General features: G+C 39.1%; 1 protein-coding gene and 1 long non-coding RNA gene across 5 annotated transcripts; one reads left to right on the forward strand and one right to left on the reverse strand.

Moving 5' to 3' along the window:
- Window positions 1-14,109: 14,109 nt before the first annotated feature.
- LOC116783633 lies at window positions 14,110-18,315 on the forward strand. Of its 2 annotated transcripts, none has more exons than XR_004355770.1 (3): window positions 14,110-14,185; window positions 16,322-16,419; window positions 18,217-18,315. It is a non-coding gene; the product is annotated as an uncharacterized LOC116783633 (long non-coding RNA). The 2 variants fall into 2 exon arrangements; XR_004355771.1 differs by having other exon boundaries at window positions 14,122-14,185; window positions 16,262-16,419.
- Window positions 18,316-21,254: 2,939 nt separating this feature from the next.
- TTK (TTK protein kinase) lies at window positions 21,255-51,494 on the reverse strand. 3 transcript variants are annotated; one of them, XM_032684265.1, is made up of 23 exons: window positions 51,402-51,494; window positions 48,524-48,694; window positions 46,768-46,912; window positions 46,302-46,527; window positions 42,009-42,115; window positions 38,244-38,387; window positions 36,714-36,822; window positions 36,517-36,592; window positions 36,335-36,435; window positions 35,699-35,798; window positions 34,853-34,949; window positions 32,013-32,194; window positions 31,778-31,914; window positions 30,155-30,281; window positions 28,940-29,032; window positions 27,017-27,174; window positions 26,775-26,926; window positions 25,445-25,569; window positions 25,047-25,127; window positions 22,951-23,127; window positions 22,299-22,389; window positions 21,986-22,083; window positions 21,255-21,508 (listed from the first exon to the last, which is right to left on the reverse strand). In XM_032684265.1, exons 3-23 carry the CDS (start codon window positions 46,910-46,912, stop codon window positions 21,419-21,421), a joined length of 2,616 nt encoding a protein of 871 aa, XP_032540156.1. In that variant the 5' UTR covers window positions 48,524-48,694; window positions 51,402-51,494; the 3' UTR covers window positions 21,255-21,418. The 3 variants fall into 3 exon arrangements, with proteins under 3 accessions (XP_032540156.1, XP_032540154.1, XP_032540155.1); XM_032684263.1 differs by having other exon boundaries at window positions 34,853-34,976; XM_032684264.1 differs by lacking the exon at window positions 51,402-51,494 and adding an exon at window positions 49,048-49,066 and having other exon boundaries at window positions 34,853-34,976.
- Window positions 51,495-72,089: the final 20,595 nt, after the last annotated feature.

The following is a 72,089-nucleotide window of genomic DNA, read 5'->3' on the forward strand; positions in this document are numbered from 1 at the left end:
AAGAGTTTGCCAACCTTCAGGCAACTATTTCCTTAAGAGTAGGTTGTTCTGACTAAAGTGGGGAAGAAGAAAAGATGTTGAGTTATACATACATATTGTCAATTGTAAACTAAATTCTTCTATCTCTGAGGCTCTGTTGTCAAGACACTTTGGGGAAAGAGCTAGCTTTCTGATAACCTGCAGAAGTGAAGAAGGAAGACTGAAAACCTTGCCAAAGAGCAGTATGGTTTTGAACAAACAGGCTTGGGAAATTAAGGCTAAGGAAATGAATTTCAAGTGCTCAACCCCTAAGTAAAGTAGTCACAGTGTGTCTGTGTAGAAAGAGTTAGGATGCTGAGAGGGTAGAAGATCCTGAAAGTTTTAAGTAGTACAGGTTAAAAACTGAAGAGAGAGAAAGAAGGAAAAGGTACACCTAAGCATATTTAATAAGTGCAGATTATGACAGGATAAACGCTATTTGCAAATATTCCTATGAAAATGTGCATTCCCCGTGGAATCAAAGGTGGCCACAAGACAGAAGCACTTCCTTGCTGTTCACGGGTAGTTTGAAAGACATTCAGACCTTCTGGACCTGCTTCTGTATGCAGTAAATGAATGCTTTGCTCATTTAGTGTTGAAACTTCAGCGTTGTGAGATCAACTGTTGCTTACTCTGGCATTTATCTTATTTCTGTCACTCTGAAAAACAGCTCTGAGATTTTTAGAACCAAGCACATTTGCAAAAATCACATTTTTGAAAGAGAAGTCTGTCTCTGTTTGTCTCATAAAAGTCTGCACTTAACCACTTTTTAAAAAAATATTAAGGTCATTGGAAACTCCATTAAAGTGTTTCGGTAAATCATCAGCTCATTAGAGCAATGGAAATTAAAATGTGTCCAATGTACTGATTTCAAACACATTATAAAACTGGGCAAGAAGTCAAGTGTGTTCTCTAGTCTCAGTGTAATGTTCTCTGTCGGGACTCACAGTTCAAGTGATTTTATCATGCCATATGCCAGTGACTGCTCCTAGCTTGCAGAGACTACTGGGAGGTATTTTTCCTTCAGAGATGCATCCATTGTCACTTCTCAAACCAGCCTTTGAAATTAAGCAGAGACATACCCTTTTCTCCCTTAGCTACCCCGGTAAACGTGTGTATGAGGAGCATTGACCTCAAGAGTGTGTCTGATACCTGAAATTCCCAGCTTGAAGGGAACAGACACCTTAGAGTCCAGCCATGTACTTGAAATTGTGTTCATAAAGACAAGATTTGAAAACCAGAAATTCAGATCATTTTAACTGTGAGGCTTGTGTGAAAATGTAAAAAGAAACAAAAGACCAAGCGAACATGTGTGTGCAGTGTTCAGGTTAGTACTCAAGAGTCCTTTCACCCTCCCCAGATGTAATTGCAAACTCCAAGGACAGAGAATTATATGCAGGTTGACTTCACAGGAAGAAAACAACTGATAAGAGACCAACATGACAGCTCACTTTAGTTAACCTTTAATGGGGATCCAGCAGCAGCATGTACTTGCTAAATATGTTGTTTCAAAAGCAAAAAATACACATAATCTCATCTTGTTTCTGCAACAAGTTAAATTAATGGAAAATGTTAATCTCTGGTCTAATATGACCATGTCTATGCTATAAAGCCATAGTGCAGAGAGTACCATTTGACAGCAGGTTCCAAGTAGGAGTGCTTTGGTCTTGCCTTTACTTTACACTGTGAAACCAGTGTTCTGTAACAAATGTGGATAGAACCTTCCCAAATCTTCATTCGCGAAGCCCAGCCATGATGATAGAAACCAGTGCTTTAAAGTCAATTTTGCAAAGGGTTTTTTAAATAATCATTTACACACATGTATTTAAACACAAGCAGGCCTCTTTAATCAGGTTTTTTCATATGCTTTTTTGTGTTTTAGAGTCAATCAGGAGAAAGCCCAGAGGAAGCTTTTCCCAGCTAACATCACCCATGACTGATCTCTTCTTGCTGTACTTCTCTCCAGTGGTATATAATCCTAATGCTAATTTCCCAGTTTATATTCAGAGGAGAAACAGGACAGGGAAAAAAAAAAAAAGCAAGCTCTGTAAATCCATTTAAATTTATTGACAAAGTTCTTCACACCTTCAGACCTATGTTCTACTGCTTGTAAATATTTCAGTCAGTTTGAATCAACGGGATTTTCATGTGAAACAAAAACAGGGGGTGTAAAGCTTATTTTGGGAAGTGATGCAGTTCAAGACAGACCTAGAAATACAAAATAGGTTTGTGATAATCACTCTGTGGAGTCTTAGGTGGAATCTGTATCTCACTGCACCAGAGCCAGTGGCCAGGAAGAGCACCTGCGATAAAGTAAGAACTTGTAAGAAACACATGCACTGGAGAAGATGTGATATTGTGCTGGTTTTGGCTGGGGTTAATTTTTTCCACAGTGGCAGGTATGGGGGTATGTTTTGGATTTGTGCTGAATACAATAATATAGAGATGTTTTTGGTATTGCTGAGCAGGGCTTACATAGTGCCAAGGCCTTTTCTGTTCTTCATACTTCCATGCTGGCAAGGGGGTTGGGGGTGTTTGGGAGGTTGGGAGGATCTGGAAAAGGTGGCCCCAACTGACCAAAGGGATATTGCAGACCATATGACATCATGCTCAGTACCTAAAGTAGAGGGGAGAAGGAAGAAAGGGGGGGACATTTAGAGTGATGGCATTTGTCTTCCCAAGTCACCACTATGTGTGATGGGGCCCTTGAGGATGGCAGAACACCTGCCTAATCATGGGAAGCAGCAAATTAATTCCTTGTTTTGTTTTGCTTGTGTGCACAGCTTTTGTTTTTCCTATTAAACTGTCTTTATCTCAACCCATGAGTTTTCTGGCTTTTACCCTTCTAATTCTCTCCCCAATCCCACTGGTGGGAGAGTGAGCGATGGGGCTTGGCTACTAGCTGGGGTGAAACCATAGCAGGTGTAAAAGGTACTAAAAGCCACCAAGCTAATGGATTTATATGAAAGAAAACAAGGAGCAAGAGGGATTGGCATGCAGCCACTCCTCACAGCATGGATAGATCAGTTGGGCAGGAAGGAAAAGAAACTGAAGACTGAGAAGCAGAGCTGAACTCAGTGCCTCAAAGGGAGAGTACAGAGTTCACAGCCAACCAGAGGAAGAGCCCACAAGCCTCCAAAGGTGATGGAAACACCCCACAAAAGCATACAGTCCAGCCTAATTCTCAGTGCTCTTTTGAACTATACAGGTGCCTATTAAATAGTCATCTCTTAGGAACCATTCTCTTCTGACACCTACACCAAGCTGCTTAAAAAGGATGACAAGAACATTGTTGGAATCAACATTCACAGAACATAATTCTGACTTCTTTACAGAATATTGGTTGGTTAGCTGGTCTGACAGAGGAAGGAGACACAGCAACTTGTGGCTTTCAGACCCCACTTTCAAAAGCGTGAGAAGCAAGAGACAGACCCAGCACCATTAACTGACTAGGACAGTGGGATGGCATCAAGCAGCTCACTCAGTGCAACAACTCTGTGACAGGGAGACTTCTGGCTTCCTACCGTGGAAAGCCAGGGATTTATTTCTATCAATGTTTCTTCTCCAAACAGTTCGTAAAAATCAGGTGGCGTCTGATTTTCAGCCTCTGTGGGGAGTGCAGGCTGCACCTCACCCCTGGCTGGCATAAGATCACTAGAATGACTGGCGGTCCCAAATCTCACAACCTGATCACCAGTCTCATTCAGCAAAGCTAAGAGAGATAATAGTTGGCAAGGAAGCAGCTCACCCAGTGACAGGAGGCATTCATCTTTCCCACCCTTTAGACCAACACGAGCCTGCCTAAAGCCTTTTATCGAGTGAAATTTCATCTGTTGTAGAGCAGCTCTGGAAGAGATGAGTCACTGAGAAAGATAAGGTTCTCAATGAGGCCATAAATAACAAAAGCCAATCTAGACAACCATGTTACCCTTACATTTTAGGCCACTGAATGTGAGCATAATGAAGTGCAGTGTGCAGCTAGTGAAGCTGAGGCTCAGAGAGGTCATGCAGTTTTTCACACAACCTGGTGTTAGATTTGAGACTCAAAACCATTTTTCCTGTTTCTTTGCCTGGTGCCCTGCCAGCCAGAGCCCTTTGGAGTCCTGGGCTGAGCCCCAAATTAAATCTATTCACACTCTTTCTCACTCTGTAGGACAGATCTATCCTACTGAAGCTTTATGCATTTGGGAGCCTATTCTTGTGCTGACAAGCCTGAAGTGGCCCAGCCTCTGAAAAACAGAAACACTTTTGGGGCACAACTCCAGGGCCTGCAGCACTTGCCAGAGCAGCACACACCTCCTCCTTTTTATTTCTCTGAGGTAATAAGCTTGAATTCAAAGTACCCCTTGGGAGGTTCCCCCAGGCACCTCTCTGCAGTGGTTTGAAGGACTCCTGACCAGTTAGCAATTGGCCCCAAGAGGAGCAGACCATCCATTTGTTCTTTCTGGTTCAGTCCAACCTTCAGTCAAGCCTCTCTGCCAAAGGGGCTCTACAGGCTGGATCAATGGGCCAAGGCCAACTGTATGAGGTTCAACAAAGCCAAGTACACCTTGGGTCACAACAACCCCATGCAGTGCTGCAGGTCAGGGGAAGTGACTGGGAAGATGCCCAGCAGAAAAGGGCCTGGGAGTGCTGGTCAACAGCAGCTGAATATGAGCCAGCAGTGTGCCTAGGTGGCCAAGAAGGCCAATGGCATCCTGGTCTGTGTCAGCAATAGTGTGGCCAGCAGGACCAGGGTCCTGATCGCCCCCCTGTACTCAGCACTGGTGAGGTCACACCTCGAGTGCAGTGTCCAGTTCTGGGGCCCTCATCACAAGAAAGACATTGAGGTGCTGGAATGTGTTCAGAAAAGGGCAAGAGAGGTGAAGAAGGGTCTGGAACACAAGTTTTATAATGAGCAGCTGAGAGAGGTGGGGTTGTTTAGCCTGGAGAAAAGGAGGGTTGGGAGAGACCTTATCACTCTCTACAGTTACCTGAAAGGAGGTTGTAGCCAGGTAGGGATTGGTCTCTTCTCCCAGGTAACAAGTGACAGGATGAGAGGAAATGGCTTTAAGTTGTGCTGGGGATAGGGAGTTAGATTAGATATTAGGAAAAAGTGCTTCACTGAAAGGGTGGGCAGGCATTGGAATAGGCTGCCCAGGGAAGTGGTAGAATCATTATCCCTAGAAGCGTTCAACAGACCTGCGGATGTGGCACTCAGGGACATGGTTTAGTGGCAGACTTTGCAGGGCTGGGTTAGCAGTTGGACTCAATGATCTTAGAGGTCTTTATCAACTTTAATGATTCTATGATTCTATGAAAATTCAGAAACCCCCCTAAAACCAGCAAGTAACCATCCATCAGCCACTGCCAGCACTGCACTCCTTCAAGCAACCGAGCCTACATACCATACCTCTGAGGGGATGCAGGGTGACCCAAGGCTGCTTTTATCCTGGAGCTTGTTCAGCCTCTGCTTCTCTCAGGAGCTGTGCAATATGGGGGGACCTGCTCAGTCACATGCAAGTGACCTTATTGTTTAAAGCAACTCACTTTGCTGAGGGAATGCAGCTGCACTCAAACCTGGACTTTTCCTGTGCCTGCAGGGAATGGTGCAGAGGGTAATAACAAATATGAGTGGATTAGGCTGGTTGTGGATGGAAATGTCAGAGGCTAGGATTAAAGCCGTGCTTGAAGGGAAAGAAAGGATGGGAAGCAGACATGGGATGTAAAAAGGAAGGGAGAAGAGGTTCATCATCTCAGTGACAGAACCTTTGCCTGCTGGAGTAATGGTGCAGGGGGGGCTGCATGCCCAGCCCACTTCTAATGCTTCTCACAGTGTTTGCCTTTGGCTCACAGGTCCTTCTCAACTAAATGATTTGTCACTGCCCTGGCTCTCCCAGAAAAAACGGTATCTCACAAGAGCTAAGAACTAAATTATTCCATGTTTTTTCTCCATTTCAGTCTGTTCACCCACAAAGCACGTCTCGCTCTTTGCAGCTAGTGAAAGGTCTCAGCATAATATGTATACCAAAACAGAGAGTCTTGTGTGCTAGGGCAAGATGCCCATAATCTGGTGGAAGATAGAGCAGAAATACACATTCTTAAAGGGTGCTGGTGGTTTTAAATAAATTTTGCAGTTGCTTTTTTCCCCCCTAAAAGATTCTTTTAAAGTGCAGGGTACATTCCCCCATGCAGTTAACAAAAACTCTGCTACCAGCAATACTGTGGTGCCCTCAAGTGGATGCAAAACACTCAGAAATGTGCTACATTGCATCCTTCTGAGTGTGGTCCCTGCTCCCTGGTTTGCTACCCCAGGATACAAACACAGCACCTGCCCATCCCAAGAGCCCTTTGCAATGCCAGAGGAATAAATGCACTTTGACATTAAGATTGCCAGACCAAAAGTATCTCATTTAAGAGAAATTTATTTTTTAAGAAATTGATTTGGGGGGGGGAGAGATGCAGCTTGGATGCAGCACTACTTTCCTGATATTTCCAAGGGGTAAGCAGAAAATAAAAATAGTTTGGGGTCGAACCACAGACCAAATGCCAGATGCAGTATTGTTGGCCTTCCTCTGAAAATTGGCAGCTGATGCTGAATTGCCTGACACCAGCCCTTACTGATGCCATCCAGTCACCAGTGCCAGCAGATGTGAAATACCCCATTTTGCCACCTGATGCTTCACTGGTGGCAAACTACCCCCCTGAAGTTTTGCTGGAGCCAACTGCTTCCTTCCCAGAAGAGTCAAGGGACAGGCACAAGCTCAGGAGAGGCATTTTGGGTGAGAAGACCATACTCTGGGACAGAAGGGAGTTTAGGTGTATGGATGTGAGCCACACGACTGGAACAGGGAGGAGGCCCTTGTGTATCTACCAGAGCAGACACAACCACTGATGCAGAGGGAAGGATGCTCCTCTGGGAGGTCTGTGTCACATGAGGGTGAAGGTGCAGTCTGGGCACTGCCCAAAGCAAATCTGTGAAACCATCATGAGTCCCGAGCCAAGCGTGCTGCTAGTCATCAAGAGACACGGCAACATCTAACTGGAAACAGATGCCAATTACTACTCTTCACAGTAATGTCATTGTCACAGCAAAAGATGAACAGAAAGCAGCAACACAGATATTACCACAGTCAGCAGTGAACTGGACATATAGATTAACAGCATACTCGAAAAAACACAGGTCCCATATATGGCTTCCTCCTCCCCATGTTTCCATGTACTGTGCTTTTTGTCATATCAGAAAGATGTAGGGGCATGACAGGCTCCAGCAGACACCCTGAAAGAAGACAGGGAAGATTTTGAGAGGCTGGAGGGGAAGTAAAAACATCTTGACACCCAGCTCACATAATTTAAAAAAAATACCTAATTTTTGAGACTACACAACAAGCCTGGTTGAGCTTACCTCTCATAGGTCACAGGGCATGTCATGCTACTGCTAAAGAGAACTTGAATCGCGGTTGGTGACACAAAACTTAACAGCTGTGCTTAGGTAATTTACCTCAGCTAAATGCACCATGGGTAGAGGTTTGCTCAGAAGGGCAATGCAGGTGCTGATCCACAGTCACGCACACGCTCAGCTCACTGCCTGTCATCGCCCTTTCCGCAGAGCTACTCCCCAGCAGTCTCAGCCTGTCCTGGTGCCCAGGGCTCTTCCTTCCCAGGACAAGGCTTGGCATTTGTCCTTGTCGAATTTATGGGGTTCTTGTTGATCCACTCCTCCAGCCTGCCCAGGAAAAACAGCTTTGATCTCAATTGTTAATCACCTGCAAATTTGATGAGGATGCATTGCATTGCCTCCTGCAGGCCATTGATGATGCTCAATAGGACACACCCCAGCAACAAGTAGAGAACTGCAGGGCTCTATAAAGTACAGCTGCCCTCTAACCAATCATCCAACCAGTGTTTCAGCCCTCTTCTAGCTGTCCATTCACCCATCCACCCAGTCCCTAATATCCTGTCTTGGATACAAGAGTCTTACGGGAGGCAGTGTTGGAAGCCTTGCTAAAGTCAAGGGAAACATCATCCCTTGCTCACCCCTCATCCCCAGATCCAGTCATTTCATCACAGAAGGCAATCAGATTAGGTAAGCATGACTTAATCTTCTGAGCAACTGTGGAAAGAAGTGGCAATACAAAACTGAAGCTACAGCAACTATATTGATTAGAAAGAGCATTCCTAGGTGTATAGAGAAATCATGATCAACCAGAGTCAAACAGAAACAGCTGTCCAGCAGAGCAGGAAGGAATACAAACCTCCTTAAAACAGCAAACCAATGTTTACCTCATTTAGAAACGGGTATCTAATTTAGCTTTCTGAATCAGCTGCTGTAGAGTATTCCCATGCACAAGTATCCAACACATTGATACAAAACCTAGTAAAGATTTAACTCTCAAAAGAGTTAAGTAAAGTATCCCATAAAAGTAACTGTGAGGCATTGAAGGAGTGCATGGGCAGTGTACTCTTGAAACACCAGTAGGACATGGCTCAGCCCAAGGGGCTGGTAATATGTGGACCAGGCACCACCAGGGGCACAGTAAGCAGTGTGTTTGAGCAGGAACAGCAGGTTTACTGAAAGTCTATAGTCACAGCAAATTTTAGACCCACTACTGACAGACCAGTGCTGTCTGACTCTGGACAAAAAGCATTTGCCATTAACAGCCTCAAGAAACACACCTTTCAGACATCGCCAAAAAGCTCTGTGCGCTTGAAGTCAACACAGATAATCTACAAACCAAATGCCAACCTGGGAGAGAGTTGGTGAATCCAGAAATTTTTCCCAGCGGATCCACCAGAACTGAGCTAAAATATAGTCCAGAGCCAGTGGTGTGTCAGTATTGTACAACTCAGACAACAATTACAAGACCTGTAAATCAAAGCCGTACCAAAAAAAGTAGAGCTATGAATACAAAAGATTGTTCATAATCTCTTACTGACATATGAGGAAATTCTCAGTACAGGTAGAAACCTGCTTAAAGGCATCTAGACTCTGACTAATATTTTTTTTTTTTAGAGAGAGAGATCCAAGAAGGTTAAAAAACATTTCATATTAGCTTGAAATTAATAGGTGGACTGAGGACACTCAACACCTACCAGTTCTACGCCAAAAATACAGGCCCGCACAGAGAACAGAAGGGACTGCTGACGTTACCATACCCACTCTTATGCCAAAGGCAGTATCAGTTTGACATTGACTGGACAGTGACATATTGCTCTGAAACATCATCACTGATAACATCTCAGGACAGCACCGACAACAACATGAAAAGAAACCCACCCCACACATCAGCACTGTTCTGATCATGACGCTGCAAAGAAAGCTGAAGAAAGCAAAGCTGCACTCTGGCTGCCTCTGGTACAGATCTGATTTAAATACAGTCACAATTCACATTAAAAGCTGGCTGTCACTAATACAAGGGCAACCGGAAGCAGCAGTTACAGCAGAAATGCAATATTAAGCAATTAAAGGCAATGTTATGATCAGGGCAAGTAGTTGAGCTTGGAGTGTAGAAGATGCAGCAGAACATCCTTCTGCTGAGTAAGTATCTTCTAGTCCTTAGTGCTCAACAAGCACCAGTCCTGGCCTGACTCGAAATGAACTTCCCAGGGCAGATCTGTGGCTGCACCATACCAGCAGCATGAGGATGGCACTGGTTTATGGTCTTGCCTCAGACCAAGCTCCTCAGGTTTGTGATTCCTTTCTGACCATTTTGATCAGCAGGTGACATCCACCTCTGCCACCCTGGGCAGCAGCACTGCCTACAGGGAAGGGCTGCTGTTCAGAGACACAGGGGCTAAACCAGAGACTACATATTGCCATCCTTTGGGATGCTGGCAGGTTCAAAAAAAAGAGACAAGCGTTCAAGACACAACCTAGGGAGGGACATTTCTCTTTACCAAGTAGCTTCTAAATCTTTAAGACCAAAAGCCAGTTGGTTTCATTTTGTTAAGCAAAGAGGATCTAAGGATTGCAAGAGTCTCTTTTAGAAATAATAAGTGATCACAGAGTCAAATAAAGTGGCAGGACAAACAAACAAATGCAGATCTAGAAATACAGCTTTTGATTTTTAAAAACTGAAAAAGCATAAATTTCAGTCATAAAATTCGACAACTTTATTTAAAAAAAAAGGGTAAAAACTTTTCAAAAAATTTTTTTAATCCAAAAGGTAAGGCAAGATTACAGACTCACAGAACATGCAGAGTTGAAAATGACCCACAAGGATTACCAAGTCCAACTCCTAGCCCTGCACAGGACTATCCCCAAGAGTCACACCATGTGCCTGAGTGTATCATCCAAACACTTCTTGAACTCTGTCAGACTTGGTGCTGTGACTACTTTCCTGGGGAGCCTGTTCCCGTACCCAATCACCTTCTGGGTGAAGAACCTTTTTCTAATATCCAATCTAAACCTCCCCTGATACAACTTCAGGCCATTTCCTCGGGTCCTCTCACTGCTCACCACAGAGAAGAGATCAGTACCTGCCCCTTCTCTTTCCCTCACAAGGAAGTTGTAATTGCAATGAGGTCTCCCCTCAGTTTCCTCTTCTCCAGGTCGAACAGACCAAGTGACCTCAGCCACTCCTCATACAACTTCCCCTTCACGCCCTTCACCATCTTCGTTGCCCTCCTTTGGATGCTCTCCCAGAGCTTAATATCTTTCTTATATTGTAGTGCCCAAAACTGCACACAATATTCAAGCTGAGGCCGCACAAGTGCAGAGCAGAGCAGGACAATCCCCTCCCTCGCTCAGCTGGCGATGCTTTGCCTGATGTCCCCCAGGACACGGTTGGCCCTCCTGGCTGCCGGGCACTGCTGACTCATATTCAACTTGCCATAGACCAAGACCCACAAGTCCGTTTCCATGACAGTGCTTTCCACCATCTTGTTTTGATAACCTTTGCAAGGTCAAACAGGATATTCTCATACCTAAATGGCAACAAGGAAAAATGAGGCAATATACAGATAACTAAATTTGCAATTAACCCCAAAACCAGCCAATTCTCTGCATCAGTTTCCAGTGAGAACCATCAAGTCTTCATAGAGCAAAGACAGAATGGCCACTGAAACAAAGCATGGTGTTGCACAACTCCATTTTGTAACTGGAAGGGTAACTGTGTTTGCACCCAAGGGAAGTTGCTGATCACCAGCTCGGAAGTATCACTGCACAACTGCCCCAGGCCTCTCTTTCCTTAGCATCCAGTATTGGCCAGAGACAAGGTATCAGGCAATAGGGACCTTAATTCTGGCCCCAATAAGCTGCTGTTCAGTAACTTTGAATGGATTGGCATATAAAATTGCAGGTGGACTCATTTTACACTGCATGTAACATCTTTGAAGATCACCAAGACTAATAAAAACGATTTATGCAAGACTAACTAGCCTGATCTCAAATGTATGTCGAAATTTAAAAGCACATAATGGTAATAATGTAGAAAGTGACCCAAAATACAGCTTGGGTTTATTAAATGATAAATCAGACCCTACTAGAAAGAGTCTTTCCTCATGACAGTCAGCAGATCAGGAGGCATTGCATATCTCTTCACATGCATCTTCTGGCAAAACAACTTCTTACTGGTTACAATGGGGAAAAAAGTGAACCATTAAGACAGACAACAATATACAGTACTAACGTTCTTGCTAGTCATGTGAATTTGGATGTTATCATGCTGGTCAGAAAGAAATCAGAAGCCTGAGGAGCTCAGTGCAAAGCAAAACCAGATCCAGTAGGCTGAAAGAGGCTCATGGGGCTCCTTCAAGCTTAAGGATCACAGACAATATTTTCATTAATGACAAAACCAATATTCTAAATAAATTTATCATTCCCTCTACCTTTATCATCCTCAATTCAGGATCAGTAATTCAGGTCTAAGTGGTGATCTTCATGGGCAGAGGTAAAAATAGGTTGCAGTAAACTCAATCACACAAAGATCAGGTCAAGCATCTAGAAACAAAAGCAAAGCATTTCACCTGTGTGCTGTGAGCTTGGAAGGGAAAAAGCAGTTGGAAGCGAAAAAGGGAGGGTGGAAGAGGAGTTCTTCATTAGTAATTTTTTTTTATTAGTTATGAATCATAACTAATGAGACAACAATTATGCTTGAGACAATAAAAGAGTACAAACCCTAGGGATTGTACTCAGATAAGTATTTCCTAAAAAGATAAAGTAGTGTTAATATTTCCCTCTAAAAAGGTACCTAGTGAGACTTCTGAAATAATTCAATTTCCAATTCATCTTCTTTGAATGGGGTCAATCAGGATGTGCAAAAGGGCAAAGACAGGTTAGTAGCTGGGTCAGAAAAACGCTCTACAGAAAAGCCTGACTCACTTAGCCAAGAAGGAAGGCTGGGGAAAAGCTGGAGAACGGACAGGCACCCTCTCAGAGGCTCATAACAGCTCAGCAGACAGACAAGTGGGGATGCAGCACCTCCCTGTTTCTGGTTAGGCTTTTTTGCTTTGTTCTGTGCTCAGGTTTTTTGGGGGGTTTTTTGATTGGATCCATTCATACCAGGAACTAGAACATAGTTTTGCTTTAGAAGGAAGTGGATGCTTCATCTAGTCCTGCATTCATTACCGTCATCTTTCTTTTATGCTTGGCCTGTCTTAGGAAAATTCTTCATTATTAGGCTGTGATGTTCTAAGAGATGCTTAGGATGAAAATCAGTGAACCTCTGTGATACCTTATCTCAATATAAACTTCAAGTTATTATAATAACAAAATTAAGAGAGGTATATTTCAGTAAATAAAATAAGCAAGCCTGCACTTGTAGTGACTCCTGTTTACTGTAAGGAGGTAAGATGAATAAGCTTTTATGGAAAATGTGCTTGGACGCACCAACTTTGGATGCACAACTCATGCATCAGTAATGTTTATGGACTGACTCATTACAAGCCAGTCTTTATGCACATCCCTTCTGGGAACATACAGGTTTGCAAACAACCAAAACCAGGATGTCCGATATACAGGAAAGTTTACTTTTTCACTAGTATTCCATGAACTAGAACCTCTCTAAATTCAAACACATCCTTGACCAGTGTTTGAAGGGACAAGATTTAACGCTCCAATATAATGACAGGCCACAAAGTGAACAGCAAATGCTCTGGGCTCTTTATTTTTCAGCAGGCTTACTCCAGATCCTGAAAGGACCTAAACTCCAGGACATAGAGGCCTTATGTTTGGAATTATGGCAAGAGTCTACCCAAATGACACCAGGCACCACTCTAAAGTGAAACCCAGAAGAATTTGGAAGAAACACCGTGAACTCCTTGAATTGGCATTTCCCCATGAAACCATCACTGGAAAGCATCCAGCTATTGCCCTGAAACAGGGTGTAAGGACATGCATATAGCAAAGTGTGAGGCAAGGTGGTGTGGGAAGACTGAGCACACAGGGAACTGTACAAAGGAAGGGCTAGTTAAACAAGTTTTGCAGGACTGGTTGTAGACCCACCCATATACCAAAAAACCCACCAGAGTGCCAAAGTGGCTATTGAAACATCACGACCTGCATCGACCTAAGCTGCCGGCAGGAATTGCTGCCAGCATTATCAGCAGGCAGCGTGTGAAGTGTGACTTAGTGCCAACTAGGTCAGTACGGGCTACAAGACGAGTAGAGAAAGCCATAGGGTGTACACAGAACCTATAAGTGCATCTGCAGGACAAAACCTGAAGACAAAACCTCTGACAAGCAGACCTGAGCCCTGTTCCTACTACAGAGTACTGTAGTTGACCATCCTGCTACTTGCTTTCCTGTAGCTTTGCTCCCAGCTGACATCCAGGCAAAAGCCTTCGCCATGATCCTAGCTTCCAGGTGCCCGTCTGAGGTATGGCATGCAATCTCAGCAAGGAAGTTCCAGCAAAGTTAGAAAACCTGCATGACTACTTGAGGCAGTGGCTCAGGAAGAAGGGGAGTGGGAAGCAAGATAATGCTGTACAGATATGGCCGTTGCCAGTGCACAAGATGCCTGCTAAAACATGACTGCTTTTCAGTTGACACTGATGTATCTATTCAAATACATCTGAATGCTGCTTGCGAAAATTGTCATGTTGACAGGCACGGAGATTGAAATCAAGTATCTGGTATCCAAAGAAACCCAACCAAAGGGCTCCAATTAAGGAATCTGTTGTCACAGTGGGTCAGAGCACAGGGCAGTGTGGTCTGAAATCCTTTTCCAACATGAATCCTTTCAGGAAGGTAAGCAATTCCATTTCTGGCAAAACATCCCAGGTGCTTGAGATCAGAGGTTTAGAAGGAATTCCCAAGCCAGAGATTACATCTCACCACTTGCATCCAGTGCCAAGGATCATCCTAACCTCCCTGAATGTATCCAATCTCTTTTTGAACAGGCTGATACTTTTGGCTTCCTCAATATCCCCCACTAGTCTAATTCCAGATGCACTTACATTTTGCATACTGAACTCTGGTATCTTCCTTTCATCCATTTCTAAAAGTCTGACTGATCATTTCATCAGGTCCTATCCCTACGCAATGCTGATTCCTCCTATCCTATCCTATCCTATACCACCTCAGCCAGAGTAATAGTTTCCTAAGGAAGTCATACAGCCTTTAGTCTTGTATGGAAGTAATTTCCATCTCTTTGGACCCTTTCACTGTTTCTCTCTATATTCTCTAGCTTTACTAGATCCTTTTCAGGGACTGCAGACAGCATTCAAACCAAATGCATTTATGTAGCAGTACACCAATAATTTGTTGTGTTCTCTTCCTCTCCCATTAATTAACAGCCTAATTAGGTCCTTCAGTACAAGGGTTTGGCAGACATTTTCAGGGAACTATGCATAATGCAGAAGACTCTTCCCCAAATACCACTCCAAAGCCCCTTGTGTTAGATGTATATTAAGATACATTCCTCCCATGTGAATTTCTTCATGTTCTGGCAACACAGGTTTTACTTATTATGGAAGGCATATTTAGTAGTCTAATTTACAAGCTCCAACATGCTTGAAGACCAGTATCACATTTACTGCCTTCCATTTCTGGGTTCCTAAGGCTAATTTAAAAATCCCACAGGACCTCTAGAACATCTATTGGAAAGTCCTTTAGACTTCTGCAGTCAATACCACCTGGGCCCAGAGAGCTTTATCAACTGTCCTAAAGAGCTGCACACCAATTTCAAATTGTTCCTTGGACTTACCTCTAACAGAGCATGGCTCTTACACAAAAATTTCTGAGTTCCTCAGCTCTGAACACTGATGCAGGTGACTTGGTTTTTCTGTCAATCTTCTCTTCCCAGAGAAGAAGCTAGAGCAGCAACAGAAGCATCCTCTAACTCCAGGCAAAATACATGCCAAAAGCCAGGATTTCTTTGGATATTCATCTGCTCTCCCTAAAACCAATTCTTTGTTCACATTTGCATTGCCCAGCACACACCAGTTAGGAAATGTCTTAGCAGAGGTCCAGCACTGCAAATGTGAAGTCCCAAGATTAGACTAAAAGATTCAGGCAACCACTCACCTTTGAGTCAGGTACCCAAGTCCTACTAAAGAGATAAGACTCCTGCTTGTCTCATTACTGAGGTCCCTTCCCAAAATTTTGGTCAGTGCTTCCTAGTGGATGGCTCAGGATTCCCTCCATCACACAGCAGCTGCTGCAGTGCCCAGCGTTCCTCAGCCACCATGGAGGAGACTTCACTGCCTTCTGCTGCACAGAACTGTGTGTCTGCATATCATGCCCATTGCATGAACATCCAAACCACAAATCCAAAAATTTGTGGATGACAAATTTTATGCCTCTTAAGAGTATTTTAAAGTACGATGCCTCTCTGCAATAGCAGCATCAAGAGCTTTATCCCCCGCCAAGTCACTGAACACAAGCAGCACTGTACGGGTTCACGGCACTGAACAGCTTTCTGCCAAACTCTAAACAGATGAGACAAGAAATGTAAAGAGATAAGACTCGCAGAAATATTTTAGCCATGATTTGGCAGAGCTAGGTTCAGTTAGACTTGATCTTAAAGGTCCTAAATGATTCTATCCAAGATTAAACAGGAAGCAAGAATCAACCTAATTCCTTAAATATAGTTACTTCATTGTATTTTTAATTGGTTTTCAACAGCTATATAAGACAGAGAAAAAACCTGAGACATAGACAGAGCATGTAACAATCAGCTATTCAAAGCTTACCTGCACTTATAACATAATTTGCATATGAAGTGGGTATAGAGACAAGGCAGAGATCCTTACAATACTGTAAGAGTTAAGACTAATGGACTGAGACTGTTTAATAACTGACCTATTCCTTGTGTTTATTCAGGGTTCAGAATAGTAGTACCACTATTCCACATTAAATTAGTCATATCTTTCATTGCAAAAGCTGCCTGGATTTTAGCAACTCATCTGATTAGAGCCAGCATGTTGGAATTGCATCACGTTTAGCTGTGGATATTCTACTTGCCAAGTGGAGGAATTGAGGTGAGAAGTCAGATTTTTATCTCAGGTTTCATTTCAGCAACTCCCATGAAAGTGTATGGGTAGGCTGTACAAAGACTCTTTCTGTGCCCATACAGGTGTACACCTCTATCTCCTATGAGTAAATCACACTGTATTGCCTGCTCCATTCTTTATGGACTTTATCTTGCAAGATTTCTCTCTTAATTACTTTATGAGAAGCAGCAAGCAAACAAGGGCACACTATACCAGCTCCCTGACAAAGCTTCACGTTCTTGGCAGGTGGGCACAGATAACCAAACTGGGAGGAGATACACGCATCCAGCAGGAAGAGAATACTTCTCTATTAGCTGAAACAGGATGTGTCTTAGCCATAAGAGTGTCAAAGAGAGAAATATGATAAAGTAGTATTTGTTTTATCCTTGCTGCTCAGAACTCATACAAAATTGAGGGACCAGCAAGGCAATAAGAGCATAGACAACCAGAAGGGAGAAGCAAGCAGTTTTTAGTACTTAGTTGCCATAACTGGCATCTGCCAGGATTAGCCAGTGACCCTTGCTGAGGAGCTCAGGAGTAAGTTAGACTTCTAGGGGTGTACTAGAACTCAAGTTTACTTCAACTTTATTTTTTAATTTGATACTTATCACCATTCCCAGAATCAGCTGTTTAGCATGAAACCAATATCAAGGGCTTAAAGAAAGAAAGAACAGAAACACACAGGAGTGACCAAAACAGAGCAACAATTTGACCACTTTCCTTCAGACTAACTCATACACTGCTCTGCACTTGTGACTGTTTGGGATTTAACCATTTCCTTCCTGCCTAGCCACATGTTCAGCAGTAGGACCTTAGAGTTCTTTCCACAAGGCTAGATAAGCAGGAGTCTGACTCCTCCAGCACCATGAGGATAGATTTGTGCATGGATTTGTCTTGCTCCTTGGTCAAGTGTCCTGGGAGAGGCAGCAAGCAAGCAGTCTCCTTTTCTTATATTTGTCAAGGACTCAATTCTGGGTGTTGTCACACCAAGACAGACTACAAGAGCAGAGCCTGCAAAACTTGAACTCCATTTAGTGTTTGAATTCCAACTAATCATGCAGCTGGTCAGGCTGAATCATAGAATCATGGAATCATAAAATGTCCTGTGTTGGAAGGGACCAACAAGAATCAAAATCCAACTCCTGGTCCTGCACAGACCACTCCAAGAACCACCATGTGCCTGAGAACTTTGCCCAAATGCAACCTGAACTCAGGCGTGGTGCCATGACCGCTTCCCTGGGGAGCCTGTTCCAGCGCTCAACCACCCTCTGGATGAAGAACCTTATCCTAATATCCAACCTAAACCTCCCCTGACCCAGCTTGGGGCTATCCTCAGGTCCTGTCACTGGTCACGAGTGAGAAGGGATCAGTGCCTGCCCCTCCTCTTCCCTTCATGAGGAAGCTGGAGACTGAGTTATGCTATACCCATCCATCAATAAAAAAGCAAGTCACCCTTCTGCAGTTAGGTTTTTTTAGTGTCAGCTGAATTTACTTTTCTACTCTTCATGTAGCTGTGGTAACTCAATATTAGCTGATACAGTATTATATATAGAGAGATATATACTCTGGTTTAGTCAGCCATCTTCCCTCCCATTTTATACACACAAAATGTCCTGAAACATGGCCTTGAGGGGGACAGTAATGCACAATGGGCATTTTGCAACCTTGAGAAAGTTTCAGATAGCTACCTATTACTTGACATTTAAGATGGTAGTTCTGGTATTTTCTGTTCTTTAAAGCTAATAATCACACATAGCTATTCTGTACTTCCCTTACGCTTTTCAGATCCAGCAGAATCTGAGAAGGGAGATGGATGTTTGTAAAGCAGAAAAAAAACCCCTGAAATAGATTGAAGACTGGTAAGTAGCAGCTGCCAAGGTAGACAGACATCTTGTAGCATATCACTGATGTGGGGAAGAAGTATAAATCAATTACTCATTTGCAATGGAAGAAACTTATTTAAAAGGGATGACTGATAACAACCCACTGCCTCTCATCAGCCCGAGGCCTCTTTCCATAAGCTCCCTCTCACACCAGTTATATTTCCTGTGGGTTCTTTAGCAGTCATGCAATGAAAGAAAGGTTTGATAAACCATACAGTACAAGAGAAAAATAAGGCATGAAGTACTGCTTCTCAGTATTCAACACAAACTAGAGAAGCAAAACTGCCAAAAGATAACAATTACAACATTAGAATAATTATGCAGAAATTTTTCAAGATCTGTAATCTAGACAAGTAGTTGGGAAACATGTCAATAACAACTCCCTGAAAAGATGTTTCTGTAAAGATTTTCTTCACAAGGTTTTCCCTGAAGAGACTGATACTCTCCCCCCTCTACTGAGAATGCCAGAAATAGTGTTTCAGTTTCCACACCGTAAGTAGTCTCCCAAACAGTTTAGAATATGAAATGTGTAGAACAATAACATTTTTCCTCATTAGCTGCAAGCTTGAGAACTTATATAAATACTAAACAGACAACTGGAGTACCACTAGCATTTGTATTCATTATGCATTAAAGTCTGGGATTTAAAAAAAAAAATTCAGAAAGAACAAGACCATTAAAGGGAAAAATTCTTTTTCCTTAGAAATATGGGATAATTATCTTCTACCCCAACAGATGACTAATTGAGATTCCACACTCTGTTTCATATAATGACAATGAGATCAACAACAAAGTTAAGTTTATCATTCCAAGTTTGCCCTTACAAGGGAGATGTGCTGTTCCTGCCTGTGCTCCAACACTGGGGTGAGCACACATTCTCTGCATCCCCTGCTTCAGCTCTCCTCCCAGACCAGCCTGCTACCAGGAATAATTCCTACCCCTTATCATATTCCCTGCGTAAAGCGGAAAATCACTGCTAACCTGAAACAAGGGAGGGCAGGTGCTGAACAGACACAGGAACACTACACCCCAGAATAAAGCTCTTTTACAAGCATTTGCTCCATCATAGGAGGATAGGCCTAACTGGCCTATAAAGGTGGTGAGGGCATAGAGTTTTGAAACACAGACGTTAAGCTGAGGTCTGATAAAATTACAGATATACAATTCTTCATTAAAGACTTTTTTAAAAGCTACTTCTTCAAATAGTTGTGCTGTTTTCAAAATGAAATAACTAAGAACAAACTTTCCCTTCTATCAAGCAGTGCTTTTATTATATTAGCAAGCTCTGAAAACCTCATTTGAAAAGCAAAGCTACTAAAGTTTGGGGGAAAAAATACAATTCTTATGAGTTTCATGTTGTGCTCTCTCTCATGTTCTTCTCTCTCATTCTTCAGTTCTTACAGGGTCATAAAATCATCCAACAGTGTTAAATCAGTGGCAGGAAAGATAGCAAGAACACACTGAAATAAAGTCTTTCCTCCATGTATAGTGTCCAAGTAGTGAATTGTAAATATCTCTTTTCTTTGCTATTAACTCCAGATCTAGAGATTGTGATAGGGCTCTGAGTGATACTAATAAACTATTATTGCTCAGTATGCAAGCATGGAAAATGGTTATGCTGTGAGCTGAAGAATCATGCAAAGCACAGCTGCCATTCTGTATCTGGACTACCGCAGGAAGAGCTGCATTCCAGTATAAAAAGTAACACATTTCATTTAACAGATGTTGACAACAGTGATTCCCCATAAACACCAATGGCAAGCAGAAGAGAGCATGCAGCAAAATATGCCTATTCCTATAAGATAATCTTACCTAGACAAAGAGAACAAAGTTCTCAGCCCTGCTAATACACATGGCAATGGCTGCAGCAGTTCCCCTTTTATAGGGTCAAACCAAAAGTCCTCAAGAACAATATCCATATCCTTAGAATATCAAACTACCACTCAGTATTTTGCAATGCTCAAAGTAGATTATTAGAATTCTCTGAACTCCAGCCATATCTTCCCAAGGGAGTAAGATGTGTTGGTTAAAGTAAAATTCTGGCAGCAAGAATGACGATTGTCTCCCAGCCCCAGACAACTGACCTGCCAGGCAGCCTATGGATGGTGGAACTGCTATGAACATCCACCTCCACCACAGAGGCAGAAAGAATCTCCAGGCACTTGACTTGCACTCCAGTGCTTGGGACAACATGGCAATTGTCATGAAACTGAAGTTATTGTTCCAATTTAAAATTACTGGTCATTATTTTAACATCTTTCATACATTTTCATCAGCTGTAAATGAGTTAAAACAAACCTCAAAGAATCCAATAAGAATCAGAGTAAAAAACAGTTCTGCTACATTCAGTGCAATTTAGAGTGTGGTTAGTATTAAAGCTTTTAAAAATCCAAATTAGTGATTTCTGACCATCATGGATCTTAAAGGGTTTTCTACTATTTTGGAATTGGAAAAGCCTAGTAGATTTATAGTAGCATTTTTAATAGAACAAAAGCCATTTTATTCATATAAATTCATAACAGCACTGATGCTTCCATCATACCACTTAACCACAGGAACAGCTCAAAAACTGGGTAACATTTACATCTATCATTAACACCTCTCTCAGTATTATAACTGATGGCTTATACAGAGTGCTTATTTCCTTAGTTACAGTCAAAACTGGACACGAGGTATTTCTTGGCAAAGGACAGAAAAGCCTAACACTCTGTTCATGCCACAGGAGATCTCAAGAGATATTTACAAGTTTTTTGTGTACATCAATTGGCATTTTTGGAATTTTTTAAATTTTAGCTTCAGAGGGATAAGAGAACTCAGATTCTCATACAAGTTTTTGTACTCCAGACACTGTAGTGCTTTGTAAGTAACAGACTATAATCACCAAGTAGCCATTGTCTTTGTTCAACCCAAGTAGTATGCAAGGAGTGAAAGAGTCCATGGTGAAAATCATTCAATTAAATTCTTTTTAATGACCTGCAAGCATTATCAAAAGAACACAAGGAACATATAAAAATGCAAACTTCATGCTGAGTGTCCTTTAAAAGCTAGCAGCACAAAATACTTATCAAACAAACCAAACGTGTTGCATCCTGAACTGTAGTACATCATTTTGTTGTCCGTGTTTTTTGACTGCCAAGTTCCGCAAATGCTGATACATCAAGACTTTTACCACTGTTGCACTGTTCATATAAAGTCTGAAAGTCAACAAACACACAAATTATTCAGGTGAACGCAGTTGTATTGCACATGGATTTAAACCACATAACAAACATTACCACTTGATATAAATCACATACTATGGTATTCCACACCAGAATTTCTCCAGAAAATAAAAATACAGTTTTAAGACAGCCCAGTTGCACCAGTTGTAATGCAACATAGTGCCTAAAAGAAGATAGATGAGCTGAATTAGCAGTGTGAGCAAACTTATAGAGCTTCACAAGTCAGTAGAGAACCAACCAGTTGCAGAGATTTAAAATCAAGTTTACTCCATTACTTGTCTCTGATATGGAAACACCAGCATGGAAGGAGAGAGATATTTGTCTACTCAGGGTGGGCAAGCTTTATACGATATGAAAATCAGTGGACACAAACATCATGATATTGTTAAAAGGATAATTATTTGTTCAGCCTCATATAAAAAAAAAAAAAACAAACCAAAATTTACTTACCCTTGCAGCTCTAGAAATAGAGTTGGGAGAATTCAAGCCAACAAGCTGGCCAAGGATGCGTTTCATTTCCTCTGTTGTTCCTTTTGCACTTGGGACATCTGCAGTTAATTTATAATTATGTTGAAGTTGTATACATTACCAGCGCAGTTTTTAAGAGGTTTAAGAACTAATACACTGAAATCTTTTCTGAAGCAGACATAGGCACCACATAAAATTGAGTTATGACAACAAGTGTAAAGTACATATACAAGTAAAGCCTTTTTTAAGCAGATATAAATATTATTCAATAAAATGCATTTTCAAATAAATGTACCTGTTTGACAATGACTTTGAATTTGAACATAGGGATGTACCAGCAACTCCGAAACAGATATTCTTTGTTTAGGATTTCTTATTAAACAGCGCTGGAAATGAAAAAAAGAGGAAGAATGCTTTACCTATGAATTAAGAATTTTCCTACGAATTAACAGTCAGGATATTTAAAAGACCCCATAGATGCATGTCAAAACTTCTTACTGCCAAACTACACAAAATGACAATGAAATTGGAAAGTTAAGAGGATAAGTGTTTCTGGATTTCAATTTGTTACCTGCTCAGCAACACAAATAGGGCGAGCAAAAGCACAGACAAATATGCAAAAAGCAGGCAAATATGCAGGGTGAGGGAAAGGGATGGCAAGTACAAAAACTACTGTATTTACTTGGAGTCAAAGGAGTTAAGTCAGACCACTTTAGGTATTTATTTATTTGGTATTAAGCTGAAAATAGACTTTAATATGGAAAGTATATGAAGTAACTAGCTTCATTAAATCTTCTTTTGGAATAAGATCTGTTACTACAAGTAGCAGTGAGCATTTATTTGTGGAAAAAAGTCTCTCAAGCACAACTCATTTAGTTTTAGAAAATACGCTTTAAATAAAGAAATTGCCATTATTTAAATTAAACTTAACCTTAAGGGAAAGTTACCTTTAGCACATCTTGAAGATCCTTTTCAGGAATATCTGGGAATTCTATTTCATAACTGGGATCAACAATAGCATGTAGTTTATTTATTGGACTTGTTATGTGTTGAAACGGAGTCCTTCCGTATGTCATACAGTACAAAATGCATCCCAATGACCACACATCACTTTTGGGACTTATCTAATATTTAAAAAAAAAATTAAAGATTACTTCTCACTTAAGAAACTGCCCCTTCAGTCAATTTATCATGTAATTGTACAGTCGTTTCATTTAACAGCATATCCACTTTCCATTGGATACCACATCTTAGTAACTATCACACAAAATCACCAAGGCAGCATGCCATTATCTACTAAGACAGTGATGTGGCGTCATTCCATAAGAAAAGCTATTCTTATTATTTTTGAAAATCAACTTACTCGAAGAACTAACTTAAAATAAAATTAAAGTTAGTCCTTAACAAGCTGAGCAGCTGAATTCTAATTTTAGATTTATAAATAAACACAAGTAAAAGCATACTAAATTAATTCAATCCAGAAAACAGTGAGACAACACAGCTATGTCCCCAAAGTTGAAAGCCACAGTTCAGTTCCTTGGGGTTTCAAGGATTCAGATCCACATTTCCACCACCACACCCCGGCTGTTCTTTGCAGGACAACTCTCCACTTCTCCTGTTGAAGCTGAAGTACTTTAAGAAAAGCACACAGAGTGGGGGAGAGGAAGGACATGGGGAAAACACAGAGAACCTGACTCCCAGTACAGTGGTTACATTTTTGCTTAAATGAGCCGAGCTCCAGAACAAGCCCGCACTTTGCATGCAATTTTTAAAAAGGTAAAAAAGGTAAAAATTATCATTCTTAAACAAAACCCGCTTATAAGATATTCTATCCTGCATTTAGAAAGACAAGATCCCATTTCACTATGTAATACAACTTCCATTCAACTGTTAAAAAAGTTAGTCTTTGTGTACATGCACATACGTATGGATTTCTTTTTTTTTAAATAGTTTTTCACTTAACTGTGCACCCCCTAACTGAAGTTTGACTGCCAGCGTAAAAATGCTTCCCTTTAGTACTTTCCTCATCTTTCACATTCCATTGCCCTGGTCATGTTATAAAAATTTCTACAATTCACAGTATTCTGTAGCATAGAAAAATTCATAGGATTCACAGAACTTGTACATGTGGCCCTAGAATACTAGACTTCATTGTATCATCTTCTGAAAGACTTTATTAGGTATTATTCATTACTTGCAAAACCTGCCCCTCACTTAAAAGAACTAAAAAATATGACAGTGACACAAGCACCATCATAACTTGTTTAAGCAAACATACTAACAATGGTCTGTATCAGAAAGCAAATTTTCTTGCTTTCAGAAAGAATTTTCTAAGCCAAGTTATTGATGCAGAATGCTGAAATGTAGCTGTGTAGCAGTGAACAGTACCATAAGAGCTTCACCAATTCTTGGCAGAACGAAGCTAAAACAAAGGGGCATAAGCAGCACAACAGGCAACCAAGAAGTAACTGAATGATTCTCTCACGTGACTCCATGGAAGATCCTCCCAGAAACACACCCTGAAAACTCTAGCCTGGAGTGATTTCAGAGGTGCACAGCATGGTGGGCCCTTAAGATGCTCAAAAGACATTTGTAACATGAGTCATCAGTACAACCTCTGGTACGTGAAAGGCTCGTGTATTTCACTGTATATTACTGTTTGATGCTATTCACACTGATAACATAGTGGAACTCTTATATTTCCTCCATAAAAATTGATTTTAAAATATTTGTGCTTATTATCAGTTTAGATATTATCATTTTATTATTAGCTCCTCTAATGCCCAAGACTGTGCATCTGTTTTACTTTCAATTTTACTTATTCATTGAGTACTTATATTTTTCTAAACTCTATCTGCAAAATGTAAAGTAGTTAGGGAGATTAACCTTAGCCTTCAATCTCTGCCCACTATCATTATAGCACAAAGAATTTTCTTGTGTTCAAGTTTCAATGGAAGATTTTGAGAAAACCAAGTGTTAAGATACATTACTGAATTACTTTCTTCTTAACATGAAGGGAATAGGATAAAAAAGATCATGTTACCTTAGAACGAGACTTCCCATTTTCTCCATAGGAAGACATATCTTTTATTGCTTCGGGTGGCATATAATTCATTGTCCCAACCTAGCCATAAAAAGGTAAAACCGTTCCTTTAAGTGAAGCATGCATTAAATTGAATTCACTTAATAAAAACTTAGATTTTTGTCCCAAAACACTGAAGAGCATATTGAAAATTTATTTCTATTACAGCTGAAGGCCATTGTTATTCTGTTCAATAAAAACATGTAAAAATCCATATACATGAATATTTATATGCACATATAAAACCATTCAGCATAAAATTTCAATATTAATTGAAGTTATTACAATAATCAAAATTATCAGTAGGTACTATAGCACTTCACAGAAAAGTGCACGTGGATTTTCCAAAAGTATTTCACCTGAGAATCTTTAATGATGCTTGTCACATCTGGCTGCATTTGGTTGGCAATGCCAAAGTCAATTAGTTTTAACATTCCATCAACTATCAGAAAGTTTGCTGGTTTCAGATCACTGTGAATAATGCCTGTAAAAAAAATTTAAAGTAAATCCAGGTTTAGTCAATCCAAGATATATAATGGGGTTTTCTATTCTGAATTCCCATAACTCTTGCACAGAGAGAAGGTGCAGATCAGCTTTAACCAGCCAAAACCAATTTATTCTCTGCAGATTCCTTAAAGCGTTTCCATTTCTTTTTAAACAGTTACGACTTCTATGAGTTTACACTTTTAATTATTACTTACTCAAATCTGCAGGAACTCCAAAACAGCTCCAAGAGATTTGAGTTGCAGCTTCCCTCAGTTCAGTTCCCTCTAGCTCTATGTGCATGCTGCTGCACTGAAATTCTGCTCTGGAGCAATTCAGTGGCCTGTAGCTTTCTCTTAAATAATTAGCTAAGCAGGTACTTGAAATAAAAGAATATTATTGCTTAGTCTAACCATTCACTGAGGAGTACACGTGACTGACTTCTCAAATGACTGACTTATATGACTTAAGAATTTTGGTTATTATCTATATAATTAACCAATCCCTCTTGATATTTTACAAAACTGTTTGTTTCAAAGACATCACATGTATATATGTTGCCTGAATTTTAGTTGGTTTTGCTGTTTGCCACATCACTGAATGTTCTAGTGCTGAAAAGAAGTGATGATCTCTGCTATATGCACTAGTCTTCACTCTTTTCTTAAACAGGAAAAGGATCCAAATCTGCCCTCTCCTTTATGTTATACAGCCAAACAGAATACGGATGTATACACTTCAATGACAGAGGTAAAGATGAAAGGAAGGACTGAAAAACTCTAAGAAGAAGCTGACACACTGTCAAAGAAAAGGTGACAGTGCTGTGTATTAGTGGCCATTAATGTCAAAGCTTCTTTTGGATAGAATGGGTGGCTAGAATTTGAATCTAATGGAGAACAAGTAGAATTTGGAGTATACACTGTAGTACAATACAGAAAATATTTTCTGGTTGTTGTAAGGAAACAGAAAGCATTACACAAATGGTGTTATTTGTAGATCCCCCTTGAGTTAGTGAAGTCTGCTTGGCATCAAGATTTACCTTTGTCTTTTGTTTCACTGCATTTTTTTTTCCACAATACAGTAAATACCCATCTTTGAACATCACTAACCTTATACCAACATTAAGAACAATACCACCTCCAAAATTAGAACACATTCATATTTTCTGCCATATAACCTATACAAATACTGAGAATTATTTAAGAATACCATATTCATGGATTGTGTGAACAGCTTCCAGCATATTTTTCCAATAGCTCTTTCGTTCCAATGGATCAATGTTTTTTTTCTTCTTAAGCCAGCTATTGAGATCGATATTTCCACACTCCATTACCATGTAGATATGTTGATCAGTAATTTCACTAAAAATAAATATATGTACTTATGTTAAAAGTTAAGGAAATATCTTTTAATATAGAGACACTGGTTAAATAAAACTAGTGTTTACTCACTAGCCATAAAGGCGAATGATCTTATCACTATGTTGCTGCAGTTTACTCAAATGAGCAATTTCATTCTTATAGCTCTGAACAGTCTGTTGATCAGCTTCCTCTAGATTCACATACTTGACAGCATACAGCTGCTTCTTGTCATTCAGTACTTGAAACACCTGCAAAACAGCATCAGTTAATAACTTCACACATTCCTAGTTCTGATTTACTATGGTCCTTCATCTCAGCACAGCCAGAATATCAAAAGAAAAAATGTACCTTTTCAAAAGGAAGAAGCAATGCAAAGCAGTTCACCCAAGTCAGCAGGAAGAAGGAAAAAAAAAAAAATCAATAAAGAAGGCACCACTTACAAAAGCAACAACCCTCTACCAGAAACCATCTTGGTGCCACATTGTATTTCACTAGGTGTAGTACATCACAAGTCTGAAGTGTTCCTAACATGAAGATTACAAAATTACACTTCCCAGAGATACAGGTTTGATCTGCCAGTGCACATTCATTTTGTCATACCAAGATCATTTACAGGTTAGACCACATGGTACATAAGAGGCTGCAAGCACCAAATCTGTTCATTCTTAGGATGAGAAGGGTACAAGGAATCTTACTGTTGTCTTCACCTATTTAAAGGGAAGGTATGAAAAAGACTCCTCAGGAATCACTGAAGTACAAGATGCAACAGACACAGCTAACAAGAAAAATTACAATTAAATATCTGGAAATTTTTTTCACCGCCATGTAGTCCAACAGGAAAACAGTTTGTCCAGAAAGGTTGTGGAATCTTCATCCTAAGCAATACTCAAAACTTAAACGCAAAAAACCATGAGGTCCAACAAAGCTTGTGTGATGAGCAGCCTACTCCATTTTGGCCTTGCTTTAAGCAGACTATTAGATGAAGTGACACGCAGAGGTCCCTGCCATCCTACCCCATTCTACAACTGTACACTGCCAACACAGAAAGTTCTTCTTTCTAGAGGTCCCTGCTGACTGGAAGCTGGCTAATAGTATTCCAATTTACAAGAAGGGCATGAGGAAAGACCCAGGAAACTACAGACCTGTTAGCCTAACTTCAGCTTCTGGAAAAGTTACAGAGAATTTCATCCTGGGTACTTCTTAAAGGCATTTAAAGGACAATGCAATGATCAGGCACAGTTAACATGGGTTCCCAAAGGAAAAGATCTCTAACTAATTTGATGCCTTTGGAACAGATCCTCCCAGAAGCTCTGCAAAGGCACATGGAGGACAGGGAGGTGATTTGAAAGAGGCAGCACAGCTTTACCAAGGGCAAGTCCTGCCTGACCAACTCAGTGGCCTTCTGTAACAGAAGGACTACATCAGTGGACTCGGGAAGAGCTACAGATGTCATCTATCTGGACTTCTGTAAAGCCTTGGACACAGTCCCCCACAGCAAAACTGCTTATGTTGTTAAGAAAATAAAGAATTATAACAAAACCAAGAGATTTTGGCAAAATTATTTCCCAAGCTCCCATGAGCCCAGATTTCCTTATAAAAAGCTGCTCACTCACCACTTCAGACATAGCTACAAACTCTACATCTCACACAAGTTACGCAAGTGGTGAGAGATGATCTTTTCACTTCAGGAACTCTCAATCAACCTTACAACTCACTCATTTCCCAACCATGTTAACACATTGCCCTGAATTACAGCCCCTCACATTAGGACATACACAGTCTTACAGCACATCTTTACAACAGAAGAGTTGATTTTATTAGGAATTTTAATGCTCACTCTACCATAGAAATTATCTTCAAAAGCAAAAAGTCTAAATAAAACAGCAAATTTCTAGACTCTCTGGGTCAAACACTTTGTACATGTTAGTACTATGCAGTCATTATGTGAGTTTACAATACAACTACTACTGTGTAAATGAGTGATTGCCTAAAAGGATAAAAGGAGCATCTTACCTTACTTGAGCCTCCACTACCTATTTGCTTTAACACTGTATAAACTTTTCCTTTGATGGCAAGACATTCATGTGAAGGTAAAGAAGCTGGAACCTGTGTACATACAGAAAAGGTTAGAAATAACTATTGGTATACATGCAACAGAACTTAGTAGAGGTTCTATTGTCTATTAAGTTAAAATGCTTTAAGTTGTCTTGGTCTTTCTGAACAGGATAAAATTGCTTGCAAGCAGTAAAGCTAAACTTTAAATGAAAGCTAAAAGACCCGTAAAACAAAAAGTATTTATATAATGATCATCACTTGTAACATAACACCACTGAACTCTTGCAAAAGATACCAATGCTCTTCACAACAGAAATCAAGGAAAGGGTGTTCTTTAACAAGGCTTCCCAGACCATCAGAGACACCTCCCTCTTCACATATCTTGTCAGAAACTAGACTATCTAAGAGACTTTCAGTCCCAGCATGCAATTGAGAGCTGTACTCAAACCACCTACTATTTTATTTGAAAGTAAGTACTAGCCAGGAGATTTCAGTGTTGTGAAGCTGAAACAGCCTGTCTTGCCCATATCTGCTATACCAAGTCATAGAAAGGCCTCAAGTTTTGTTTATTAATTTATTAATACTTATCCTCTAGTAGGAAGCTTAAGCCTATCCCCTAGTTTTATCTACAGTTGGGAAGATTCCTACCTCAATGTGCAGCACATGTAAGGTAACCCATTTTTACATGATCTCAGGCCACAACAAATGCATCCAAATTTGTGAAATCTAACAAAATGGAGGAGACATGCAAGTCTTCGGGTTTTTTACCTCCCTAAGCTCATGGTTTTCAACACACATTGCTCCTCTTTATTGGTACTGCACTGTAGTGGGTAGTAGCACTACAAAAGCACAGCAGAACAAAAATAGAGACTCTAGTTCTTGTCTCTGTCATTAAGTAGGATCTGAAAAGGCTTAGGCTGCAGACATAAAGGCTTCAGGATGTTGACACAATTGAACTGATTTTTCAAGAGCTGACTTATTTCATCTAGATTCAGACGTACACATGAAGAAAGTTATTTTGAGAATAAGTAATACAGATTACTTTCCATTACACATCCAGAAAGATGAGTAGTAATTTTAGATTAAAAAAAATATATACATACATTTTACCTAAAGTAGTTCCCAATGAAAATATGTATTTAAAAATGACAGAAGACAGCCTAAAATTGTTACCTGCAAGCCAGCTTGATTTTGAAATGGAGTTGATGGAGTATGTGGTAGATAATAAGGAAACTGGCTGTAGGGAGTAGAAATTTGACTTCCTGGTAGAAAATTGTTCTTTACAACTGGTGTGCTGAAACTAAAGAAAATTATGAACAACATCTGCACTTAGTTGTATTTTTTAAAGATTATTTTAACAACAAAGTTGAAATCTTCAGTGCTTCTTGCAAGTTAAACCCTATTGACTAGCAAGAGCACAAGCCTCCACTACATTCAATAATTAGCATTAAGACCACATCACCTTCTAAATCAAGAAGTTCTTTAGAAGTAAACTGAAACTGTAACATACTTAGAAAATACTTTTTAAAACACTAACAAAATCCCCATCTTCAGACACTAGCTGGCACTTCCCAGCAATTGAAACATGAAAGCACTCTAAAGCTAGAAGAGCTGACCACAAGACAGTTTGAGCCACACTTAGTTTTCTCCACCGTACTGTTATTTAAAACCTTTTTAGACTACCTTTTTTTTAGGTAAGCATATTGAGACAGACAACTTCAAAAATCCTCACATGATTTCCTTGAGAACTTTAGCTCATACTGCATGTGAGCAGAAAGATTATGTATTTAAGAAAATGAAAGATCACAAGAAATCCTATGGGTTCTTCATTTGTTCCCTCGATGTGTCTAACATCTATTTACTTATATTACCAAACATACTTGATTTTTCCCCACTGAAAGTGATGCCAAGAACAGAACTGGAAAAGAACATATATGCCTAGAATTTTTTTGTAGAGTAAAATCCCAAAAGTTAAAATAAAAAAAAGGACAAAACCAGTCAAAAGGATGGTTCTCATTGAACACAGAAGCACTCAGCCATTCTACATATTTACCATGTGTATATATACTGCATGTAATGAGAATTTTTAAAATTTCTGTATTATCAAAGTTTGAAAGAAGCAAAACCAATCTATTCAAGGGCTACTTTTATCAAGTTCCTTCATAAGATGATGTACTTCATTCCCTACATATATTCTAAATTCTACAGCTACAGAGACAGGTCCTACCAACAAGAACAGTGCTTACTCAGCATACAACCTTGACCTAAATGACTCATCCCAGAGACTTATGAAAATAGTAAGTAATCATATAATTATAAAGATTTGCCAACATAGGCATAGGGGTTTATGCGTACTTTAAGATCACATAGATAAGTTAGGAAATACTAGCATTTGTTTAAGTGCTTAATTCTGCAAGCCTCTAGATTCCTTACAGTATTTTTAAAAACCCTCAGACACTTGCATCATGGGGAATAGACTGATACAGAGTTATCAAGCTAGAAGGCTTGTCAGCCACAAAAAAAGTCATCTAAAAGAAAGTATCACATAGCAGGGGTCAGAGAAAGGTAAATGCTCTACTCACAGATGTGATGGTGTACATACAAATACTGAGAAGCTGACAGAGAAGGTAAAGGTCCCTAAATACGATCTGAATCTCAAAGTCAGGCACTTCACAGAAGCACATGGAATGTCTGCTATCTGAACAGAAAAACTAAAGAAACCCCATTAAAACCTGCTTAAGTCTTTCGAGAGACCACCTACCCTTCATGAGCATGGAGCTCAGAGACATGGCTTACCAGGCCATATAGTCATTAGACGTGGTGCTTGGTGTTCCCCAAACGTGTGATGGATCACTTCTCTTAGAAACAGGATCTGGTGGTGATAATCCTTTTGAAATAGGATGACCAGACTGTTCAAGGTTCATTGGTTTTCTCTACAAAGGACAAAGCAAGCTTTTAATTTCTTATTTCTTTAATTTCTTCAACACGAGAAGGCTGGTGCTACATGCACTACATATTCCTGTTACTTTACCTCTCTATAGCAGCTTTTCTGTGACGCTTCTTGAACTGGCCATTTTTTTCTGGTGCTAACACAGTTTAGTTTAATCTGATCTAACTGCTTTCTATAGGTTTCATCAAAACTACATTCTTGCTGTTGACTTTCCAGTCTCTTGGACTCTAGTATTTTCCGCTCCTGACACTGAACTTTATTTTCTGGAAAAAAAACCACAACAGATTATTAAAAAGACTAGATATTTCATACTTGAAACAGATTCTAACAGATTTATCCCACAGTTTCTAGAATAATTTTACCCCATTTTCTAGATCAGAATAAACAGATGATTTACTGGAATCAGACATTAAAAAATATTATTATGATCCTCAGGATTCATATTCAGTTCAGTGTACGAACCTGGCAACTTTCTTCAAAACCTTAGGATACTACTGTGACAGTAACAGATACCACTGTTTCCTTCACCAACACACAGAATATGATTATGTTAACAATTTGTACCACAACATCCTGGAGCACTGAGCAGGTTTATAAAGCACTGAAGATAAGCTTATTGCAACATTTCCAGTTAGAAGTCTGTTACTTGTGACAATAGGCAGCCTATAACACAGTGCAATGACTGAAGCCAGAAGCCTAAAGGGACGTGGCATGCTCCACCTCATGATTCCTTTTGCAGAGGTAACAGGACATGGAATTGGTGGGAGATTACAGGGCAGGCTGTAAACAGCACAGCCTAAGTGTGTCCCTTCACAGGTTTGTTCAGTTTTATTTTCAAATGACTAGAAAACAGCACCCCATGATGAGCAGTTGAGTGCAATTCATTTGGAAACTTGAATGAAGCACAAACAGAGAAAGCATGACCTGAACTCCAAACTGTTCCCAATCCAAATCAGTTAGAAATATTTCAATGGGAGGTTGAGGGGACACTGAAGTTGAAGAATCACCATTTTTCAAATGAAATCTTTTTTTTCCCCTATGATACATACGTACATATACATAAACCTAAATCCAACTCTTGCAACATTAGACATTTTCACCTAATTTCTTCAGCAGGATCAGAAAGCCACTTCAGGGAACTAGATTTCTGATGAAACACTGAAGTAGCAAGTAACTGTAAAAGATCAGTACAAGCATTCCATATTGCATGGTGCTGGTGGAAAGTCATTAGTAGCAACCTTCTGAACTTTTCTAGCCCTGAAATACTTGCTATAAATCCAAGTTGGTTATAATATTTCCCAGAAAGATCACAACGTAAGGTGGTCTCTTTGCCAACCATATTTCTATTTCATAAGGTGACTTCACACAATAATCCAAATCTATGCATTAGATAACTCAATATCTACTGAAGTATTCATTTCTGTAATACACCAAACTTCCTCTTTTTAAAAGAACTTTAAAATAATTCCCCAAAAGTATGTTAATAATGCAGTAAATATCTCAGTTATTCAAATGATAGTAGAACTTAGATTTCTTTAAAGGATTGAAATTCTAAAAATGACAATACAGTTAAGGTTGAAGCAACCTGTTTAAAGCAAAAGCATTTACAGTAATAAAAATGTTAATAGCACATTTGATTGACACTGAAATTTAATAAGCCTCTAAAGAGAACACATTTATTTAGTACAAGTGTCATTCTCTCAAACAAATGGACTCCTGCAATATAATTTAACAAACTGGATTGCACTGAGTATAGGGAAAAAAAAGGTGAAAATAATTCAGGATTTTTTGCAGGATATAGGAAAAAAAAGGCAATTCGCCTTTTGACAAAGTGCTTTAATACTTTTGAGAACCCTCATAAGAAAGTAACTACGACATTAAATTATTTAATGTACACTTAGCCCAAAGATTAAGATGTATGCCTATGCTGTGATAAAACTCAGGTGAGGAAAACACTGTATTACACAAGTTAATGCTGAAAGTGACATAAATTTAAAATTTATAAGTAAATGTGCATGGGGCAGTGAAGTTGACCAAAGACGACAGATACTTAACAGATGAAACCAAGAAAGGGCTGACTAAAGTAGAAATCAGTAACTGAAATACATGAACAATCCTAAAATAAGAAAATAGTCTCCGATACATAAACAGTGGCAGAAAAAGTTACCTAGAGTTTCACAATCTAATGGGTAAACAGGACAGAAAGAAGAGTGCTGAAAGCAACAGATAGTGCAGATATTCTGCATTTACAGAAAATTGTAGGAGTTTTGCACCTTCTTAAGTGAAAGACAATGTCTCACCTTTTTAAGTTTACTTTAGCCAAAACCATCTCAAGATTAAGCTTCAACAAACCAAGTTAGATCTATAGCATCTATAGGGTAAACTAGGAGCATACACAAGAAAAGTCACAGGAAAAGCAAACCTGTCTCCAAAAAAACCCACCAAAACTAAAAACTAAACAGACCTTTCAAGTATTTTATAGTCCTTCATTTGAATTTTTCTAACTTTTTTCTTTGTGGTATAAATTAGCACTGTAATTTGACACTCCTGACACCACTCTCAGGTTGGTAAATCTTAAGCTATTTCTTATACATATTGCAAGAGGTAAGGACATAGTGAATTAGCACTATACACTGGCATTTTACATCAAGCCCAGCAGTCCAGTTTTAGACAGTGTCACAGCTGGGATTTTTGTGGGCTTTGGGGTTATATTTTTCCCAAAACTATCACAGATACCATGCAAAAGCCAAATTTTAATTAAGTAATCCAATTCCAATCAGATCAACCTCTGCTTTTTGAAAAACATTTTATTTAGCAATTTATTTATTAATTTTATTTAGAATTGTTTTAAAAAATACAGGACAGCATATTCTCAATGCTTCCTCTATTTCAAACTACTCACACATCGCATTAATAGTTACCTTCTCTTTTCCTCACAAGACTTGTATCCACTTCGGGTTTGAGAGTTACAGTTGAATTGTTAGCGGTTTCTAAGCTGTCCTCATTCAACATCTGCAACTGTAACGAAGCTTTTTCTTGTAAGGACTAAAGAACATAAAAAGCATCTTAAAAGCATCAAAGAACTCAAGAGTAGTATCCAAAAGACATTTCCTTATGGTAATTAAACGAGAGATGCGTCACAAAGCATCTTCAAATATGCTTCAGAAAACAGTGCAGGTTACACAGACAAGTATTACTGATGCTACTTTGAAATACATCAACCCTCTGAATTTCCACAATCCAGTTTCTGTAATAAAGGCCCAAATGCTTTCTATTCTGGAATTTTCTTCTGGGAAATGAGGATATAGGACATGAAAATGCAAGGCCACAGCTGAAAACTAACCTCTATCAAAAACCATAATTTACAGCTCCATAAAGCACTTAAAAACTCAGTTAAATGGAATTCATTACATGGAGTACTTCTCATGCTAAAACTCGTGACAACATCTGAAAGAGTTCTCATAGTCAAATTAAAATCTGCTTATCCCCTCTTCACAAATCATATAATGATTTCTAACACTACCCCTATTGCTCCCATCAGAGGTACTGTTTAGAGAAAGCTCTTTCTTAATGCCTGATTAGGTATAATAGTTTTCAAATCTAAAGGCCACAATGAAGGTTTCTATCTACTACTGATTACTCAACAAAGGGAAGTTATACCTTCTTTCTTTCTTGAATTGAAAAAGGTGGTGTTGTATCTTTCTTTCTAATACCATAGGATAGCCAGAGTGAGTTCCTTATATGTATTTTAAAGATATTTAAGTTACCTGTAAGTCTCCCAGGTCATATGAATCACACCCATCAGATTTTGGTTCTGACGGTGGAAAAGGCGCAACAAAAGCGGTACATTTGGAGCTGGATGTCTGCCTATTGAAGTAACATTGTTAATTACAACACACGCCAGCGTACAGTGGCCTTTTTGTGAACTCGATGAAAAAGGCAGTTGTGTGAAGACTTTTGGCTACAAGCTTCAAATATACAGAAAAGCAGGTCTACTCTAATAGGGAAGTGAGAAACAATACAAAGAAGTCTGTTAAAAATGAGGATTTAAAAATATTTTGAAAGTTACAAGACTATCTTTTATCTAATTTTAAAAACTGGAATACACAAACATGAAGATATTTTGAACAAAATTTATTTTTGTCTGAATCTCCATTTCTTTTGACCCTGCTGATTAGTTGGAACAAGTAATTTATCTTTGTATGCTTTCATACAAGGAATCTGAGTAGTAACATCAGAAGTAGGTTATACTGCCATTTCTCTTGCAACTATAATGACTATTTGACTAGTATCTTCAGGTTGATTTTAACCTTCTTAGCATTTGACATTTCCATTAACCAATAAACCAATCTTGAAAAGGAGTATTAAAATCTGTTGTGCTGTAGTAAACCAAATAACCATACCTCTTCACAACACTAGCCTTAAGTGGGATGACATCTGAATTCTCCACATCATCACCATCATCACACAGCAGCTGAACAGGAACCCTCCCAAATGGGCAAGTCTAAGAGCAAATGGAATTCTATCAGATGTGTAAAGCAGAATGAAGAGTTGAAGATTTTTAAGAAAACATCACATGTTCTACCTGGTTAGATTTGTTTAGTGGTCTCAATGGATTGTGATAATTAACTAGAGCACCAAGTTCCTGGGACTTTTCTTCCCTGAAGAAAAAAAAAGTCACACAAAATAAACACAAAACCAAACAAACAACACTGTAGTGTGCATGTTTGGGTTTGGTTTAAATTACGTTTTAAGAAATTAAATAAGAAATCAAGACATTACCCAGAAAAAAGTTTGTTAAGAGTAGAAGAATTTTCACCAGAATCATTCCTTTTTATGCTTCTGTGATTTCCAACTATGTTCTGAAGCCCAGACTCCTGTGTACTTGATACTGTAAGGAAAATAGTTAGAATCATTCAGATTAAGACACTTGAGAATAATCCCTAATTCATATCAGGTAAATTCAACTGAATTATTCTAAGCAATTATTTGGGTTAAATTAAATCAGTTGATTTCATTGATAGCAAATTTGAGAGTGGTCTTATGAGCTGTGTGAGGTCAGGGAATATCAAGCATTCAGCTCATTCACCAGCCCCATGTTAATCCAGTAGAAAATCTTGCTTGGTTATTGAAGTTCTGGCAAAAGTTATATGAAGTTGTACATTAATCTTATAATGAAGTGTCAATTTAACTCCTGCTTACATTAATAATGAGTTTTGTGAAAATAAAATATATATTAAACTTTTATCTCTAAATAACTCAGCTACAATTTAGCATTTTACAAATACTTAATGCTACAAGCTCACGTAGGTGAAAAACTAAATAAGCCTACACTTGCCCCAAAGTTCACTGCTTCCTAATTGGCACACAGGGTTTTGCCATGTGTTCTCTCAGAGGCATTCCCTCAGCTAAAATGGAACAGGACAGAAAATAAAAATGATTAAAAACTAATACTATAACTGAATATTACAACTGTTCCTAAATGTTTGAGTTCCTCCCTGTACCCAACTAGCATTTCACTCAAAGGTTGGTTCAACAGGAGACAGGCAAATCTCAAACCACACTTGTGAAAATATATCCCTAAGGAAATTACATTCTGTCCTTACACAATGCAAAAACATGGAAGTGTTTGACAACACTCTTGGAAGAGTTTAGCTACATACACTTCAGTATTTAAGTCAAACCACGTGTTTTGCTCAATTCCACTCCAAACAAATTTATCTCCTGAGAACTTCAAGAGATAACTATTCCCTTATTGAATTATATACCCAGCAATCAGGATCAGTTATGTTTTACAATACAGTCAAGCACTTTAGTACTGATAAACACATAGGTTTTGTCCATATGTAAAATAAAGTTGAAATGGATTATTTTTCCCAAATTTGACTTCACTGAAATGACCACCAGCACTTCCTCAGTGTGCCAGAAGATACACCTCCAAGTAATCTATCTGTATGGTTTAGTCCGTATGCTTCAGTTCTATTTCTTCTCTACCAAGAGCAGCTCTTATTTCACACTTCCAGCTGTAAGCCTCTATTACAAATTACAAATATGTAATGACAGTCAGAGGAACACCCTCTGCAGAATTACAGAACCCACTATCCCATGGCCACTGTGAACTACTATCACTGCACTGAAGATAAAGAAGAGTACTGATGGAGTAAGATTGATAAGATAAATAAATATATCTGTTTATTAGATAATAGCAGATTCTGAGTTCTTATCTGGAAGGGAAAAACACTAGAGATTTTTTTCCAATCTAATATTTCAACAGGTATAAACTCAACTAATATTTTAAGGAACTGCAGTTACCTGCAAAGTTCTCCTTGTCCTCATCTGAAAGTAACTGCTTTTTTTTCAAATGAAAGTTTTGCAGAGCAGTTTCCAACATTTCTAGTGGAACAGCAGAGTACTCCACAGCTTTCTGAAGGATCTGCTTACACTTCTTCTCATTTTCTAAGTAGTAAGAAACACAGAGTTAGAAATCAAGTAAGTGAAAAACAATTACACCAGGGCAATGTTGTTTTTTAATGAGCTGGTTCATGCTATCTTATATTTATATCATTCTATGAAGCCATTGTTCATGAGGCACTTCTCCCCTTAAATATTCACTTTAAGGATACCGCCTGGAACAAGTTAAAAGTGAATCATGTAAGTCAATTTTTCACATTAAGTTGAACACCATGTCACAAAATACTCATTCTCAGTACTTTTTAGTGTTACAGGAACTGTAAGGAAGTACAAAATATTCTAAAATCCACTTTTTCTGTAGTATCAGCAAGGAAATACAACTTTTACGAACTTCCATTTAGAGCTGACCACACAAAAATTTTATTACATATATAAAACATCTTTAATGCACTTAATAGAAACCAAATTTAAAAGCAGCTATTAAATAAAACATCACTACTCCAGGCAGCACTACAGTTAAGAAAAGAGGAGTGAAAAGCAAAGATATGGTTTCATTACAATTTTAGACAATATTAAATGCCATAAGCAGATAATACTGAAGAGAGCTGGGAGGGAAAAGGGAGTGTTTTAACAAAACATATCAGAAGCCGTCAATTTACACGTACGCATACAACTATTAAAAAAAGTAAAAGTCAAATAAGGAAAGAAGAGTACTGCAACCATAATATGTTCCCTGGTTTAAAGAGCATCAGTGTAAAATGATGCAATGTTTTGTTACAGCTGTCAAGGCCCCTGAAATCTCAAATGCTGTTCTTCCTCAATTTCAAAGCAGCAGAACATCAGCCACTTTGTTCTTACTGGTACCACATACATTTATACTTAATTATTTCTAATATTATATAGTAGCATATTTAAGAGCACCATGTCTCCAGCACTCAAAAACCCACCAGTAACTCAAGTTAGATGTCAATGCTGCCTGCAGTTCAGGTTGGGGGGACTGCAGTGTATGTATTAAGAACTCATGCTTTAAGTAACCTATTTTAAGAATACTAAATAGGTGATGTCAGACACTAAAACAAGGAAACACCAAAATTAGATTGGCTATGCTTTCATTTAAATCTATTTTGTGCTTATTTGTTGTAACTTGGTTTTTAACCATATAGTCAAACACTGTTTTTTCTCTCAAATCATTAGCAAGTGCATGGGCTTTAAAGAATCCTTAACCAGCATTCTGTGGTTCTACCTTTGGCTATATTTAGTAACCACACATTGCTTCAACAAGACCTGCTACTCGAAAGTAATTCCTCCTATTATTATATATCTCATTGAGTAAGAAAGAGCGTGACACCAACACCCGTGTGAAAAATTAACTGCTTCATCCCCCTTAACAGATGAGGATCCAAAGCACAAAAGTAAAGTCAGAAGTATTTCTGAGTTTCAATCAGTCCACTTTGCCACATACCAAAAGCCTGATTCATCCACCTTAGCATAACATTTTACATAGCCAAAAGCAGAGTTTTATCTACAGTTACGAGTTCTGACCAATTCACAGCAAATTTTGCTTCAAGTATACTACCCAAGTCACCCAAGTAAGGACAAGACAGATCCTCATCTGACCTATTTAAATTAAATGGTAGTTAGTATTTAAGTAAAAAAAAAACAACAAAAAAACCAAAACAGCACTCCATTTTCAGACCATCAATATTCAATTATTAAGAAATCGACACCAATTTGCCAACTCTAATTTCATAACTTCAACTTGAGCTTTATCTGGAGCAAAACTGTGAGCTAAGGAAGCGAATGTACAATTAACTTTTCATTCTTAATGCAAAGGGAAATACTGACAGGTGTGCCAAAGCACTGCTGAAATGACTGGGATGAGGAGGCAACAAAGCACTACTCTCCTCCTTTCCCTCTGGCCTAAGCTGGACACACTCAGTGAAAAAGGAAGGGCACTCTTAAGTAACACTGTACAAATCACATGTTCCGTTAATCCTCTTTGAAGCACACAGCAGGGACACTACAGCTTCATACACATTTCCAAGTGACACCTAGATCAGCTCAAGGGTAACAGATACAAATCAGAGAGCACACCAGAGATACAAAGCCAGTCATAACTGGCTTATTTCCTTTGGGATTAGGACTTCATTTTACGTTAACTACTTGCTGTCAAAGTAAGATAAACTATTGCATGAAAACATCCCACAGCTACAGGATGAATTTAGTCACTAGTAACCTGTAGCAATATTTCTACATTTAAATTACACAATAGGTTTTATTACACTTATTTAACAATATCTTTATTATTGCAGTATTAGTGTCTTATTATCTGTTTAAATAAACATACAGTGTTCACTAAGCAAATTATTAGCTACACTAAGCAACAATTAGCTTATATACTACTGTTAGAAGTTCAATACCACAAGATTATATTAGAACAAGACTGGTCAGATAACTGATTTATGTGAAACAGAGAGACTGTAATTTCAAGTCACAATATGCAAATTTTTGTCTTCTACCCATCCTGTAGAGTCATATTCAGTAAACTTCCTCCATCAATTATTTTACATAGCATGTATTTGAGGAGGGTTTCCACAGACTGTCCTGTTCCATTACAAATAAACTTATCAGTTAAGAAAAACTGGAAGATGTTGAGAGGATAAATGAGTATGTATTATTGATTTAACAAAATGGCTCTGTGTCATGGGACACACTTTGAACATCTAAACTGTATCCTAAAATACAGTTAAAAAGTAGTACTGGAGTGAAAAATTTATAGAGAAAACCACCACCAGTGGAAAATAAATAGAAGTAAATGAAGAGAAATGAAAATGTAAAATGTATTCAGAATCCAGGGCAGATTAATTTCATTTAATTATTTATTGTAGCTAAGTTTGGGGAGAAGTTCTCATACTAGGCAGTATACAACAGCTTGCATGATACAAAAAAAAAAAAAAGAAGAAAAACAAATCACAACCAAAAAAAAAAAAAATCAAGATATATCCACCAAGCCTTTTCTTTTCAAATAAGAAAACAGCTTTAATGGGATGTGTTTGTCTTTCTGTATAGAGCAAGATGTTAAAGGAAGAAATAAACAGGGTGACAGAGATCACTGTTTAAATCACCCATGGAAGGAAAAGAAACCCAAAAATACCCTACTGGCAGGCAACACAGCCTTGCTACCAAGTACCAGGCAACCAAATTGCACATTGATAGTGTATTCTGGTTTAATAAAAAACATATCAAGAATCTACAGTCGCTGTTTGGAAGAAGGCAGAATTTGTTCCACAAGCAAACAAAGTATCTAAAGGGAAATCACCACCCAAATTTGAGCATCGCTCTTCAATACAGCAAGAGCCTTACTCAAAAACCTTCCACTGCAAGATCTAAGCTAAAAAAATAGAAGACACTATGACAGTTTTCATTTGTTTGAAAGTTATATCTAAAAAGGAAAAAAAACTATCATGAACAGTGTGCATATTTTCATTCAAAAATGAACCCACATTCTCAATAAATTTCATTCAAAAAAAGAAAATCCAGCTTTTTTTTCTTTCTGATTTAATACTTACCAGTTTCCTTGCAAATAATGTAACAGAGAAGAAGTTGATGACAACAAAACCTAGAACAACACAGAACAGCAACACCAAACAAGTTTTTTTTACACACCTTGTGATAGCTCAAACTGTGCAAAAGCCACGTGCACAAAAGCAAATTTCTTGCAGTTCAGTCTGGCCAGATGAAATTGGTCCCGTGCCTCCTCTGGATCCTGAAGACTGTAAAGACAGCATATTAATAGTTACAAAAGGTGAAGAGCTTGAGAAACAAGTTCCATGTGCTGAATAATGGCTTTAGATAACTCTGGAAAAACAAGTTAAAGATTTTCCTCTCCCTTAGAGCAATCAGTGTACTACAAATACACAACAAACCTTAGAAAGCTAATAATTAAAATACATAAAGCTAAACCTTTCAAAAAATCCAGAAAATGCTCAAACCCAGAAGAGAAAGCTAAAGGACTCATTCCTTGTCACTGCTTATATTATGCCTCAAAATATGCCGATATTTTCCCTCGGAGCACCCACTAACCAGTACAGAACACCCACCTGTAGCCCTTCCAGAGAAACATCACCATTCTTGTAGACACAACTACTCCGATACAAGGAGGTTGCAAGGCAGAGGACAAGGAGATTGCTTTAGGAACACCAAGAATGCAAAAATCTATCATATTAATCAAGTCAGAAGAAACATTATATACACTACTAGTTATAGCCTGCAGCAATTCCTTCCATAAAAGCAATATTGAACTCCAAACTTCTGCTAGAGGTTCTGAGCTGTTCTACAATGAAGAGCCTCTGCAACTATACCCAAACAGTCAGATTCCCTTAGCAGAGATGTAGGTCATTGAAAGAAGTTATTTCTGCAGGTACATCTAAAATACCATAGGACCAGAGAACCAGGACACAATGAGAGCATTTATCCAATAGCCACCTCTATTAAGGGTTCTATGGGAACACCAACTCCTTACCAGATGTAGGTAATTCACTGTTTTCTCCCTACTCCTAGACAACACAGTTTCATCAGTGAAATTCGGTAGCACAGTGTGGATTAAGTCTATTTTCTGCAGACATGCCAGAAGAAGCAGTGGCAAGGATGGTATACTTCAAAATGTAGAGACTAAGCCACAAAGTCCAGATAAGACATTTCACACTGCATAGTTTGTTTACTTTCACCAAATTTTAACCCTAGTTTTACATTCAGTCATAGATTGCTAAGTAGGATAGTGCTCGCACACAGCACACCAACATTTAAATATTCTAGAGGAACTACAGCCTACGTTAATACTAATCAAGATACAGAAGGCCTAAATCTACATCACTATGAAATAACAAATTAACCTTATGTTTCAATGAACTCACTCTCCCTTTTTAATATTATTAAAAAAGGGAGTGTAACACTTACTAGCAACATCCATAATCAAGAGATAAAGGAACTCTTTTCAAAATTCCACCTACCTCAACAGGTAAGCAAAGGTACCACTTAAAAGCGGGAGGAGGAAAAGATTTATGATAATGGTTCAAAATAAAAGTACAGAAAAATACAACATGGAAAACTAAAGAGAACATATTTTCAGCAGAATTCTGTGGAATTAAGAATGAGATAATCTATCATAGTTTAGGCATGTTACCAGACTCCAGTAGGTTTAGTGAACTCATCTCTGATCACCCAAAGCAATAAGACAGGCATGGAATAACCCATCTGCAGGCAGTCTGAGCAAAAGAAATAAGGTTGTAACATGAATTACATTCACTTTCCAAGAGTATGTTAAAATTTAAGTTCCAATAGAAAGCAGCAACAGCTTGGACAGCAATACAAAGAACAAGACCCAATGCATCAGCAATAGGCATCAAGTGCCACACACTTGGTGGCACTGTGCTATAGTCAGAAGGATTATGTGAGAGCAGGTCTGGCATGATTAATGTACAATACAGATCAGACACAGATGCACTGTTTGCCTTTGACTATTTCAGAGTACATTCAAAGGTTCTTCAGATAACCTTGCTATCATAATTGGTCAAAAGGTACTGGTAAAGCAGACTGCAGCTAGAGAAGATATCAGGACAATAAAGGTCCAGTACCAAGAATGGAATAATCCAATTTCACACCTACTCATTGGGTGGAGAAAGACTTAGGGGTGATGGTTGATGAAAAACTCAGCATGAGCTGGCAATGTTCACTCACAGCCTAGGAAGCCAAATGTATCCTGGGCTACATCAAAAGCAGTGTGGTCAGCAGGTCAAAAGAGGTGATTCTCCCCATCTACTCCACTCTTGTGAGACCCCACCTTAAACACTGTGTTCAGCTCCAGGACCCCCAGCATAAGAAAGATATGAACCTGTTGACAAGAGTCCAAACAAGGGCCAGAAAGACAATTAGACAGCTGGAGCACCTCTCCTCTCAAGAGAGGCTGAGAACATCAGGGTTGTTCAGCCTGGAGAAGAGAAGGTTGCATGGAGACCTCATAGCAACCTTTCAGCATCTGAAGGGGGGCTACAGAGCAGTCGAAGAGGGGCACTTCACCAGGAACTATAGTGATAGCACAAGGAATAATGGGTACAAACTGAAAGAGAGAAAATTTAGGCTACATAGTGGGAAGAAATTCTGTACTATGAGGGTGGGTAAGATACTGGAACAGGTTGCCCAAGGAGGTTGTGGATGCCCCAATCCTGGAAGTGTTCAAAGCCAGGTCGAATGAGGCCTTGAGCAACACGGTCTAGTGGGAGGCGTCCCTGCCCATGACAGAAGGAGTTGGAACTAAGTGATCTTTAACATCCCTTCCAACCCTTTACATTCTATGATTCTATGATCAGAAGAAAATGTTGATGGCAATAGAGACCAAAATCTCAAACTACTGCCACTGGTGCTGAAGTTTGTGATGCTGACTTTCTTTTCCACCTTGTTTAGATGGAACATGTGGGAGAATGGCAAGTAGAACTCTACTGAAAAGCATATTTCTTCTCCCACCAAAGGCAGCAGCATCAGAGCACTTATCAGTGTTGCTTTATTTGCAATAGCTAATAAAATAAACCAGAAGCACTCTAGGAAGTCATGAGATGACAGGATTTTCTTTGATAGGAGCTAAAACCAAGCAGAGACAAAATACATAGTACTAGACAAACTGACCCATTAACACACATATTAACTGGACATATTAACTGACAGCACCTTCAGTTTTACTTTCTGCAATACAACACACAGAATATTGAACTCCTACATACACCTTAGAAGTATCTGCTTTTCAAGCCATGTTCTAAGGATCAAGTGGAAATAGATCCAAGTGACTAGGGAAATAATCTTTCTGAACTTAAACTCTTCTATAACGAGATAAAAAATGTGACTGGATAAGAGCTTCCAATTTCTATTCTGGAAAAGAAATTCCACAAAGTATGATCCAGAAGCCTATGTTACACAGTTTCTGTTCTGAGGAAAAGCAACTAACCTTTAAACAAGAATGCTATCTCTCAGTATCTTTGGAGTCTTTCTGGAAGAGATTCTTTATTCCAATTACACATAAACACCTTACTTCAAGATACTAAGGTTTCACAAGAAGGTCACTATTCAGTTCTGTTTGTTTCTCAACAAGGGATTCAACAGATTACTTCCACTGTACGCTTTTAGTAAACAGTGATGCAGCAAGACCCATGTAAATGACAGTACAAAGAGTAGACAATTATACAGCAAGACAAAGCCACATGCCAAAGAGTCAAATAAAGGAAGGACATACAAGAAAAAGACTAGGCATGTTCACTGGAAGACTACCTGCTCAGCAATAATTGTTATATTGCTGCAATATTCAACTACAGTTCTTCATCAAAGCATCTGCTGTAATGATATTTCAAGATATTTCAGAAGAACCCCTTATGGAAAAAAAATCACATTATAACCCTGCCCTAAATTACATCTGAACACATCTGAACAACCACACTGTTCAGATCTGGACCGAATAAAGCAATAAATGACCACAATCAAAATAAATTTTCCAAGTATGGAAGTACAGAACAATGTTCTGAGACCTTCTTCCTATCCTAACGCAGTTAATTTAATTTAACTGTGCTGAGTACTAGCAAGGGAGAAAGCACAGTAGTATAAAACTGAAAAAACATAATTTCCTGCTTTTTCCCATGTACCTTACATATAGAACCAAGAAAAAAGAAAGTGTTAACACCTCTATATCAAACAGCTCCAAACAATCTTTGTATATGCTTATTAGCATACACAAAAAATGCAGGCACTGTGGAGACAAATGATAAGCTGACTCACCAAAGCCGCTCAGTTTCAAACAGCCAATAAGAAAACATACACACTCAGTGATAATTTGTTGCAGAAACCACTTACAAAACAAGGTATTTTTGTCATAATTCAAGCACAGAATGATGAGTTCTTATATTGAAAATTTATACTTACGCTTTCAACTCAGCAAATCTCACAAGGATGCGAGCATAGCTCTCATCTTGACTGTACTTTTCTGCAGGTAATGCAGTCACCGCTTGACTGTAACGACCAATGAGCCTATTCAGTAGGCTAACATCCATCTGAGGAACACCCTTTTTTTCTAGTCTAAGCAAAAAACATAGCCAATCTTCTGGATTGTTTGCTGTCATCATTATTTGATTAACAGTTCCAGAGTTATCTGACATAAAAACAAAAAATGATTGATTAAAAAGGCAAACATGAATGGAAGAAAATACTTCTTATAAGCTATCCCACAAGACAATTACTGATTTTATTTTTTAAACAGGATTAGAGCAACGCAGTTCAGAAACAAAGAGGAACAAAATTTACTCTGTGGTCCGTAATACTGAATGCTAAATCTTTTCACTCAGTCTAAGTTCTGTTGCCCAAATGACAAAAGAATAACAAAACCAAATACCTGTTGTATCAGCTGAGATTTTAGTACAGTTAAGCTCATCTGTGATATTGTCTTCATTTCTGTATTTGTTTTTCAAGTTTCTAACTCTATTCATGATTGATGCAATTTGCGGCAATCCTCTTTCACTTAGGTCCGCCTCCTCCATCTGCAGACACAAGGTTAAAAAACAGGGAAGTTACTAAAGAACCCTATTGTAGCTCACCTTCACTGGAATTACCATGGGAAAGCCTCTCCTGTACAGTTTGCAGCTTGGCCCAGAAACAAGAAGGTAATGCACTTTGGACAGATTAAAGAGGTTCAAAGAAAGAGTAAGTTTAGTTTTACAGTGAATCGTTGGTCATTGTTCCTTTGGTACTCAGGTATAAAAGGTCGATGAAAAGTTGCTGGAAGGCTCAGAAACATTAGATCTATTTTTAGACGAATTATTGATAGAGAAAAAATTGAATGGGATAAATTAAGTTCATTCACCTCTGACCCCACTATTTAAAAAATAAACCAGGCACCACTCTCAGGAATTCTGACAATTAATTTTTAGAGCATTAGTCACTACAAGATGGCATTATTTTAAGAGCACCACTCAGCTTTCCACAAGCGGAGACCATAAATCAGAAAGATTATTGTGCTTATAGAGCTTGCTTATCAAGCAATAGTAGCCATATTTCATGTTCATCCTGTACTACAAATGGCACACCAAGAACATTAAGCCTGCTCTTGTCTATATAGAAGTTTTGTAGGTTCAAAGTACAGCTTCTTTGTGTAAACTCCAAGACTTACTCTGGCAAAAGCACCATCTACATTACCACTATGAAGATGCCTTAGCACCTTAGAGTCTGGAGAGACCTTTAAGACCTAACTTGAATATTTTTGCAGAAAAGTAAAAAATGCACTAAGTTCTGAAAATGGTCCCTTCCTTCACAAAAAGAAATATTTTCAGTGGTCTAAGTAAAGCAGAAGCAAGCATCCTCCCAAATACAGCTGCAAGCAAGACCTGTACAGAAAAAAATAATTATGAAAGGTAGAGACTATATGCTAAATGAGTAGTATCTGAAATATAATTTTTATTTCCCTGAGCTGAGACAAAAAAAGAACTCTCCTCATTTATCTTCAAAAAGATACAATGAATAATTAATAATTAATTCATAATTTAATTTTCAATACTTGTTTGGAACTTCCTTTAATATCTGTTTCTCCCTAAGAGTCAACTTAGGCTGTTCTGAGAGTGGGTCTGTAAACTGCCCCATCTTCTGGAGATCACGTTGCTAAAAATTACGTACGTGATTACTATAGCAAAGACTGTTCACATGGCATTCTAAAGATGACAATTATTCATTTCAGAAGGAAAATTTGGGTACACATTGCAGTTTTGCCTTTTGAAAGTACAGTAGAAAGGACTACTGGGAATCAGATACTCCAATCTCCTCTTTGTGGGTGAGAATATCCTTAGAGATCTGTCCTTGAACACTACCCATTCCCTCGAAGTAGAGGTGAAGTCAGATTCTCCATAACTTGAAGCACCAAGATAACCAAAATAAAGTTACTTCATGTTCAGTAATACCTCAATCTCTCATTACAACTGTAATTGCTAACAATACCCAGATGGATTTTGGTTTTTTTAAACATACTATATTTTCCTCACTAATGTCAAAGGTTCGTTATTCTTCTTGCAGTGATAGCTTGCCAAATGCAGTAGACAAAAAGAAAAATAAATTTCTGCATAAATTTGATTTAAAGTCTCAACAGGATGCATCAAACTTACATTTCCAGTGTGCTGCTTAACTGCTCAAAGTTCAATGTGTACTGCTATGGAGAAAATCTTTCCTGAAGGATGGATATGCCTTGTCAAAAAGGTAGGGTGGATGAGGGTCAGACTACCTCAGATGATCCCATGAGCCCCAAGAAAGGCAGCTCTCCAAACCTGAAGAAGTGCCTGTGTATCAGAAATTGAATGGTTAGACATTGAAAAGTAAATGAATCAGTAAACCTTGTAATCTTGCCTTGCCTTGCTTATGACATCCCAGAAACACAGTTTTCATTAAATCAGTAAAAATATTCCTATATAGCAATAAAAACAGAACAAAAAAGCTTGAAGATTACTTTGTGAATGAGGGCAAGCACTTCTAAATGTATCAGCTTGTTATGACGTTTGGAGATTAAAAAAATACACTAATGGCATATTTGCCTATGTATTGTCAAGATTTGCCAGTAGTCTTTCTACTCATGCCAAAGCCCAACCACAAGCAAGTATTGTTTCCTTTTTTTCTTAATCTGCTGCATGATTACCTTTAAAGAAAGCATTTGCCATCAATTTCACTGGCTGTGTGTCTAAAACCTGAAAAACAGCAAAGACCTAAAACAGCCACATGCTGTTACACACACACTCAACAGGAATTGAGCTTCCAACTGCAACAACTACACTGCAGCACACCCAAGATCCAGAGACAAAGTTAGGGACAGGGAACCAAGAAATGGAGAATATGTATGTAAAGATCAGGAAGATACAGAACTACCTCTAAATACAGTGTAGTAGTTTCAACCCGTCACACAGACCCACTAAACAAGGAGCCAAAGGACATACTAAAAAACCATATATAATTGCAAATGGATGAAGTAGCAGTACAGGTTAGTCATATGATTTCATGTGTAACACACTCAAAAATATTTATTGATAAAAAAGAGAAGTAATAGCATCCAGTCTTTAAATAGTTTCACTATTTGCTCAGTTTCCAAATGAAGCCACACGCAGTTTCTCACCAAATGCAAATTTTAAGAAAGTACAAAACCACTTTTTAGTTATTGAACAAAAAGGTACACTGTTCTTACCCCTGGAATCTACTGATATTTTGCATTTGTCTACCCAAGGAAGAATAGAGGGCAGTAAGAATTTTAACCAAGTGCCCAAGAGTTTACGTGGCTTTTATCCTCCAAGTGAACTGATCAGCCCAGTAAAAGAAATTAACATTATCCTATTACTTACATTTTCTTTATATGTTCACACCATTGTGGCTACACCGTTACCTTAAGTATTTGTTTAGCTTTGTTCACATGGCTTGATTAAAACATCTACTATTGTCAAGATACTACATGATGAAGAACTTCAAGTAAGTCCTCTATGTAGAAGAGGTGAAATGACACCTATCCCTCAAAATCAGAACTTTAGCCATGCATATGTTTTCTGACACCCTCTCTCACACACCCCCACTATCCTTCCCTTCCTATCACAAACAAACAAGAGAAAACTCACTGTGGTCACCTTCTTCTACAGTATTCCCATTATTCTGTTTGCATATTCCAGTAATCATTTATAGTGCTCGCCACTTAAGCAAGGTACATATTCTCACATGTAGTACAGGAAATCCTGTCTGTTAGAGGAAGCAGAACTATCTCCAAGTGCAGTTACATCAACATCGCATAAACACACTACAGTATTATCAAGGACCCTTCCTGAACATCAGGGTCTATTATATGGACATCTCAGTGTTTAGAAGTTCCTGCCTCCAGGATCTTGTCACCTTGGTTCAAAGCAAGAATGGGAACGTGCTAGAACAACATACAACCATCTTCAGAAACACACAGCATCCATTCAATTATCAAATAGTGTTCTGTGGATATCACATCAGAAGCTAGTATTTATTAATGATGTGAAGGAGCAGTCTTTACACTGCTGAATTTCTTTAAAAAGCCCTGGGAGTCTTGAAAGCAGAAGACCTTGTTAAACCATACAAGCTTTCAGGCTAAATTCTAAAGAGCAAATTGCAATGGTAAGCATGTGAAAGAAATCCTTCAACTTTTCCTTGCTTCAGACAGATGTCAAAAAATGGTTATAAGAAAGAGACAAGCTAAATTCTTCCCTAAGCAGTCATCAAAATATGACTTCAAATGAGTAGCAAAGCCCTCCAAATCCTCTCCAACTTCAGCTTCCCTCATACCACATATATACCCTGAACCCATATATCACCCTGATCCCAAGACTGGATTCTACAAGATTATTAATTAGCTCCCAGCCTGGATAGAGTTGATAACTCACTTCTACTGCAACCACTACAAGAAGCCTCTCCTTTATCCAGCAACTATTTCCCAAAATACACAGAATCGTGGTGTTTCTGAAGTATCTACTCAGGCTTTAAAAAAAAAAACCTACATAAGTATATAGTCTATCTTTCATTTTGTTTGCAAGTCCTAAATCAGGATTTTCTTAAAAGGAAAACAAAGCCGCTCAATGCTAAGAGAAAACACCATCAATTTAAAAAAAAATTAGTGACACTACCTATGAAAAGAAATAGGAAAGCATTAAATTCTAACGTCGGACACAGAAAACATAAGACTCGAAGACGCAAAACAGGGCTGGTCAGGGAGAGGCTTAGCAGCAGTACGGCAGGTGATGCCCCGCGGTATAAACAAAGGCTGCGGGCAGAGGCGGTGCGGGAAGGGAACAGAGACACCAGACTTCCTTGCCCGCAGGGCCGCAGCCCCAGGGGGTGCCGCGGAGCCCGGCCCTGCCCAGTGCCTCTTGCAGCCCCACCGATATATCAGCACCGCCGCTGTCCCGGGGCCCAGCCGCCCTCACCCCCCTGCTGCGCTACCCCGCCCGGCCCGGCCGATCTTACCCCCTCACTGCCCGGCCCGGCCGGTCCTACCTTCCTCTGCTCTGCCCTGCTCTGCTCTGCTCGGCCCAGCCCGTCCCTCCCTCCCCGCGGCCGAGGGTTGCGCGCGCCGCTCTCCGTTCGAATGTGACCACCGCCCCTAGAGCGCTCTTCCCATTGGTCAGAGCGGGGGGAAGCGAGCGCTGATTGGCTACAGGAAGGAAACACGCTCCCCCATTGGAGGAGAGCGGCCGCGCGCCCCCGCCCGCCCCGGCGCCTTGTGGGTCCGAGCGGGAGAGGTTCGTGCGCAGGCGCGTTAGGGATGGAGAGATTTTGGGTGCAAAGCGCAGGGCACGGAAAGGGGTTAGCGGGAGCTTTTTGAACTATGTGTCTGAGAAAGCTTTCCTCTTTTAGCGATGGCAGGTTATATTTTGAAGCTTCATTTAGCTGTAACAGAACAGCGGGGTTGTGTGTCCTGATCAGCTCCTTAAGGTGACGTCTCTACCTTTTCCTCCGAGGGATCCTTCATAAGCCGATCCCGTATCTGCAGTGTGCCTAAGGGTGCTAAAAGCAGCTCCTTCTCTGAGCTGTCCCGTTCTTCTTGGATTATAGTAATGCAAACGCACTAAGTAGAACAGTTCGGCCTTTCTGGTTTGCATTCTGGTTGTACGCAGTAATTATTGTATTCTTTACATGGGTCCTCTGATGCTTACAGTATTTTCAATATTACTCTTATAATATTTTCAAGATTGATAGTACATTATGAAAAACAGTGAAATGTGTGTTTATGCTTTATTAATTCGATTGGTTGCTAATCATTGGCTTTCCATAAACACCACATATGATATATTGATAATGTGATACCTACACTGGTATTTAACTGAAGTTTATCTAATTCCTCTTTATTCATCTAGATTTTAAGTATCTTGTCTAATCTAGTGATATAAACTCACTCTACAGTCAACAAAAAGAGAATTTGAAGCAGAGAAATTGAGTCCAAACACCTAATTGAGAATGTAATGGAGGATCCCATGGAATGCAGTGTTTCTATACTAAGCCTAGAGTAATTCTTACTTTCATCTGAGGTTGCTTGAGATATTTTTTCAGCATTGCCTTACTCCTCCTTGCATATGCACATTTTTGGTGGGCTTGATGGTTTTGTTGTGTTGGTCCTCTTGTGTTCAACCAGAATCCAAATCTAGTGAAAATGTAGAGGCAGCACAAGTTGCACAAATCTGCTCTACATCTGTCTTCACTTGAGGAACGTATTCATAGATTATTTTATTAGCAGTAGTTTTGATGGGATCAAAGCAGAAGAAAGTTGTATTGTTCTGGTAAATGAATAATACTGTAAGGAGCAGTCATTTAGTTTCTGTAGCTGTAACAAGAACTATATGGATTCCTGGCAAAACCAAAATGAATAGAAGACAGAAGATAGGATAGATCTCTGAAAAAAAGCAGCACAAGATAAGCAGCAGCAAGGTCAGAGAAAGAAAGGCTGTAGTACTCATAGAAAAAATAAAGTAACCTCTATTTAGTATTCTTCAACAAAGTATAAAATATGGGTGGTGTTCCCATACCATCCTTTTTTTGCTTATAAATGTTCATGCTTATTATTTTATTCATTATAAAGTCATAATATATAGGGAATATAAGAAGTATCCCATCTGAATTATCCACCTAAAGGTAATACCAGTTTGAATGACAGAAGTGAATTGCAAAAGCAAGGACTAGATTGGATGATGAACAAAAGGAGAGACAGTTTAGTCTTTTGTAATGAGTTATCACCAGGGGAGTCTTGTTTCATTATTCTAAATACTTCATTATATGACAAGATTTTGTGTCAGTTTGAATAATGGTATTGTAAATCTGAATGTCACAAAGGTACAGGTAAGTCACGAAGGATTTTTCAAGTGTTGATAGAATCTTTATACCACACTATAGTGTTTACTGCAATGGATATAAGAGAAAGACCTTCTGGTTGAAAATTTGGCAGCCACTAGCCTATCCTCTCAATTTGGTGTTTGAGGTTAAATGTTGCTGATATGAAGGGCTAATCTAAAAAGAGATTCCTGCTCATTGACTACAAATGTTGTCAGACATTCAGTGTAGCTGATTTGGTGGAAAGTGCATTTGGAAGAAGCTCTGCAGAGTATTTAATGAACACCATCTAGTGAGAGGATCTGGACTGTTCCCGACTCCTGATGCTTTGTTACAACCTATGGATGAGAAGAGGCAAACAAACATTCTAGATGGCAGAGTGACCTCAATGACTGAGAAGTTGTTCTGAAAATAGTGAGTGTAATTAACAAACTGTTAAGATTTTCAGTAGTGAGAATAATCACCAGATGTCTAGTATTCCAACTCCTCCTAGGTGTTTTGTTTCTGTGACATACTACTTGTTTGTTGCTACTGGCTACTTTGAGAGTTAATGTGTAATTTTTGGGGGTTTTAGTAAGAAATATAGAACAATAGTTATCAGAGGATCTTCTCCCATGGTGTTTCTTTGATTACTGATGCATGTTTTGTGACTGGACTTGGGAAGTAAACTTTTTTTCCGTATTGATGGACACATTCAATCAATAAAATAAAGAGAACCATTGTACCTGTGTTTCTCTGTGTTGTCTGATAAAATTCTTTTGCTGAAAGTCTGCAAAATGAACAGATTTGCATGCACACAAAGTACTCGTGTAGAAACTGGCTAATAAACAGATTCCAAATAAGAAGTGTCAATAAGAAGTGTTTAAGCTGTTCATGTCAGAAGGATACCTCAGGGATTGGCTCTATCCATGATGTATTATATTGGTGATTTAAAATGTTTACCTTAAACTTGATACAAAGATGGCGTTAAGGCTGCAGGCAAATGATTGGGCTGTTGACTAGGGCCTGGCTGGAGGTTAGGTAGACTGAGAGGAGATGGAAATCCAGAGAATTTAATGAGAAATTGCTGAACACAACACTGTGAGCAGCTGATCGAAGTGACAGATCACACTGTGAAAATTGGCTGGATCTCGCTTGTGGTTATGGAGAAATTGTGTGAGGGACAGCTAAACTTGAAGGTATTTGAAGTGGAATATTTTGAAAAGGTCATCTTTTGTGAAGTAGGATTGTACAACTAGAAGAGCACCTATATAACCACATCAAGAATACCACCACCACTGAAGTATGAGATCACAAGATTTGAACGTAGATTTATCAAAACTGGGACCAGTGGAGAAGAAGGAATTAGAAGCAGGTTCAGTATTTGGAGGAGACTGGGACAGAGAAAAGGAGGTGCAAGGACAATGCAAAAAGCTGAGAAATAGGAAAAGAGGTGATGTCCTGATTTGTGCCATTCTTAAACAATGACAGGTGATAAGCTCTGGAAAGAAATGCATACCTTTATTTTTCACAGTTAAGCTCAGACTTGTGGTACAGTATGTTACATTTAGCATAACTTACTTTGATTATTAGTAGAGCTACTAAATGAAAATTTATAAACTGTGCTAAGAAGAGATCAAGCTGGGTAATCCAATGATACTTTCTACCTTTAACACTGTGGAATCCATGGGACTCAGGAGAGATGTATCTCTGGTGTTCAAGAATTGATCAACATTCTTTATCAGTTGGAATGTATGGGTCTCGCAAAGTTTCTTCACAACATCTTCCTGGGGAATCAGAATCTTCTTACCCTTGGTATAACTCTATTTCTTGTTCTCACATTTTCTGTTCTTTTTTTGTTCTTCTCTTTCTCTTTGCTGCTTAAGAAATATTGCTCTCAAATAATGTTCAAAATCTATCAAACGAGTTGCTTTAACTGGATATAAACTTCTGCGATTGTCAAAAGACAGCTAGCAGTTGCACAGGAGAGAGATATGGAGAAGATCATAAAATCATTTAGGTTGGAACAGACCTTTAAGATCAAGTCCAACCAGTCACCAAGCACTGCCAAGTTCACCACTAAACTATGTCCCTAAGTGCCACATTGTCCTGGTTTTGGCTGGGATAGTGTTAATTCTCTTCCTAGTAGCTAGTACAGTGCTGTGTTTTGCATTTAGTAGGAGAATCATGTTGATAACATACTGATGTTTCAGTTGTTGCTCAGTAATGCTTACCCTAAGTCAAGAACTTTGCAGTTTCCAATGCTCTGTTAGTGAGCAGTGCACAAGAAGCTGGGAGGGGACATGGCCGGGACAGCTGAGCTGAAATGGCCAAAGGGATATTCCATACCTGAGAGCATCATGCCCAGTATATAAAGTGGGAGGAGTTGGCTGGGAGGGCTGGATCGGTGCTCAGGGATGGGATGGGCATTGGTCAGCAGGTGGTGAGCAACTATATTTTGCATCAATTGGTTCTCTTAGGTTTTATTTCTCTCTATTTTATTGTTATCTCTCTTTTTTTATTACAATTATTATTATTATTTTATTATATTTTAATTAATAAACTACTCTTATCCCAACCCATAGGTTTTATTTTTTTTTCCCCAGTTCTCCTACTCGTACCACTGAGGCTGGGGTGGGGGGTGGTGATGAGCAACAGCTGTGAGGTGCTTGGTTGCTATCCAGGGTTAAACCCTGACTGTCCTTAACAGTTCTTTTTGGCTCCCAACATGAGGCATGATGTCTTGAGATAATGACAAATCTGACTAGAATGCATTAGAATAATTTCATTATAAGCATTTGTTATGTTAGTTTAGTAGTCTCTGATCACAATATTGATTTATTTGCTCTCAAAGTTGGTGTGCTTGTTCTCAAAGTTGCATTTTGTAATACTTTACTTGCAGTATATCACCCATAGGAACCAGGCTATGATTATCATGTTGCTGTACTCTGTAATGCTGGCTTATGATATGATAGAATTGCTGGTTGTGAAACTAATCTGGTATTTGTTCTCAGCATTGCTGTCATCACTGTACTTTGAGAGCCATCTATTGGAAGCTATTAATAATTATAACCTTTTACCTTTCCTTGGAGGGCCCATGCCTACCAAGCCCTGTTCATCCCTATTCAGTACCCTTCAGGGGAAGAGAAAGTCTCTGGATCAGAAAACAAAATAGCAGGCACCATCATAACCCCAACCCCAATGACAGACACTGCAGCCAATCCAACCCCGTGACTGCCGCTGCAGTTGAACCCAAGAACCAACCCGTGCTGGTATCAGCTACCCCTATACACAAGAAGAAAGGAACATGAAAGCTCACTTAGTAAAGAAGGACAAAGCAGAGTTACAAGAACACGATGAAACGGAAGAATGAGAGGTAACCACTTGATCCCTATCCCTGAGTGATGTGTGAAAAGATTTCAGCCGTCATCCAGATGAGCACATTGTCACCTGGCTGCTCTGATGCTGGGATAATGGGTTCAGTGGTCTAGAGTTACAGGGTAAGGAAGCAGCTGTCTACCTTGCTGGGTCTCTTAGAGGACCCTTCTGTTGTGGTGTTGCTGAAGGCTGAAGAACAGCAAGTGCTGATCAGTACCATTGCAGTGTATCTGCAGCAATATTGCACTGAGACTCCCTGATTCCCATCCATAAGCTGATTTGTCAGCTGGAGAGCCAAGGAGTGATCAGCAGGACTCACCCTTTAATAGCCCCATATGGCCAGTGTGAAAGTCTAACAGAGAATGGAGACTAACAATAGGCTATTATGGCCTGAATGAAGTCATACCACCACTGAGTGCTGCTATAATGGACATGTTGGAACTTCAATACGAACTGGAGTCCAAGGCAGCCAACGGGTATGTCACAACTAATGCATTTTTCTCAGTCCCCTGTCAGCAGAGTGCAGGACACAGTTAATTTTCATTTGCAGGGGCGTCCAGTACACCTGGAATCGACTGCCCCAGGAGTGGAAACACAGCCCTGTCATCTGCCATGGACTGATCCAGGCTGCACTGGAACAGGGCAGAGCTCCAGAACACCTACAATACATGATGATAAATAATTGAAATTATGGAAAGTGGCTTGGTGAGCACCTCTGCCAGCTCCCTCAGTATTCTCATGTGGATCCCATCCAGCCCCATAGACTTGTGCATGTCTAATTGGTGTAGCAGTTGCTGTTTTCCCTTGGATTATGGGGGCTTCATTCTGCTCCTGGTCGCTGTGCTCTAGCTTGGGGGGCTGGGTACCTGGAGAACAACTGGTTTTACTATTGAAGACTGAAGCAAAGGAGGCATTAAGTACCTCAGCCTTTTCTTTATCCATTGTCGCTATGTTCCCACCTCATCCAGTAAAGAATGGAGAATATGAGGAAGAACTTCTGTGCGGGTGACTACCACTGGAACAGATTGCCCAGAGAGGTTGTGGAGTCTCCCTCAGTGACGATATTCAGGAACAGTCTGGATGCAATCCAGTGCAATGTGCTCTATGACAACCCTGCTTGAGCAGGGAGGCTGATCCAGATGATCTACTGTGGTCTCTTCCAGCCTTACCTATTCTGTGAGATTCTGTGAGATTTTCCTCAACTCTCCTTTTGTTGATGAATTTATGGAAGCATTTTTATTGTCTTTTATGTCAATAACCATATTAAGTTCTAGTTGGGCTTTGGGCTTCTAATTTTCTCCCTGCATAACCTCATGACATCTCTGTAGTCTTCCAAAACTGCCTGCCCCTTCTTCCAAAGGTGATACACTCTCTTTTTTACCCTAATTTCCAGCCAAAGGTCTCTGTTCGGCCTGGCCAGACTTCCCTGCTGGCTCATCTTTCAGCACATGGAGATGGCCTGCTCCTATTTGTTCCTGCTTGAAGAATGTCCAACTTTCCTGGACTCCTTTGCCCTCAGGATTGCTCCCAAACCCATCAACCAGGCTCCTGAACAGGCCGAAGTCTGCCTTTTGGATGTCCAAGGTAGCCATTCTGCTGACCCCCCTCCTTACTTCTACAAAAATTGAAAAGATAGGGTTAGTTATACTTCTTTTTTATAGGTATTATATATATATATATGTATATATTCTTTCATAATAAAGACACATCTTCACTCATGTAGTGGTGCGATGTCTGATTGTTCATTATTAAAAGATAACTGTTAGCATTAGGCTTCTAGCTATTTACTTAAGAAAAAAAGTAGGGTAGGGTTAATTTTTCCTCTGAACTATCTGAAAGGTGGATAACCAGGCAAAGCTAGTGATCCGTGTTCCCTTTGCAGCCAGCACAGGGGAGACTGTCTAACCCTGCAACCTTTCAAACTGCAGATGAGATGAGAGACTCTCTGGAGGTATCTTTCTTCCTTTCAGCTGACTATTGAGAGAATGTCTACAGCCATCTTAGTCTAAATGTGTAGCTTGCACTCAATTAAATAAGGTAAAATGAATTCTTTCTAAACTGCTTCATTCCACAGGCAATACTGTTTGTCCTCATTCTGTCCTCTGCTGTATCTCCTAACCAAATTTGTTACTAGATTCCTGCTTTCATGGATACACTTTTTCACTGAGTGATCTGTATTTCATTTAAGTTACAAACTAGATGGCTTTAATTCAGCTGAACACCTGCTTTCCAGGTTTTTAACTTACACCCCTTGGAAGTAACAAGGCAGCCTGTACATCTCAATGATGAACTGCTAATGCAGTCCAGACATCCATTTTCATCCTATCAGTGCCTGTTCATTTTCGGATGCTTTCCTGTGCATCGCCATCTCATCAGAATGCCTTGAAAGTATCTGAGAATTTTGTATTTGGCACATATGTAAGGCTGAGAAGTATTATTCACGTCTTATATTGTAAAACTAAGTTGCGGGAAAGCAAGTGGCATACCTTACATCGTACAGGATGCCCAAAACACATCTGTTGATCAACCCCAGAGATCTCAATAGCAATTCAAGCGCACTACGAATTTTCTCATTTGAGGATTTCCTTGGTACTCAATAGCTGCACTAATCTTTGAGGAAAAGCATATTATTAGATATAGCCACTTCAGGCAGTGATAATTGTAGACGTATTATAGTGTCAGCTTCTACAGATTGGCACAGAGTACAACAAACAGTAGATGATTGCTCATCTGCATACTGGATAATTACTAATCTGCCATGGACAACTTTTCAGCTGGAGTTCCCCTGTGCTTTGTTTCTGTTATCTGGCCAGTACAATATATGTAGGAGGCCACACAGGAAATCCGTGATGATATGAGAGTTGTGGTACCTCCAGTAGGAGGATAATACCCAGCTGTACACATTGATTTCATCAGATCCAGCTGGTGTTGTTCAGCAGCTTATTTCGTATATGACCAAACTGAGTTACAAATTTATGTGGGCTGGAAATAACTAGAAAAGAACAGAGTTGAGAAATTGTAAAAAGGCACTTGTGCAGGTTCACAGCTTTGGGTCATGCTGGCTCCGTAGGCTCTGTTGGATGTCCATGCAAAAAGAACAGAAGACAACATATTTTTTATATATATCTGTCAGAAATTTCCTTTTGTGAGTCTATTTTATGCAGCTAAGCATAGTATAGTTCCCATATCTACTGCACTACACTTTATATTAGTGCATTCTTGAATATTTCTAAAAATGTTAGATAGTATGTCTTAACTATTAATAAAACCTTTTAAACTTGCTACACTGGCTGGTACTCAGTTCCTTAGTGAAACTTTAAATCAGACTTTTGACTTCTAAAACTGTCAATAATGCTGACTACTACTTCTGTGATTAAAGCTTTGGCAGAAGCAGTCAGTTTAGGCCAATTATCAGGTAGTCACAAGTTGCAATCTTTTCTACCCACATTCTAGTCCAGCTGGACATGGAAGGAGTCCAGTTCAGAAAAGACACAATTGTACTGGGAAAGTCCTCTGACACCTGCCTGGAAAGTGCACAGAGTTCCTCTGCCCAGCCTTTAGACTGCATGTGGTTTCTATGTGATTAGCTGAAGTGCGGCCAGAGAAACTTGAACCTATTTTTGCCTCTCCCTTAGAAAGCCCTGCAATTTACTTTTTAATGAAAATAAGGGGTGTGGTCAGGGGGATATAACCTGTGAATGCCATCCAGTTTAAGAAATCCGAGACTTGAGTTTGTTCAACATCTATTCTTAACATCATTCCTCATAAATGACTGAATTGAGACTTTGCTATTGTTAGGTTTTGGAGAAAATGCTTAAAATATCAGAAAGACCGAGTAAAAGTAGTTTGGGCAGCTCGAAGTAGTAAATTTAAGTATGTGCATGAGTGAAAGATGCATTTGTTTGCAATACCAGATCAGGGCTTAAAGTTATTATTACAACATATTACCATTGTTCACTGCATTATTAGAGTGTTTCAGTGAGCAGGTGGCCATAACGCAATAATGTGTATCAGTCATTTTAACATGTACCTTTCAAAAGAGCTGTAATAGACACCTAAACAGCAATCAACATTATAGCTGTAATATGACCTACATGTTATGATATCAGACACTTCTTGTTTCAGCATCTAAAAAAAAAGACTATTACCAAACCACTTTTGTTTATTGCCAGATCGTAGGACCCTACAGAGAAAACAGAGAAAATGTATCTGCTAATTCCTGAGTCCATGTGACTGTGTGGGGTCTTTAGAAGGCTGGGAGATCTATAAAATGTTGGTCATGGTGCTCCACAGACTTTGTTAACTCCTGAGATCACTGAAACTGTTAAAAGTCTCCTTTGGTAACTACTGTACCACAACCAGTGAAAGCAAGAAAAGATACTGCATATAATTGTAAATTTTGTCCTGAAAAAGTGATGTCAAGATCTAGATTTGGGTAACCTAAATGATACTCTTATCCAGAAGGACATGAAGCGACTTCTAAATATTTAGCCAAGAAGTCATTTCTTATCAGACTAGTTTCATATGCAGCTTCATAAGCTAATGTTACTGTGATATTTAGTAACAGAAAAAAATTCTAAAACAAATAAACAAAACCAACAACAACAGAAGGGTTGATTTTCCCAAAATCATCTACTGGGAAAAAGAGTAGAATTAGAGAATTAGAGAACTGGAAAGTCTTCGAGGATAACTACATCCAAGAAGGCACAATCAAGGTCCAACAAGCTTAAACAGAGTTTTCAGACAACAAATCCAACATAGAGGAATATTTGCTCTGCCCCTCAGGGGTAATTATGACCCTATTTCTATACCACCTGTTACTTGCCAGCTGCTTCTTTTCCTAGCATTCCTTTTCAACTGACAAAAAGCTAGTAGGGAAAAGGCTTGTGTTTTCTTTATGTCTTCCACTGTGTTACTGACATGTAGCTAGGGTTTAGAGCTCTGCTTTTTTTTCTTCTTCTTTATCCATGAAAAGTGATGGTAATAATGGATTTCTAATTATTGCAGTTCCTCATGTGAAAGACAGTATTATAAATATGTAAATTCAGTTACTGTTATTATTGCATATATAATAATAATAATATATTTGTACTGGAACAAAGTGTCACCTCATGACTAGACAAAGTAGGGTTCAAAATTTATTTAAGTATCCAATCATTAATACTCCACCCTCTGAATTATCAATGCATCCAAACAATGTATCATTATGCCACAGAGATTGCACTTCTGACCTATCTTCATTAATGACCTTAAGACGGAAGTAAATAAAATAGTAGTGAAATTGGTAAGTGAATGGGAGGAGTTGGAATATAAGTAAAATAAAACAACCTTAGAAAAATAATAAAACCAGAACAGAAAACAAAATTATAAAAAAAAAAAAAAACCTGTAAGCATTCAAAAAGAACTAAGTGGGCAATCAGTAAGGCTGCAAGGGAAGTACAGGTGATGTTACACAAGGGCTTAATATGTCATAACTGTCCCCCAAAGCAATTGCCATTTTAAGCAATTGAACTCTAACAGAGTTCTCACGAATCTTGCTTTTCGTCCCTTACCTGATTTCTCCCTCTTTTGTTGGTGGTCATCGCTTTCATAATGCAGATAAAGAAAGCAGTGCACTTCTTTAATCCCAGTGAAAGCAGGATGCTCCACTGAGGTAATGCACCTCAAATACATGTTCTTTTTGATGCACTTTGCTACAGGGAAAGTGATCTGAGGCCGTGGGATGAAGTATTTCAGACTGATTCACCCCTTTTCTCAGAAGCATGATCAAAACATTCAAGGCCAATTACTCTCAAAATCATCTCCTATCCCTGGAAATGGGTAAATTATTTTCCACCTTGACAGTTTTCACTGTTTTGGTGATAATAATGAGAAAACAACTCAGATTATAATAACATGCAGCATTTGACATTTGTCTCACACTCAGCATTAGTGGAAGACTCCAATGACACAAAGCATTCATCTGCTTATTTCACCAGGAGATTTTCCTATGTTAGATGAACTCTGAGCATGCACAAACCACAATGATACAAGAAATTAATGATCTGCTAATGAAGAAGCCTGACATTTCAGCCAGGATGGCAGGGACATGATTTCAAATATCTTTGCTGCCAGAATTAGCAGAGAGATCAGATTCAGATTTTCTGATCTTCTTGTTCTTTGCAGCCTTGGACAGATTGCATCAAAAGCATATGGCAGCTCCTGATCACCACCTCATCACAAAGTTATTATGTTATCACAAACTTATTTACGAATTGGAAAGAGTTTAGAAAAACATTTAAAAATGTAGGCAGTTAGTAAAAAATTGCATAGGGACAAAATTCAATTAATTTTATTTATGAAGCCAGACAAGAAGTAAGAATGTATCCTACCATAACATTCAGATGGACTGATATTTAAAATTACATGCAGTAGCAACAGATTCTAGTACGATACAGATAGGTCAACTTTGTGTTGCATCATGTTGTTAATTGTCTTGAGCACTCTTTGGATGTACATTGTAATTACTATCCATCAGTAGTGTTGAGAAAGACAAGCCTGTTGTTTCCGATCATATAGGAAATAGGGATTAATCAGACTTTGCCAGGGAGAAAGATAGAACCCGAGATACAACCCATCTGTTGCAGTCTTAGAAAAATACCTGCTTGTGGATACTACTTAGACTGAAGTTACATAGATAGTTTTTTAATCACCAATACAGACAAATAATATCATCAACACTCTCCACAAAAGGCACAGTGTAGAAACTCTTTTCTTTCATTGTCTCTGCTATGAAACTATTTCCCTCAATTTATTTTCTTCAAAAGAGTCAGTAATTCCCTGGAGCTGAATTTTGTGGTTTGATTTTTAATTTTTCAAGAAAATCACTAATATTTGCTCTGCAAGTTTTTAAAATGTGATAGGTTTTAAATTAAGGCTTCTTTTCTTTTTAATGAAAAAAGAAAACTTTGGTCAATTGAAGATAAGTGTTTAAGGGAAGTGAATGTTTCTTTGGCTGATTTTGGGATACCTTCCAGTATACAGAAGTAAAGAGCTTTTTTATTTTCATGAGACCATGCAAACAGTGAAGAATGGTATGATTTGAAATATGAGGAATTGTTTCCATTGATGGAATTAAAAAACAGATCTTAAACTTCAGCAAAAGAGAAGCAAACTGAAGTTTTAGAACAGACTCAAAATTGATTGAAATGTTGTTTCTGTAAAGCATGAAGGAAATCAAAATTGAAGCTGAAGGAAAAAGTCATAGAATCGTAAATTGTTTAGGTTGGAAAAGACCTTTAAGGTCATTGAGTCCAACCATTACCAGCACTGCCAAGTCCACCATTAAACCATGTCCCTAAGTGCCATATCTACATGCCTTTCAAATACGTCCAGGGATGGTGACACCACTACTTCCCTGGCAGTCTGTTCCAATGCCTGACCACCCTTTTGGTAAAGAAATTTTCCTCAGTATCCAATATAAACCTCCTCTGGTGCAACTTGAGACTGTTTCCTATTGTCCTATCACTTGTTAATTGGGAGAAGAGACTGAACACTAAGTAAGAGAAAGAACAGGAAGGTATCCTCCTCTCTTGAGAGGGCTATGGGTGGTCTTCTGTGTGACGCTCCAGGAGATACGCATTTCAGTCCCTTTCTTCAATCTGTCCCTTCTTTGAAATGATGAATTTGATTAAATTTTCTTATAATTGCTATCATTAAAGGCAACAATTTATGGTATTTGCAATGCAGCTTCCTGCTATGAGCACAGTTTTACCACAGAATATTACTCAGTCACTGATTGTTTAAATTATCTCTTTCAGACAGAAAAGTGACTGTGATCTGACGTCCAGTTCTCAGGATGTACTGCTGAATGCAAGTCTCTAGGTGTCTTTCCAAAGCAATGGTCTTAAGGACTTAGCAGCACTGCCAGTCTAGTCCTCAGTACTAAGTTATTAAAAAGGGCTAAAATTGTGATGTTGTCCCACAAAAAGAACTGACTTTTTTAGCTGAAAATGTGATTCGAGATGACACAGCAAAGCAAAGCGAGTGAAAGTTGTTACTAGGCAGATCACCCAGGACGGAGCCTCGGGAGATATTTAGAAGAGAAAAAACGGATCTAAGCCTGCCAAACATGAGGTACATTTTAAGATCTTATTACTAGAAATAAATATGTAACTGATTTTTATCACAGCCGTAAATACCAGCATGAGTGCCAAAAGATCCACCTCAGGACATCCTTGTTAGAGCTCTTAATTTAACTCATGTTAAATGAGCTAACCTGGTTATTGAAAGCAGTCCAAGAGCAGGAACAGAGAACAACATGGGCTCCCACACTGAGAACTGTTGCGCTGAGAAGCCACGCACTATCCTACATGGCTCTCCATGCTGTCACTGTTACTTCTGGTACCCAAATAGCATCTCTTTAAGGAATACCTATAATATATAGCATGGTACAGACTACTGCTTGATAGAAGGTGTTGCTTTCTCCATAAGAATCTGACTAATTTAAGAGATGATGATAATTTTGTACAGAGCCAGTTCCTCTTTTGTGTCCTCACAGGTTTGAAAGGTGGTCGATAATGAAAAATCAGGTTATTTCCCTGGGAATCAGATCTTGCAGGCTGAGCTGTGCACTTCTCTAATTGATGGGATGAAGCAGAAAATTAGGAAAGGAACCATGGTTTCAGTAGCAGACAGTGCTTTTGTTAATTCACTGCAGCAATACCTCCTCCCAAGGTTTCTTCAGGAAGGAGGTTACTCAAAAATTAACCCGTAGATTAACAGCACAAAGGAACCAACCACCAAGAGTGATTTAATCAAAGGTATGAGAGTTGAAATTATCAATTAGCAAATGTCCAGACACACAATACTGATAAAAAAACCCAACAAACTATTAGAAGGCTTTGTCCACCCTGCTTTCCACTGTGTGTGTGAGCAGCATGAATAGACATGTAGGAGTTAGGTTTAGTCCAGTAAGCAGAGGTAACATAGCAGTCAAGACATGGCAGTACAGTGTGGGCCAGTAACCAGTGTATTTTGTATGCACTGTATAACCCTGACTACTGCTGATGTTATGATTGTCAGCGCTGTGGTTAACTGATCTAGCCAGAGGACAGCCCACACAGTGGTATTTACCAGTGCTGCTGTCCACCCCTTTTGTGGGTGAACATGTGGACAGGCCAGTGGAGGCAGTGGATTATGCTACCAAGAGGTTTCCCGTGGTTACTTGCCAAGGTAACCCCGGGCTCAGTGCAAGGGCTGACCTAATTGTGGTAATCTTGCAGCAACACTTGTTTTCATTGTGCATGAAATAAATACCCAGAGGTAAGACAAGACAAACCAAAACTTATTTTTAAAAGCAAAGACGTGAATAAACAGTTATTCCATACTTAGAGTGCATTACAAGGATTTGTCCCCAGGGAGAAAAATGCAAGAGTGATGGAAGGGGCATCATCATGGCACTGCACATTTCTGATGCTGTCTAGTGGAGAAACAGTTGTCCAGCTTATTACTTTATGCCCTTAGAATGAAAATCAAAATTATGGCACTTTAAGACCATAGGCACTTACGGACCTTAAGACCATTGTCTCAACACAGCTGATACTAAACTCTTCAAACTGGAGTACAGTCACATTTAGACCCTACCTGTGTGGGCCTAAACTTGATTATTGACTACAGTAATCACTTGGTAGGACATTGGCACTCTAGCCTCACTCTTACTGAAGAGGTTGCTTATGCTGCTGTAGCTATGTGGTACCCCATTGTATGTTTATGTAGACTGTGCATGAAAACTAGTTTGAAAAGCTTGTTCCCGACTGCAGTAGCAAGAAGGGAATTTAATTATGATGAAATGAAATATCTTGATTGTCAAAAAGGAAGATCCCATAAAGCCAAGAAGCAATGCAAGGGCTGTCTTCCAAATAGAGAATCCAGTCAGGAACCCTTCAAGTTTAACAGTGTTTGAAGAATTATGTTGGAAACTTTAAGCTATTAATATCTTTAATCCCAGTGGATGTTTAGAAAGTACTGAACCCATTGAAGATGGCCTGAGTGTTCAACAAGGTAGCAGCAGAGACCAAGGACTGAGCTAGAGGAAAAGTGTGCAGAGGAAGTGACTGGGATATGTTAGAATTAGCAATTAATCTGACCTACCAATGAGTGATACAAAGGAAAGTGCATGGCATCTGAGTTCCTGATTTCTTGCATTTCTTCACCAAAAAACCCACAAACCACCTTAAAAAAATGTGCCTAGTTCTCACTCAACATTAGACAGACATAGCAAAATTTTCTCACATATGAAACATTATACTCCATGTCGATTTTTAATTGGAATCTGAATTCCCATGTCTAAAAATACCACAATGCTTTATACTAGCTGTCCAGAAGACTGGCAGGGCAACTAATAACATCGGATTTGGGTTTGCCCTAGTCTTTATCTTGCATGTCTTTTGATAAGAATCCATATGTGGTCACATATTAATACCACAAAGGTAAATTGAAGAGATGAATGTATCAGCTAGTTACTGTGGGTTAAAGTAGGGTCTGAATTTAGCATAATTGCCTGTGTTACCATGCATTACTGTCTGGTTTAATCTCCAAAGAACATGGTAAATAGATCACTTCTTAGTGAGCTCACTTTTACCACAAGGTGAGAGTAGACACATAGGGAGATGCTGATGAGTAGCTGACATATGGGAACTTCACATCTCTAGATTACTGCTGTCCATCTGTTGTTGAACTTGCTGTTCTGTTCTTGAACCATCACAATACCTCCTGGAGGGAGAAGGCAATCCGGGAGATTTCTGGAGTGCACTGATTTCAATTTCCTGGCACAGTTGGTCAAAGAGCCAATGAAGGGACATGCTCTGCTGGATCTGATAGTTACAAACAAGGGAAGGTTGAGGGCAGGCTTGGCTGCAGCATCCACGGGATGATGAAGTTCCAGACCCAAGGAACAAGGAAAAAGCAGGATCACAACCCTTTTGAAGATTGGATTGACATTGGCTTGCTTACAGTCCTCAGTTACCTGCTCCATTGCCATTACCTTCCAAAGATAATAGAGTGTCTTTGCAATGACATTGGCCAGTATTTGTGGGTGCATCCCATCAGGTCCAATGTATCTCTCCAGTTTATCTAAATAGTCCCTAACAGGATCCTTCTCCACCAAGAGAAAGTCTTCTTTGCTACAGAACCTTGATGTATCTTGGAAAACTCTGAGATTTATATGGATTTTCAGGACAGCAAACTTAAAACTATTATGGTATTGCAAAAGCAAATTATTCAATTCTCATGTATAAAAATCAGGTGGTTAGTGAGTAGGAGCTCAGACATGATTTTACTTTCACATGGTGCTGTTGAGTCTCATATTAGTCAAGAGCAAAGAATCCTCATCTCAAAAAATGAGTCTTTAATTTTAAAAAAAGTCACAAAAATACCTCACACCTGAACGAAATTCCTTTTTAGTTATTTAAAGAGGGGAAAAAATATGTTTGAGAGATAACTTGGTTGCTGATTCTATTGTTACTGGGAGCAAAAAGTGGCTGTTACAGTGGTCTCTAGTGGGAAAAAGTTCCAAGGAACTAGTGTCTGGAAGATGGAACTGGAGACAAAGCACAGCACTGAAGTAAAGCTTTCAAAAGGATTTGTGAATAATCATCTTTGAATCAAATTTACTCTGAAAGAATGTTTTTGTCAAAAGTTTATTTGTCTCAATGCAAAGGTGATACAATGAAATGCATTAGTGGTGATATATCAGCACAGATGTAAATTTCACAGTCCTGTCTGACTTAAAACTATGAAATAATTAATTACAAAGGTCCTGACAGTGAGTTTGAGGCCAAAACCAATGTCAGACTTCAAAAAGTACTATCTGTGCTGATGGGCATGGTTGATGCTGTATATCTGAAGAATACCAGTCAGGCGGAGGTATTATCTCTGGTTGCTGTCAAGGCACGAACAGCACGATTAGATGGGAACTAAAAACATGTCGTGCATGAAAGATAGATCAGAAAAATCAATCTAGTAAAACATGAGTTCATTTCATCAGAAGGAGAAGAGATCCCACTAAACACTGAACATTTTGAAACTCCTACTCATCAGTGTTTCAATATAATTTTTGTACAAATGAAGTTACCATAAAATTACATCCATTTTTTATCATCATGGAATAATTATTTGTGTATGTACATTGCTCTACATTTTAAAAAATGTAACATTGACTATGGGATTGATTTTGTTGTAAATAAACTTCCCAGAACTATAAAATGCATTGTCCTGTTTATTAGTTACATTTTGCTTCCTAAATGACTTGCCATATGCTGAGTGACTGGGTTGCATTGCTGTATAGGAGGTGTAACTCATATGACACGAATATTTTGGGGAACTCTTTTTTGCATCACAACCCATTTTCACCACTATGCATCTTAGTCCCATGTCTTCTCTGATCCATCTGTTTAAATGGTGAATTTGCTAAAGATAGCTTTAAAATGAGACTTCTGAGAGGTAGTTCTCTCAGATATGACCTTTCTGTTGAACAGAAAATACATAATTGTTGCAAGACTTACACAGCTTTTTGTGGAATAACATATTTATCAAAATTTTTTTCATAAGAAGCAATAAGAAAGAAGAAAGTAAGCTACATTACAGAACTGTAGAATTCCAGAACTCCAGAACAGTTCCAAAGGAATAAACTGAATATTCACCTATGGTCCCTTTTTAACATACTTCTAAGAAAGGTGGTTGTAGTGCACTCATAAGAGAAGCTACAATTAGATTTACCTGTGCACTTCCTCTCTGATGGTGGAACAGTTCAAAAAGGCCGAGCTCCTGTCACAGCTGAATAATGCTGAAGAGACTCAACATCAATGAGACCCCCATAAGCAAATGTTTTGGTGATTTAACAAGATTCTCAAAGTCATCGTAATGGAAGTATAATAAGCATACCTTTTCCTTAAGGTAAAAAATATATAGATGCCTATAATAACACATGGAAGCCTGAGGCCTGGTCCAATAACTTCACCATTAGTTCATCTTTTTTTCCTTTTTCCACACTGAATTCTCATCAGCTTTCCATGACACACATATCTGAGGCCTCTATCACTTGGCATTATTTTGGAAGTACTATATTCATATGTCTTCTCAAACAATCTCATCCTCTTTGAGAGAATTCCTTCCCAAGTCCACATTATAAAATTATACTCTTATTCTCTCTGACTTCTTATAATTTTTCCTAAACAGAAACATCCATCCATTTCCTTACCCGCATTTGTCTTCTTATTTGCATCCAGGTGCAGCTCTACTGCCACATGTTTCACTCCTGTTCTTTTTTTAATGACTTTGTTAGAGTAGCACTATACTCTAAAAGCCTAAGAAGATAAGGGGCTAATGTGTATGTCTCAAATACTGATAGCCAGATAGCTATGGAGCGAGCCAAGGGTTGTTGATAAGAACATTCTGTGAGAAAGAATGGGATGTGGCTGGACAAGGGGCCATACGGAGGTAGGGCAGCACTTTTCTGGGACAAACATCCTTCTTCTGTCTCTTGGAGTTAAGCACAACACAGTCCAACAGAAGCACAGGAATGAGGTCAAGAAGCAGGCATGGACTGTTGACCAAAGGCCAACGCAACGCGGGGATTAAGACCACCAAAGATTCCCCCAAACCCCTCTGAACCATTTCCAGAAAAGTCTGGAAAAACAAACTGTTCATGATAACTAATTTGCATAGGAAGTGAGAAACTTAGTTCCAGGGCAGGGAAACTTCTCTATAAAAATGTACCACCATGAAGTCTGGGAGGTAAGTTTTTGCAGACTCTCTGACTTTTGTTTTTCCTTTCTGATCATGAGGATCTACTAATGTGGTGTGCTCCATTTCCCTTGGGGTCAGATGCCACACATACAAAGTCAGGCCTTGAAATTATACTTCTGGTTATGGGAAAATTCTTCAAATATCCCTGAAATAGCAGCTGTCTGGAATAGGACTTTCCAAGAGTCAATAAGGTCATCGGTGGTACTCAAACACATGTTATTTGCCCATCAAATGAACACATAGAAAGTGAAGTGCTGAGACTCCTATTCCATCATTCTCAAGTGCTACTCAACATGAGTATGTGTACGTATCATAGAATCACAGAATAATATAATGGTTTGGCTTGGACGAGGACTTGGAAGATCATCTAATTCCAACTCCCTGCCATGGGCAGGGACACCTTCCACTAGACCAGGTTTCTCAGAACCCCATCCAACCTGGTCTTGAACACCTCCAGGGATATAAGAAGTATCAGCAAAGGTATATATTGTCACATTGTTAAAGAAGTATGATGTTTGCCTTTTGGGAAACAGAAACTTAACTCTCTTACTGACAAGGTAATCATAAAGCATGTGATTTTACAGTTGCTGCAAGGAATCCCATTGACCTGCTCCTAGCATGGTGCCTGGTGACTGCAGGATGATGGAAAAATGTGCAGGGTGAAGTGAAAATGTCAATGTGTAGGGAAGTACCTGGGTTCTGTCCTGGCCATGTCTTTGCAGTATATTCTGCAGCTTACATAGCAAGCATTTACACACTACCCATGTTATCTTCTCATTATCTGAGAAGATAATGGCAGGCTCTGATTGCATACGTTATCCCCATACATACTGAGCTTGTAAATCTGGCACACAGAAACAGAAATCCTATCTCCTCCCTCTAAGGCTAAGGGGAGGCAATCAGGGAAAATGAGGGATGCATCCTGCTCCCACATCCCTTATTGCAGGGTGACGTGGCTTAGGAATGAAGGAATGCCAGGCAACCGTGGGTCGTGTGTGGTATGCATATCCACTCTCCTGTTAGGGACTGATTTGATGTTGTGCATCAGAGACTTTTGGTTTTATAGACTGTACCTATAAGAAAAGTTTTGGCTGGAACAACATGTTTGTCCTTAAATTTCCAAGCACATTATCAGAGTTTTAGAGTAGCTAGCCAATATATCAACAAAATCAAATATATATGCAAAACCAGAAGTATATGCTGAACAATAGAAAATATTTTTAAGAGAAGCAGTGGAAAATGTCTTCTTCTTTTCTAGGCAAATAAAGCCTAGTTAGGATTTGTTATCAACATTACATGCATCTATTCCTATTTGGAATAATATGCATTTGGAAGTCTGCTCTGAAGCAGTCTGGGCCAAAATAAACAAACAGTTCTCTGTTAAGAATTTCTTTTTCTCTGTTAGTTAGTAAAAACCTTTAATAACTGGGAAAATGTAAGGAGGATTTGCTAGGGAAAATAATGATAAAACATAGTATGGCATCATGATTGTGTTACCAGAAATGGTTTCACTATTGCTTCATACTCAGTAGGCCCTGGAACACATTAGTAACGGAAACTGAAAACAGGCAAACCATGGAAAGATAAGCATAATTTCATCTGTTAATGCAAAGGAGATTTCTTCATCAGTCACTGTTGTGACTCATTAGTGTATTATGAACTGCAACATGTGTTATGGAGGTTGCCATTGAAAACAAGCAGTCACTAGCCCCTGGTTGA

The sequence above is a fragment of the Chiroxiphia lanceolata genome, chromosome 3 (assembly GCF_009829145.1).
Source record: "Chiroxiphia lanceolata isolate bChiLan1 chromosome 3, bChiLan1.pri, whole genome shotgun sequence".
Taxonomy (NCBI): Eukaryota; Metazoa; Chordata; class Aves; order Passeriformes; family Pipridae; genus Chiroxiphia; species Chiroxiphia lanceolata.

What these genes read in the sequence shown, in the direction of transcription:
- TTK (XM_032684263.1), bottom strand. Translation starts at nt 46,912, where the DNA reads ATGGAGGAGGCGGACCTAAGTGAAAGAGGATTGCCGCAAATTGCATCA. An exon ending in GTAGTGGAGGCTCAAGTAAG is followed by an intron (nt 27,175 to 28,939) that starts GTAAGATGCTCC and finishes GCTGTTTTGCAG; the next exon opens with GTGTTTCAAGTACTGAATGA. An exon ending in TCACACAATCCATGAATATG is followed by an intron (nt 25,570 to 26,774) that starts GTATTCTTAAAT and finishes TTTTTTTTACAG; the next exon opens with GCATTATTCACAGTGATCTG.